Consider the following 72089-nt stretch of genomic DNA (forward strand, 5'->3'; position numbering starts at 1 on the left):
AGTTAGCTTAATGTAACCGACAAGAATCAGATTCCCAACCCTCCTTCCACCCAAATCACCAACCACCTAACCTTTAAAACTACAGTTAAAACACCCCACAGCTAAAACCAAAACCAAACCAAAAACCAAAAATATTTTTTTTTAATTTTGTTAAATTACAAAGTGCCCCAAAGGGCCCAGATTCCATCACTAATTTCACTGTCCAACATTTTGAGGATGGATAAAATCCATGGATGAATTTCTCCAGGCTAAATACTTTACCTACATTTACGAACATAATATTATTTCTTGTGTTGATTGTTAACATTCCTTACTTAACAATAGCTTACCAAAATATGCAGCTGTCTTAACTTTAACTGACTTGTAGAACAAGCTTGATGTGCGAACGCAGACAAGATATGTATTTTTTGTATTAGGCTTAAGCCCTGATGCTGCCTCAGTGCTGGTTGAACTGAGGCCAGGCTGGAAGACTTTGGTTGCAGTTCATAAGGTGTTTGACATTTTATCCAGAGGCCAGTAATCACTTAAATGAGTAAGAGAAGATTTAGCATTGATCGTTCTAATACTTAGCTCACAATATCACAACTGGGGTAGTATTCATGGAATTAGTACAGCTTCATAGACACTGCCAATAACCACAGAGGCCTCTCAATATGGTGGAAAAAAAAAACAAAAAACCCAATAGATCAAAGAAAGCAATGATCTGGGCTATTTCTAGGCATCTCAGTGATGGAGCAGATTTAACTGCTTGTACCCAAAGAACAGAATACAAATTACTACTCCTGTTTAAGTCCAAGTTGGTTAATTTAGTGGATGCCTTCATTTTTTGTGTCTCTGACCTCATCTTCGGATGAAAGCTCTCAGTCCTGCTAACCAGATACCTTTAACTACAAGTAATTTGAATGCCACACTTAATTCTCCCTACTTTTTACATAATCCTTTCAAAAATGTCTTAGTCTTCTCTGACTATGAAAATTGGTTAAATCTGACGTTTACCAAAATTCTTACTCCAGGGCTGGGTTCATGCCTCGACTGGCAGTCAAGGGGTTCTCTTAGAGTTTAGAGTACTTTGCAAGCTCCCTGGACAGATTAGGATCGAGCAATTCATCTCATTTGATCTGTTCTTCCATATACACAAGACAAGTCAATGTTTGTTATGACTTTCTTGATCCTTATTTATAAGACAATACAAGAGGAAACCATGTGTGTATGTTTGAAATAGAAATGATACACTGCACAGATATAGTTCACCACGTTATGCGATGGGTTGTCAGTGTTCAAATGGGGAGTCTGAAGAGTAGGAACAGATGCTTTTTTTCCTTAATGGCACTTTCTCTAATTTAAAATCCTTCCATTTATTTCCCTAAGATTTAGTGATAACTTTAAACACTTTAACTAAATTACCCAGCGGCTTGGCAGCCATCACAGAGGCAAATCTTTTTAGAAATCCTAGCAATCTGTTAGATCATGGGTACTATGATATAAAATCTGCATGCTCCACATTCAAAAATTAAATCAGTGCAATGGATACAAATACATAATGCAAATGGCACCATTTCCAAACTGAGGGTACATGACCTGCCTCTAAATATTGACTTTCTATGTTTTCCTTCAGTCATTGACTTTCTAAATTTGGGCCAATTTATTCTCATTATTCCTAAGTAAACCTGCTTTTATTTTTTTTTTTTTAACAGTTATTTTATAATCAAACAGAGCCAGCCAGCCCTGATTCGTGGATCCTGATGTTGCTAGGATACATGGCTTGGTACTTGATGAAAGTATATCACTTCAAAGGAGAAAACTTTCAAGTGTCCTAGAATATGACACTCCTGTCTTCCACTGTGGAAGACGGGCCCAATCCTAGAGCTTCTTGGAAGCTCACAGACTGCAGGATTGGCTTCCCATGCTTTGAAATAAGCATCCCCTCCAGGGAGGGGAGGGGGGACTGTGCAATTGCTAAAACTAGTCAGGTTGGTCTTAAAGCAAGGAACACACGTATTTATAATGAAACACGTTTTCATGTTTGTTTCACAGTGAAGAGAAAAAACCCAGAACCCCCAGATTTTATGTACTTTGAAAATATATTTAAAAACATTAAAAATTCTATATTTAAAACATATATTATATGTTAATTAGTACACTTAAATAGAACTTGTATTTACAATAGGCTTCTGATGCGGTTAAGTTTTAATGCCAATTTTTTTCAATAACATAATTATATAAATATACTAAAATACAATAAATATTTTTTTTTTGTTTTACATGGTGAATAATATCTTTACCATAGAGAAAACAAGGCCACAGACATTTACTTACATTTTCAATGGAAATCACCATAAAAAAGCAACAGGCCTGCCGGCATGCACCAAACACTTCTGCCACAAAGAGACCACAGCAAGACTTTAAAACAAAACAAAACAAAACTGAACAGAACAAAAATGAACAGCAACAGAGAAAGATTTTAACAAAATAAATCTTAGGTCAACGTAAACCACCAAGCATGTGACCGTGATGTATCCTATCGGGTAAGAGAGAGCCAGTGACCACACAATTGCCGAATGTCTCCTGTTCAACCACTTAATACATCTGGCCTTAGCAGGACTTTTGAGACTGTGATGGGCACTTCTTTGATAATTTCATCCCTCAGAAGGAAGCTGCGAAAAGTTAATATACAGCAGATTTTCATTACATGTCAAAAATAATTACAAAGACAGTATTTTCAAACAACACAAAACAAACCTAAAGTCTTCCCTCTTTGAAAGACAGGTGTTCGGATGGTATCGTAAAGGATAGGCTAGGCTCGTTCTAAGTGAAAGACTGAACAAATAGAAATTATTTGCTGATGGTATCTTCATTCCCTGGGTCATGGTGGACAACCTCTTTTGCTTAGCCCTCACTCTACTAAGATGCAGCAACTTCTCGAGGCTTTCTGATATTCAAGGACACTGGTCAAGGACATTTTCAGATTTGGGTAACGGGCTGAATGGGTGAGTGGGTTTAGCACTAATTTTCCCTGGGATTCATTCTTCCCAGGACCATGCTATTCCAGGCTCCCACCTTTATTTCTCCAAACCCAAGATGGCAGAGGTGAGGCAGGGACCCTCTCCATGAACAGACAGGATGGGCAGGAGGTTGCTGAGGCCTTCACTGGGGAGCAAAACTTTATCAGCTCTGTCCTGGCCTCTTCCATTGAGCAAGGCACCTTCAAGCCTTTCGTGTCCTAGACATGCAGACACCTTCCTGAAGTCTTGTCTTGGGACAAGATTTTCTCTTGGTAGCCTTGGTCATCCAACCTGAGTTTTTGGGGCCTTTTCCTGTCCCTTCCCCCTTACCAAAAGTTCTCAGAAGACAAAACCCTGGTTTTCCTCAAGTCTAATTTCAAAGCAGAAAGTGTTCATGTCGCAAGCATTTTCCATCTCATTGTATCAGTTTCATGATGACAATGTCACATTTGGTTCTGAACCTGCCCCAGGCTAATCCAGCTGTATAGGACAAATTACCCAGGGTGGAGAATGTAAGTCAGCTCGAGTGGGGTCCTCCAGCGAGAACCTCTTAGCACAGTTAGATAATGTAGGCACTTAAAGCGCGAGGTCCAAGCGACTTGACACAGTCATTCCAGAGCCACCTCTGAAAGGTCCTTCAAAGGTCTCCCTCTTGGAATGTCTCAAGTACCATTCCCCACCCCCACCTAGACATCAGGATGGCCACGCAGAAATTCCTCCTGCACCACCCGGAAATGACGTGTCAGCTCCACACAGCCTCCATATGGCTGGTTCAGTCTCACGTCACTGGCAGTGTGGACTCCTGCTCTGATCTAGGCATTTCTGGGTCCATACAGAACTCCACCTTTTGCTTGCATGACGTTTTTAAGCCTTACCATGATTTTGTTAAGCCTTACAAATGATTTACCCAGGTGTTTACCCCTCATAAAAAAGAATCTTTGAGTTTTTTGTTGTTGTTCTTTTTCTCTTCTAAAAGAAAGAAAGAAAGAAAGAAAGAAAGAAAGAAAGAAAGAAAGAAAGAAAAAAGAAAAGAAAGAAACCACTGTTCTCCATGCTTATGAGAGTGCCACAATATGACAAAATTTGTCCACTCGTTCACAGCAGTGGTAAATTATTTCAGAGCACCCAAGTGATTTTTCTCCCTTTAAGAGAAAACAAAATAAAGAGGGGACCAAAGGAGGAGGGAGGGAAAGAATGTGCTCTAAGAAAATGTAGATCTTTCCAGCAAAAGAAGCTTCTGCTGACCAAGGCCCAAAGAGTGAGTGGGAGCCCAGAAGGTGCATCATGGGAAGTGGAGTGAGCACTTCATTCAGTTGCCTTAATTTTTATTCAGTTTCCAATCATCTGACTGATATTGCCAACATCTTTACAACATACAAATAAATCTTTTATCAACCAGAATATATACTGAAGGAATTCTTTCCCCATCCCTATTCCCTGTGGGAACTTAAAGAAAGAAAGAAAGAATGAAAGAAAGAAAGAAAGAAAGAAAGAAAGAAAGAAAGAAAACAAAACAACAAAACAAACAAAAAAAAAAACACAAAACAAACAAAAATATACCCCTCCCATCCACCCATTCCCTAAGCCAGTAAAGCAATGACAACAGCACCTTGACATTGTTTTAATTCCAACGCTATCAGAAGTTAAAAGCAGTAAAACAGATAATAGTACTAACAAGAACGAAGATACTTACTGTCTAAAATGTAAACGGAATGTTTTGGTTCAAATTTTTGTTGGTTTTTTTTTTTTTTTTTTGTCTGTTTTCTGAAAGAGGACAGTTTATTATCAATTCACAATTAAAGCAGCATGCAATTTATTATTATTTTTTTTAAACTTTTTACGTTTTCAATTCTTGGCAACGGCAACAAACCACAACATTATCGAGGAATGAAATGCAGACTTTTTAAAGTTGTGCGCAAAATGACTGTTTCCCTTCTGGTCATGGATATGTCCAATAAATAGATTGTAGAACCACTGTACTGTATAAACTTCATTTATACATGCAGTTCATAAAATTATTTTTTCTTAACTGAATAATTTACCCTGTTATGTATATATACAAATAGATAATTTTTGTCTCAATATAATCTATACAACATCAATCCACTATCTTCCCCTTTTAATGGTCAATGTACATACACAGGAAGTGTCTATCCTTATGAATCGCCAGCCAATTCTCTTTTTGCTATCCATGGTGAGGGCCCGCACGTACGACTGGGTAGTTCGGCACTGGGAGTTCCAATGCCTTTTGTCTATGCCCCTGCAGCCCTCCTTTGTGTAACCCATGGGATTGCACTTGGTCTCGTAGAAGTACTGCTTCAGTTGGCCTTTCGATACAGGGACTTTTTCAAGGACGGTGACCGTCCCGCCCGACATGTCCACTGCAGTCTTTTTATCTGCCGCTGTCACCCACTCGCTAATGCTGTCGCACACGCTCAGCTCCCCGCGGCGGGCAGGGTCAGAGTGGCGCCGGACCCTCATAGACATGTTTGCAGCATCCAGGTAATTTTTGTATTCCTCAAGCAGAAAGAGGAGAGGAGGCTCCAAAGGCACTTGACTACTGAGCATCACCCTGGAAGTGTATAAGTCCGCGTCCTTATTGTTTTCTTCATTGGGTCGACCTTTCTGGTCCTCGTCCAACAGCTCTTCTATCACGTGTTCAAAAGTGTCAGCCAAGGATGTCAGGCCTCTCGACCCTGCCTTGGGCCCGTTCACGCTCTCCAGAGTCCCATGGGTCCGCACACCTGGGTAGGCCAAGCTGCCTTGTCCTCGGCCGTTGGCTTCTTTCATGGGGGCAGCCTTCATGCAACCGAAGTATGAAATAACCATAGTAAGGAAAAGGATGGTCATCACTCTTCTCACCTGGTGGAGCTGCAGGGAAAAAACAGAAACAGGACACAGAGCCGGTTAGCACTTTCTTTCGCAGGGATGCGCTGTGGCCATCGGACTGTGATTCCAGGCCATTCTGCGGGGGCAAGGATTTTATGCACTGGTGATGAACTCTAGTTGCATCAGACACACGTTAGCGTCAGTCGTGTGCTCTGTGTGGCGTTTACACCCAAGGTTAGATGGCTTCTACATAAGTGAAAAAAACTGTGGCTGCAAGTTCTCCCTTACCAACTTACAAAGTTTAATTTTTAATGATCTCTGCTCAGGCTGTCACAAGAAACACAAAATCAGAAATGTTACTAGGCAACAACTCCAAGTGTAATAGTAATTTTTTTTCAAGTTAGCAACATGGTCCTATTGCGGGAGCTGTGTGACAGGAACAGCAGTGGCCTGAGGGGTCTGTGGGGGCCTTTCCGGCTGTGTGATATCTAGGTATGAAGAGCACTGTAAAACAGAAGTCGGGGAGCTGTAAGGAGCCTTTTACATGGACTTTTTTTTCCCCTCCCATAATCTATTAGGACAAAGCATAAAGATAATCCCATCAAGCCATCCCGCTTTACAGATAAGGAACCAAAGGCCACCGAGGACTTGCTTCCCGTCCTGAAGAAAGTTTATGTCCTGAAGAAAGTTTACATTAGAACTCGGGGCTCCCAACTTTAGCTTCAATGTTTTCCTAGTACACCTGGGTGGTCACTACTGAAAATGTTCTGCTTATTTCCAAACACAAATCATTTTCTACACGTTGATTTTAATGGTGTGTCTATACCTGGGGCTGATGTCATGAAAACAATGTGTCTGCTTAAAAGAGCACTGAAAAAGTCAGCATTAAAAAGGCAATGAAGTCAATGTCAAATGCCTCCCATATGCGGATCCACGTTTATCTCCACTAACTCTGAGCCCCTCACCCCTTTGACTTTTCTGGCTCATGTACAGAGCCATCCAAGCAAGCTCAGCTTCTCCTTTTATTAGAAATGTGGTCCTGTGAGTAAGAGTATGTGAGAGAGCTCAGAGTTTATCATAACTTTAAAAGGCTGAGTGGCGTTTTGCACATTGTGGAATAGGCAGCGAGCACTTCTTTCTGTGCTTTTGAAGTTTTCTGGGAAGTCCCTTAACGGCACACCACAAAATTAATCTTTTCCTGTTTGCCAGAGGGTTGCTATACTCTAAATCTGGCTCTACATCTATAAGCAGGCTCTGGGAAGCCAATTAGAATGGAAGAACAAACAAAATGAAAACATACCTATAGACCGACCCAAGGTTACCGTCAGATGGTGAAGGACTTCAGAATCACTTACCTGAAGCACTGGGTCTCTTAGCAAGAAAGAGAAGCATCCCTGGGCTCCGACACTCTAACTATTCCTACTTCTCAGTCCTGGAGCAAGGACTTACAAAAAGACACACATGTGTCTAACCACTAGGGAAAAGGACTGTTTTTCTGTCCATATGAAGTGTCACTGAACAGGAAGACAACCTACCTCCAGTTAATAGGTCATACTTCAGCAATGGCTAAAAATTCTGGCATTGAAAAGCAAATGTTTCTCTTCTCCACTTTCATAAGAGATCACATTTTCTACCACTAAGGGGCTATTACCATCCCCAAACACCCACAAATTTCTTTGTGGATTCACTCTCACTATATACAAATAGCAAGCACGCTCAGAGCCGTTTGGAGCGCACAATGGCCAGAGTCAGAAGTGCACACTGGTTTGAATAAACCACAGATATCTATTCTGCTAACACCTGAACTTTTTGTGAATGTTCTGGATTCTGCACCATCAAAGAAATGTATCCTCCAAGGAGGTTTCTATTCCTGGCAGGCAGTATTTACACCATTGAATGAAAACCTTTTCTCCTGATGTTCCCAGTCCAAGTTAAAACAACCCAAGGGGCACCTCAAATGTAGGTCGATGAAAGAATGCAAATATAGAATATTTTACTCCAGTCATCCATATCACTCTGGTAGAGATTTGCTGTGATCAGCAATCTTTTAATGCCATATTTCATCAAGTCTAAGATACCAGCATTATAAAACACATCATTTTATGTACCACTAAGAAATAAAAAATGCAGCCAATTAAAGCATTGCTTTCTTTATCACTTGGAAATATTATTGTACACTTACTGAAGAGTTCTTTTAGACTTATTCAGACACATTTTATCATATACAATTTTTCTGCATATGTAACAAAAGTAAGCAAACTAAATTGGTTAAGGCGATGACAACTATACGATGACTCCTACATGGCAACAATAACAATACAATAACATCAGCTATAAGACACAACTTCAGAGATATTACAAATATGAATGACAAACTGTGATTCTAGAATTAATGAAATGGAGTAAGTTTCATAAATATTTACTAAATGCCCACATGAGCCGCTTAAAATGGCCCAAGGTACTGAGGCATCTTCAACTACAGAGTTGGGAAATTGTTTTATTATCATTACCACAGATAGGAGGCTTTTAATGATATACCTTTTTCCATACTTGGCTTAGAGAAGTTTACCCTGCCTTTCACTGGTCTCCTCTTTATGTTAGTAACTTTTTGGTTCCAAAAGTGGTACTTTATGTATCATTTTATTAGCAGTTCCATAAACAAATATTTCAGAGGACGAAATGGTATCTGAGTAAATATAACTTGGCTTTCATCCTGAAGCCCAAACAGTGGCATCCCTCAAAGCGGAACATCTGCACAGATTCAGTTAAATTAAGTATCTGGTGCTAAAGCCCAGCCCCCTTTGCCAGCCCTGACCCCAGTGACACTTCTAGGATGCTCACTGCCTACTCCCAAGGCCTTGTAAGTGCATCCAGCACCAAACTCAATACCTTTTGTGGAAACAATATTACTTCCTAACTTGTCTGTTTCTGACAGTGATTTCTTAATACTTTGGACCACCCAGGGTGGAGGCTAGGAATCTTGGAATCAAGTTTGACCATACATTTTGGGTATGGTCTTCAAATCCGATCAGTGAAGAAGTCCTGCTCATTTTTCCTTTACAACATTTCTCCTGTCCATCCCTTTTCCTCCGTCCCGCTGCCGCCATCTTGGTTCAGCTCTCACCATCTCAATGTCCCCCTGATGCACTTTACGTCCTTTCTGCTCCATTCAACTATGATGATCACTGCCTGACCAACCACTCACCTTATCTTTCTCTCTCAAAAACTTGCAATAGCATTTTCATTCCATTAGATACCATCTAACAACTTCTTTTACCTGGTATCACACCCTTCAAAATCTGGCCTCACCGTTACTCACCTCTACTCTGATCAGGCCAGAATCCTTGGAGCTGTATATACATTATTGCCTGGAAGTGACCTGTTCCATTCTTCTGGCAAACTTTTTTCTGTCTGATTAAATCTCACTTATCATCCTTCATACCACAGTTCAAGCATCAGATCATACATGCCACCTTCTCTAATGTCCTCCTTCTCTTCTAAAATTTGCATCTTATAGCTCATTGAGTATTCTCATATCCCTACTTGCTTGTTAACTAACAGTGTTTGCTAACCATAGTCAGCCTTCAGTTAGATGATAGGCTCTCTGAGGGAATGAATCATGTCTGACTACCTCACCCCTGCAATTAATGGTCAACATAGAATAATATAATAGTTCTCAGTAAAAACTTACTGATGGGCTTACTAAACCATTAGAAAAGGCAGTATTAACCTTTCATGGGAAGGCTTTCCATTTGGAAAGCACAAGTGAACTCAATGGAATTATTTGGTCAAGTGCAGGCCATGCTAAGCCCAAATTAAAAGCTCGAAGGGATCTGATAGATGGCAATTATCAGTCATGAAGAATCTCTTTAGCTTCTCTAACAGAGTAAAGCCTTACTTGACTAATTTCTAAAAAGAAAATAACACTATATCATACAAACTCCTCCTGTCACTTGTGTAGCCCTGTTCCTAACAGAAGACTTAGAAAAGTAGCCAGTGATAATAATAATCACAGTGAAACTTGGATTTTTAGTATTTCAACTGCCTTTTTGGCTGTTAACCTCTTTAATGAGTAATTTTATATACTGTATTAGGAAATCCTAACAATAAGTAAGAGCTTCCATGACAATTCCTAACATTTTAGCCCTTTGGATGTGTCTTTATTACACAAAAGATAAAGAGGCTGTGTAATACTCCTAAGTAGATTGTCAGTCTATATATCTGTTTCTACATAATAAATTCACCGGTGCTAATTCTGCTCCAAGGCTCACAACAATCAACCCAATCACATCTATAAAACGCTAGGAAGGATTGTTTGTAGCCCCATTCTCAAAAAATTAAATATAGTACACAGGGCTAAAAAGAAAATTGACAAAATAGAAGTAAAGTTTAGTTTTAAGTATGACTCATGAGTCTTAAACATTCAACTAGATGAATATCCATGACAGCATGCTGTAGTAATAACATTTGTCTAAAAGATGATAGAGCATTCACAAGCATGATCTAATTTGATTGTTACAAGGAGATAAGCCAGGTATTATTATCCACATTTCACAGATGAGACCACTATGGTTCAGAGAGGTTAACAGGTTACCTCTTCACCCAAGTTTTTACTATCAGGACGTGCTGCCAGTTTTAGGATATTTAACTGCAGGGAGAAGACAGGCTATGCTACAAAGGGTGGTCAAAGAAGGAGCTTATACAACACAGCCATAGTTTTCTGTAGCTGTGCGTATCCTGGAGCCCAGCTTTCTAAAGGCAGCACCAGTGAGATACTACTTTGCAGTTCTGGACTAATCATGACCTAAAAGTCCCTTCAACTTTAAGGCCTGATTATTTCAGTAGATGAAATTTCAGACAACATGGTCTTCCTCTAAAGGAAAGCTATGCAAAAATATAGGCATGATAGAATGATGTTTCTATGGCCAAAGTTAAGAAGGAAAACCAAACAGTAATATGGGTAATTCAGGCACAAAGGAGAAAAAAATGCGAAGTGTTCCCTATTCCCCAGTCCCTTAGGGTTATGTCTATGACATGTAATCAAAGAAAATAGTTTAAAGATATGGTTGCTCATCTTAGTCGTATAAGCAACAAGGATGATGGTAATGTTGAAGAAATTATCAATATTTAATTCCTAACATATATGATGCAAACCTATTAAGAGACCACCTTAATGCAATCTTTCAAATCAATATAAATAATCTTCGATTTGTATCCAGTTTCACTAAATGCATTTATTAGCCTTTGTTCATTCATCACACATGGAATCTACTTTCAAATCTTATAGTCTAGAAGAAAAGTAGGATATGTATGTAAGTAACTAAAACAGAAAAGTAGAAACAACCCAGGAAAAGAAAAAATTCTATAAAGAGAAAGAGGTTACTTCCAGTTAGAGAAGGAAGTATGCTTTGTGAAGAGGAAGGCAAAGGATAGGGAAGATTTAGACGTGTTCAGAAAAGACACCAATGGATGGATGGAGTCTTGGTTAAAGGCACAGAGTACATTTCTGGAGAGAAGAGCTCTGGAAAGGAATAGTGAGAAAGAAGAGTGAGTGACTCTCAGATTCCAGAAAGCTCTGAGGGTGATGCTAGAGAGTTCGGACCCTGCCTTATAGGCATGAAAGAGCCAGTGAGAGTTTCTGAGCAGGGAAACGCTTCCAGAAGCCCCATTTATCACCAGATACAGGAGGGCCTAAAAGAACGATAGACTGGAAGAGACAATTCATTGATTTTCTTAGTGGCCATTGAGCTTTAAAAATAAATACTGAGTAGTTACTTAAGTGTGAGATTGGGGTTAAGGGCTTAGGTATATCTTTTAACTTAATTCATTTATTTCTATTTTCTATTTATTTATTTTTAGGCTGAAGGGAGTTACAAAAGAAGGGGTTAGAGAGAAGTGTGCAGAAATGAGTGCTAACCATGGGGTCATGTCTGGTTTGGCTGAAAGAACACCATGGAAGAAGGTAGAGGGAAGGCAGGAATCGAAACTCATTCCAATTATAATTACACTGAACTTGGATTCCACTGCTCAGCACTTTTAATTCAAAGATCTCCAAACACTTTGCAAATGTTAACTAATTAAGACTCATAGGACCCTAGAGGTACAGGTAACTATAATTATCCACCTTTCGTACAGGAGGAAAGAGGACCAGAGTTTTTAATCAACTCATCCACTCACTGTGGTTCCCCTGATAGAACAAGGTTAGAACCTCAGATTCCAAAGGAAAACTAGGCCTTCAACTACAGAGACTAGTTTCTTTCATCCCTCTGCATTATTTTCCCATTAGGTATACACTGCTTAGCTGAGAAGAATTAAAAACAAATAAACAAACAAACAACAACAATAAAACTTCACATTCCTCAAGGAAAATAACTGGCAGTTGGAATCCATAAATAAAATAAGGATGGGGCTGGGGCTAATGATCATGACAGATGCTCACCTACTTGCCTGAAAGACCAATTAACTGAAACTAATAAATATTTTAGTAAATGAAATCTGATAATGCAGGTTTTCCTAAGCTTTGAAGGAACTGCCTTAGGTCTTGGGTGGGGGGAGCTCAGTCAGTTAAGCGTCCAACTTTGGCTCAGGTCATGATCTTGTGGTTTGTGGGTTCAAGCCCCGCATCAGGCTCTGTGCTGACAGCTCAGAGTCTGGAGCCTGCTTCGGATTCTGGTTCTCTTTCTCTCTCTCTGCCCCTCCCCGCTCACACTCTTCTGTCTCTCTATATCAAAAAATAAACATTAAAAAATTTTTTATTAAAAAAAATGTAGGTTTTGGGGCTCCTGGGTGGCTCAGCTGGTTAAATGTCAGACTCTGATTTTGGCTCAGGTCATGATCTCATGGTTCATGGGATTGAACCTGGTGTTAGGCACCAGAGAAATTGCTGGTTCTTAGAGACCCAGAAAAATACAATACATGTAATTATCATGACAAAAAGTATATTCCTCCGAATTATTAACTTGATAGATAAATTTATATATATCTTTGATACAAAGCAAAATATCTCTGGTCCTCTATTAACCTCCTCTATTCCATACCCTATCCTTGAAAAAGCAAACACGCTTCTACTGGTCAGAGATCTCCTTCACCCAAGAGTAAAACTAGACCATATTCTCCATTAGGAAGGATAGGGATGGGTATTCTCCTCCGAATTACCACAATTTGTACAAGACCTTGTACCAACTAGGTTCCCACACATGCTGAATGACTCTATTCCCTTTGTGCTGGTAATATTTGCATAGTATTTAGGGAAGTGAAATTAAAGTAAGAACAGCAAGTCTTAAAATGAGCTGGAATGAATTTTGGAATAAGGGATAGAACAAGAACCAGGTCTGGGCAGAAAACACCCCACTTGCCGTTCCAGTCCCAGGCACAGCTGCCACCACGATCCAAAGGTTTTTGTTTTTTTGTTTTGTTTTGTTTTTTTTAACATTTATTCATCTTTGGGGGGGGGGGGGAGCAGAGAGAGAGGGAGACACAGAATCTGAAGCAGGATCCAGGCTCTGAGCTGTCAGCACAGAGCCCGATGCGGGACCCAAACTCACTGGCTGCGAGATCATGACCTGAGCCAAAGCCGGACGCTTAACCGACTGAGCCACCCAGGCGCCCACGATCCAAAGGTTTTTAAGTGCCTCCAACACTGCTGCCCCAAGAAACCTACTGTTCGACTATAACCAAGGAAGACTCCCTGAAAGCCAGAGCCACCCACAGCTGGCAGTCCTATCCATGGCTGCCCTCTTCCTTCACCGCCACAGAGTAATATCGCCCACACAGTGCACACCTCTATAATAAAGTCTCAAACATACACAAGCCACTTGCCTATCAAATGAATAGGTGGCCAAAAATTTTGCTTTTTAAAATATGTTTTCAAACTGTTTTTTAAATTTTTTTTTTTCAACGTTTATTTATTTTTGGGACAGAGAGAGACAGAGCATGAATGGGGGAGGGGCAGAGAGAGAGGGAGACACAGAATCGGAAACAGGCTCCAGGCTCTGAGCCATCAGCCCAGAGCCCGACGCGGGGCTCGAACTCACGGACCGCGAGATCGTGACCTGGCTGAAGTTGGACGCTTAACTGACTGCGCCACCCAGGCGCCCCTTCAAACTGTTTTTTAAATTATAAGAACAAAATGGCAGGCAACATTCAATTAAAAAGCCTAACCTCTTTAATCCTTCTCCCCTCCCTCCTTTCCCCACTTCCTTCCCTCCCTCCTTCCTTCCTTCCTTCCTTCCTTCCTTCCTTCCTTCAAATGTTCATTGGGGCGCCTGGGTGGCTCAGTTGGTTGAGCACTGGACTCTTGATTTGGCTCAAGTCATGATCTCATGGTTTGTGGGATCGAGCCCTGCGTGGGGCTTCACACTGAGCATGGAGCCTGCTTGGGATTCTGTCTCCCTCTGCCTCCTCCCCTACTCACACTCTCACTCTCTCTCTAAAAAAGAAATTAAGAAAAAAAAAAAAAAAACATGTATCTTTGGGGGAGGGGCAGAAGAGAGCAAGACAAGAGAATCTGAATAGGCCCCACCGCTGTCAGTGAAAGCCTGAGGCAGGGCTTGAACTCACAAACCCTGACATCATGACCTGAGCTGAGGTCGGACACTCAACTGACTGAGCCACCCAAGCGCCCCAGGATTGTTTTCTTTAGATTTTCAGGTGAGATTTGTTTATAATAAACTGAAGTTCAGATTTAACAATATTCTAACTATTATTTTTTTGCTTTTTAAATTTTTTATTTTAATGCCAGTTAGTTAACATACAGTGTTGTATTAGTTTCAAGTATACAACATAGTAGTTCAACAATTCCATACCTCACCCAGTGCTCACCGCGACAAGTGCACTCCTTAATCCCCATCACTTATTTAACCCATCCCCCTACCTCTCTCCTCTCTGGTGACTGTCAGTTTGTTTTCTGTAATTAAGAGTCTGTTCCTCGATTTGTCTCTCTCTCCCTTTTATCCCCTCTTTATTTGTTCTGTTTCTTAAATTCCACATGAGTGAAATCATATGCTTTTGTCTTTCTCTGAATAATATTCTTCTAACTATTAAATTGCGAAAAATAACGCATTATCAAATTCCCGTACATGGTAGACAGTAATGTTCATTATGATATTATCTAACAGGTTCTGCTAAGTTTCAGTGACCCACTTTGCAAGGAAGGACATGAAAAAATTAAACGAAACCTTGCTTCTCAAAGTGAGATGGATGGGCCAGTAGCATTAGCATCACCAAGGCACTTCAAAGAAATGAAGAATCTCAGCTTCCCTTCCTCCATCCCTTCCACCCTGTTGACTAAAACAGAATATGCACATTGACAAGATTCATATACTTCAAGGCGGTTCATTAAAGTTGAGAAACACTGGACTCTGATAAAGAGAGAGGAAGCTACTTACGATAAGGAAATGAAAGGGTTAAAGTCAACTTAAGTATTTTGGTACATTCTGAGCATGCCATGGGCTTACTCACCATCTCTCCTCCTTGGCTCAACTTGTTTTATTGGAACATTTATTATGTAGGAAAATATTTTTGCTTTTGTAATGGTATTAAATAAATCTGGGTTCCCTTCATGTCAACTTGCTTTTCCACTATTGTGTTTGTACAAAAAAGCACAGGATACCTATAAACATGATTGACTGAATGAGAATTTATATTGTACTACCGATCTAAATCTGAACTCCCACTCAATCACTAATTTTTATCTCAATGCTACAAAGCAAGTACAAGCATAATTGGCCTCCCTGATCACTTACAAAGGCTAACATCACTCACTCAATCAGAATCAAACTGGAAATGATACAAACAGCACTAGCAGGTGATAGATTTCAACACACATTAATATTTCTTTCATCCAGGTTTCTGATGGTGAAACAGAGACAGAGGCAGGGAAAACTGATTCACTCACTCAATGAAGATTTATTTCTAGGCCTGTCCTAAAGCTAACAGATCTAGCTAACTCCTACTACCTAACTCCTAAATAAATCTCCCCCCACACAAAAAAAACACAGCAGCAGTGGCAGCAACAACAAAACCTTAAAACATATGATTGTATCAAGCATCCAAACCCCTGTTCAACCCTAATCCATCTCTACTTCAGTAAGGTACCCAGCAGGCAACTCAATTTCTCAGTTGGGTTCCAACAATTGGGATCATTTGCCTCAAGACTAAAGGAGCCAAAATGACCAAAAAGAAAAGAAAACAAAACAAAAAGTTAGCTTTCTAAAGAAAAGTATAAACATTTTTTTGAGTTACAAGGACATCATCATCAGGGAGTTGATAGGGTGGTTTCATAAATAGAACTGGAGACAGCTTCACTGTTTAGGTTTTTTACAAAGGATTGCAAAGACAGCTAGTTCCCGAACACCAAGTCACCAAGTCACCAGTACGGACACACATGACTCATACTGGGAATGCTGATAGTGTTGCTGTTAAATCATCTGATGCTGAGTGGGGCTGAGATGTCACAGAACCCTCTTTTCCCAGGCAGAATCCTAAGTATTACTGGGTTCCATCTTGAGCCCCACACAGTACAGATGTGAACACAGCTGAGGGACAGCCTCCTCCAAATTACAAACATGGTGCACCTGCTAACAGGGGATGTTGTGAAAGCACAGCAGAGCACTGTCTTCTAAGTTCCTGGACCCAGGAATAAACATGCCCTGGGCTTAAAGAAAGTGCAAGGGTGATGTAACGGTAGTCTTTGTCCCTAAGGGGAGAGCATGCAGTGGTAATGCTCTCAAGCCAGAGGATAAAGGGAATCCCCTTTTAAGAAAGAAGTGTGCCAGGGACGCCTGGGTGGCTCAGTCAGTTAAGCATCCGACTTCGGCTCAGGTCATGATCTCATGGTTCGTGGGTTGGAGCCCTGCATCGGGCTATGTGCTGACAGCTCAGAGCCTGGAGCCTGCTTCGGATTCTGTGTCTCCCTCTCTCTCTCCCCCTCCCCAACTCACGCTCTGCCTCCCTCTGTCTCAAAAATAAATAAACATTAAAAAAAAAATTTTTTTTAAAGAAAGAAATGTGCCATAATGTGGAAATTGAGCACAAGCCAGAACAATTACAATTAAAAAAAAAAAGAAAGAGAGAGAGAGAGAGAGAAAGAAAGTTAAGACCAGTCTGTTCTATTTCAGTCTCTTTCCCCAGAATTGGAAACTTCAAATCAACAGGTTGCTTGTAAGGTGCTGCTGGACACTTTGTGGAGTTCCTACAATGAGACGTTATGGCGCTTTTGACAGCTGTGAGCCAACGCCCACTAGACACACACACACTCGTAATGGACCCCAGAGCTGTGGTAAAGGCATGCCCTTCTCAGTTTTTCCACAGATGGTGCTCCTGAAATTTTCCACAGCCAATGTATTCCTGTGGTTAATTAGTTATCTGAGTGAATTCCATCACAGAATATCTGTTCATAATTAGACCATCTTAGGTCCAAACTGGAAGCCTTCAATGTCATTACTTCAGAAGGGGTAAAATGGGAACAGGACAGATGAGTCTCACCTGATGAAGAGCCTCTCACTCTAGATTAGAGCCTATCCTCTGAGCTACGACAGAGAACATTAATTTTTAAAAAGCAAGAGGTGAAAAATAGGTGGAGGAAGAAACTGGACAGATAAGGTGCCCCTAGAACAAAAGGCTAGCATTCCCTTTAAAACCACTAGCAGGAGATCCTAGGGGAAAGATGAAATTAGCAAGAGAACGCCATTAGCTCTCTGTTGCTCACCTTTATGAGACCATTTTCAGGAATCAGTTTGTTAAATTCCACTGAAGCGCAAATGTACACACCGCAGCCCTTCTTCTAGGTTGCTGAGTCATACCATACAGAAGTGTGTGGGCAGATGCCAAAACATGTGTGGACACGCAGCCCTTTCTGTAGAAACTCAACGTTCCAAGCATTAACAAGGATTAACCTTTTGCACACGAGGAGAAAACTGGTGGGTCCACACATTCAGCTGTCCTTCAGGTTATTTTTGCATCTAACTCTACAATTTCTTTTAATTACTTATTGTAAAGCATAAGAAAGTGCTCATTATTTGTAGCTTAATGCAGGAGCAAAAATTATTGTGTATGTTCCCCTGCCCACTGCCCTACCCCAGCCCCCAACTCTTCTAAGTGTCCCTGTTCATTTGAATTGCACAAGCAAGCCAGTTTCTGGGTCCTGCGCATAATGAGCCATGTGGACCCTATTCAAGAAACTGGCCATGTTCCAGAGCTACTATAAAATACAAGGAAAATATTAACATCTCAGATGACAAAAGATCCATATGGCTGGTCAGAAAATATCCACATTGCTTAAGCCAATAGAGTGTACCTATATGGAAACATTCAATTCTGTTCCATGAGCATCAGGACTGTGAGAACATCTGTTTGTCTCCATTCCTTTTCACTAAACATTGATTCCAACAGAATACATGCAAACTCAGACACCAATATATTTAATCTAAGCAAGAGGACTAGGGATGTGTTTTTACATCGTATCTGTAAGTAAACACTGGAGCGCCTGGGTGGCTCAGTCAGTTAAGCATCCTACTTTGGCTCAGGTCATGATCTCGAGGTTCATGAGTTCGAGCCCTGCGTCAGGCTCTGTGCTGAAGGCTCAGAGACTGGATCCTGCTTCAGATTCTGTGTCTCCCTCTCTCTGCCCCTACCCTGCTCACACTCTGTCTCTCCCTCTCTCAAATAAATAAATAAATAAATAAATAAATAAATAAATAAAATCATATATATATATAAATTATATATATTATATACATACCTATAATACATATATGTACTATATATATGTAAACACAGTATTGTATATGTATGTATTATATACATACATACATACATATAACATATATATATGTACTATATATATATATGTAAACACAGTATTGGTGGTAGTGGTGCGTATGGAGAGAGGGAGGGGATTTTGGAAGAAGCTGTGGGCAGATGAATAAGTAATACCAATCTTCTCTTTTTGTTTTTTTTTTTAATTTTTTTTTTTTTAACGTTTATTTATTCTGGAGACAGAGAGAGACAGAGCATGAAGGGGGGAGGGGCAGAGAGAGAGAGGACACAGAATTGGAAGCAGGCTCCAGGCTCTGAGCCATCAGCCCAGAGCCTGATGCGGGGCTCGAACTCACGGACCGCGAGAACGTGACCCGGGCTGAAGTCGGACGTTCAACCGACTGAGCCACCCAGGCGCCCCTCAATCTTCTCTTTGTATAAAAATAATTAAAAATAATAGCTAACATTTACGAGCTGCAAGGTAGATAACTGAGTTATCCATAGCTTACAGCTAAGAAAACTGAGTCTCAGAGAAGTTCAATAAATTGCCTAAAGCCACATGCCCAGCATGTGGTAGAAATGGAATGTGAACCAGAACTGGCTTGCATGCTTCTTTCCATATGGGGTTAGATGTGGATGTGGTGTCTTATATTTTGAGGGAGGTCTATTTGGCAGAGTTGGCCTGCAGACCTGAAGCATCAATTTCTCATTTATTTAAGCAAAGCCCTCTATGATCATTCCTGATAAGCAGTTTATTCACACACTGATTCCACAAACGTTGACTATAACTCTAATGTTTCTTCTTTCCTATCTCTTTCCCATATTGAATAATTTCCTCAGGTGTCAATCATACATGCATCATTTACAGGGCACAGGGTCAATACTATGCACAGAGGTAATTTGTTTGAAATGTCAGAACATTTCCCCCTGAGAAGATCTCACTGGGCCTGGAACAGAACCACATGCTTTGCAGATCAGTAACTGCCACTGCCAAACACTCCTGGGTCAATTTCATTGAGTAAAAATGATTTCAATCAAGACTTAAGTGCCAATGTGTCTTAAAACAAAAAACAGGGGCGCCTGGTGGCTCAGTTGGTTACGTGTCTGACTCTTGATTTTGGCTCAGGTCATGATCCCAAAGTTGTGGGATCTGGCCCTGCATTGGGTTCCATGCTGAGCACGGAGCCTGCTTAGGATTCTCTGTCTCTGTCTCTCTCTCCCTCTCTCTCTCTCTGCCCTTCTTCCCCTCTCTTGCTCTAAAATAAAAACAAAAAAAAACACAAAGCCTTGTGACATAAAATCTTTCTTTTTAGTACCTCAACCTAATCCCCTCAAAGTCTAGAAGCCTCATTCCTTAGGCCACCCTACTTGTGACTCATGCCCTGGTCCTCAAGACCATGATACTCAAGAACAGAGCTGAGGGGCTGAGATGGGAGCGAAAAAAAGGTATGGCAGGACAATCTCAAATTTATTGTCAAGTAGTTCATACAATGAGTTATGGCCAAAAAGACAACAGAACAGATGGTCCAACATGGACAGAGCAGCAGCCTCTGAGAGTGTACCCACAAGAGCAATCAAGTCAAAACGGCCAAAGGAACAAAGGTCATGGGGTGGAGAACCCACACAAGTTCCTTGCCTCCAAATAGTGCCCAAGGGCCCTTGGCATCGACAACAATGGCAAAGTGGACCCAAGAGCCACACTGAGTTGACAGAAAACATACGCCTAAGATGACATCCCGAGTGTGTGTGGCAGGGTGGATGATGATGGCACAATAAAACAGAATATGCTTCTGACCGTAGTCAGCCCCTGGATGAGAACAGGCTTCTAGAGAAGCAGCTGCAAGGAGCCTGAGAACAAAACTGGAAATGCCTCTTGTGGAAGCTTTTGGGTATTAACAACAGAAAACGTGTATTTGTCAGTGGTGTGTCAGCTAGCTTCTGGCACGCCCCCCTTGTGCCCAGAAAAGGTTTCTTGGGTAGGCCAGATAAAGTTATCCCTGCAACTCTCCAAGTGCAACTAGGCCAGAGAGAGGAAGAGGAGTGGCTTTCCCTTTGAAAGTATCCCCCCAAAAATTCTATGAAAAAGCAGAATACCTGTTTGAATGGACTAACCATTCTGCCAGGCTCCTTTTACCACGCATTTTTGTGCAGTGGAACTAACGGGAATTTTCTTTTTCTAAATATAGCACACTGTCCGCCGAGAAAAAGAAGACTAAGAATCAGTGTTTCCAATGAGAATGGTAGAGTCATGTGAACATGACCTGGAATGTGGAGATGTTATCTAAGCTATAAAGCCTGTGTTTTCACATGATGCCCTATTTGTATGATGCAGGAAACTGCCTGGAAACTTCACTTTACATAAGTCTAGCAATGCTGTGTCATAGTTCGACGTGTACATTGTACTCCACCAGTTTTCATTTCTCTTAGAGAGTATTAATTACTCAATTATAAATCTTCAGGAAAGTGCAAAATCATTACTCAAAAGTGCATCCCCTTGGGTGTGAAAGTTCCAGGTTCAGCAAGACTGTCTGTGATTTGGGATGTACCTCTGGAACTCTGTACCTTGAGATAAGGCTAACAGCTGCAAAATGAGCATGGAAAGCCTGGTGCGCAGTGTGTTGTGTTGGAACAATCTCCTTTTCTGTTCCAGTAAACACTGTTGTGGTCTTTAGATCTACCATTGCCAGTTAGGTGAATAATGACCACGTGCTCAAAATTCCATTGCAAGAATTTCTGCTGGTGGCAATGTGGGTCAGTTCTGTGTGTGTGTGCCACCAGAGCTGGCAGAAGCCCATGGCCATGGTGAAGTGTTATTTCCACTGTCTGCACCACATCTTGGAACTGTGCAATATTCCCGCCACAAACCAGGGGCAAGGTCAGAGGTAGAGACCTCACTTAGAAGTTCACATTCCATTTTGCATCTTTCAGATTGACACACACTCTGCCGGTGAGGCTATAAAGAAACAGCCACTCTCATACATTGATGGTGGGAATAGAAAAAGTTCAAGCCCTTTGCAGGGCACTTAGGCATTATCTATCAAAATTATAAATGGATTTTCCTGCTGATCCAGCAATTTCATTTCTGAGAATAAACGTACATATACAGGTAGGTGCACATGTACAAAATGAATAGCCAAGGTTGGTAACTGCAAAAAGGCATATAATAGCAAAAATACGAGAGGTTGAGAAATTTCCAGTTACAGTAAAACAGATAAACTATACTGGATACTTACAAGAGAATCCACACAACTGTAAAGAACAAGTTAGCTGCCTACATACTGAAATATAAAGCTCTGTGAAATATATTGATAAGTGATAAAAGCAAGGTGCAGAACAGTGTACATATATGGCATACTACTTTTTGTTCAAAAAATGAGGGAAAATAGGGGCACCTGGCTGGCTCAGTCAGAAGAGCATGTGACTCTCGACCTTGGGGTCATGAGTTTGAGTCCCCCAAATAGGATGTAGAAATTACTTAAATACTTTAAAAAATGGGGGGAAATAACAATACATTCATATTTACTTATATTTCCATAAAACATACTATGAAGAATTCACCTGAGACCAGTACAAATGCTGATCTATAGATGGTATGTGTTGGATGAGGAACCTGAGGTGAACAAGACACTTCAATGTAGACTTATTTAATATTAGTTTGATTTTGAATCATGTAAGTAAATTAACTATCAAAAAATTAAATTTGGGGCACCTGGGCATTTCGGTCAGTTGAGTGACCAATTCTTGATTTCCGCTCAGGTCATGATTTCACAGTTTCTGGGATGTTGGACTCGGTGCAGGTGGCATGGAGTCTACCTGGTATTTCCTCCCTCTCTTTCTCTCTCTGCCCTTCTCCCGCATGCTTTCTCTCTCTCTCAAAATACATAGACAAACATTTTTTTTAAATAAAATTAAAACTAACCAAATTTTTAAAAAAGTTTAACCTAGTCTTCACTTTTGACACAAATGACTCTCCTACACTGCCTGGGTGCAAGAGACACTCAAGAAATTTACACAAGTTCCTTTGCTATGTCCCAGTAGTGACTAAAATCAAGAAGTCCGTTAAATGCCATCTCAATTTCTGGGACATTTCTTGGAAGAAACCAGTACAAGATGGGACAGTTAGTTATAGAGAATAGTCTCTAGGGCTAAGGAATGAAGACCTGAGTTCTGGGCCTGCCTTCCCACCTGTTATTAAGTTGACCCCATGAAATGGCTGATAATTGGCCACTCTTTAACCAACAAATTGGGCTAATTCATGGGGAAATCTTCATGGACCTTGAAGGTCCCTGAATTCCCATGAACCTTGAAGGACCCTGTCAGCTCTGTGGTAACGAGGAGGATAAGGAATCTCACCCTGCCTGACTCACAGCGTCATGCCAAGGATCATCAACACAAGGAAAAGAGTTTTATAAACCGTAAAGAGCAATTGTACAAAGAAATGTTGTTAAACACACCACCAGCCGGAGGGGTGACCATAGACAAACATAGGAGGGGAACAAGACCCATTGCCAAGAGTCTCTGAGACACTGAGATGGTGGAGGGGAGAGGAAATCTCCAAAAAAAGTCTCAAGATGTAAACAGAAAGCAAGAGCAGGCTGACAAAGACAGACTTGAAGAGGAAGGCATGTGGTTAAATGACTCCATATGTGGTCATCTGCAAATACATATACTGCAAATTCCATAAACCTAACAGGGAAATTAGGGAGACATGACATATCTGAGGGCAAACTTTAAGGATACAGGCTTGAATATATGAATGACAGATCAATGTTGAATGAATGATCCAAAAGGATGGCCCTTATCCATAGTGATCAGTATAGTTGTTGGAGACAGGTGCCTGTCACCACAGGTGAAATTAGGCCTCCAACTTTCTTCCAAAATCAGATGCAAACTTCAAACACTTCTGAAAATACTCCCTAAGAGACCTTTTACCCCAAATTTAGAAACTGAATGAAAAACCATGCTTTATAAAGGCAAAAAAAAAAAAAAAAAAAAGAAAAAAAAAAGAAAAAGGACAAAAAAAAAAAGCTTCTCATCTCCATATGTGCAGTCATCTGGAAAGCAGATCTCCCATTAAACGGATGGTCAAAGCTGCATCACAATGCTAAACTAATCAGGAAAATCCAAGGGTGGCTTTCCACACCCTCCTGAAGTGCAACATTCCTAGAGGCAGGAAATAACCACAGGAAGTTCACTGGAGGTGCTGTACTTGGTACAGCTACCTAGAGACATGGTGAAACACCAGAAGGCTATGTGGAACTCAGAAAGAAGAAAGTAAAGAATTCTTTTCTATTTTTGGTTAAGGCAGACCCTGTGCAGGATGCCTGGCTCCAGCTGGGTCTTAGTAGTTTAAACGGTGCAATGCATTCTGGGACCACCTCTTAATGAAATGGATCTCAACTTTAGGCCATTCTGAGGAGTTGCAATGCCTCTTTGAGTCGAATACAATGTCCTTCCACCTCCAGCTTCGTTTCACAGCAGTCCATGATTCTTTAGAGAAATTTCTCTAGTAGGCTTACTAACCTATATTATTTCAAGTCAGAGTCTCTTCTTGCATAAGAACCTTAAACTATCTCTGAGTAAGAATACATTATATACATTTTAATGATTCATTTATTTATTCGGCAAAGGTTATTAAAAACTCACTGACTTTAGACATATTTTGCTTAAGGAAAATAATTTTCAAGGCTGCTTCATGTAAAGTGGAAATGATCAATCTAGCAACTCTTACTTTTTTGTAAGTAAGCTCTACGCCCAATGTAGGGCTTGAACTTATGACCTCAAGATCAAGAGTCAAATGCTCTACTCACTGAGCCAGCCAGGAGCCCCGCAACTTGATAACTCTTAATGGAGTCTTCAAGTGACTGAATGCTAACTTTAAACTCACTGACTTTTATGTAAAACAAGAAAATCAGAGATCTATGGACCAGAGGTGGGTGCACTCTCAGCGGTCAGTAGCTTTCAAGGAAGTGTTTCAGTGTTACCCCAACTGGTCAATTTCACACAGTTAATCACTTAGAGGTTCACAAGATCAAAAACAGTTCTTAAAAAATGTTAATGAGCTGACACCTCCAAGGTACACATTCAGGGTCAGGGATTCAAGCTCACGTTTCATCCGCCGAGCTCTGGTCATATCATTGAAGCGAAAGGTCATAACCAGCTGCGTTTCTGTCATCCCTCACGTGAAGAAAACTCAGTGGTAGACCATGATTATTCCATGAGGAAAAAACCCCACAAATATTTTTAAAGCTCCATGTCTGCCTTTTCTCCCTTCAGAGCCACCAAGGTCATCCTCCCTTCTGTGGTTGGGTTATCCTTGAAAGCCTTTCATGGGGTCGTGTCAAACTCACAGCTTAGGAGAACTGTGACTTAGCCTTCTCCTAAAATTTGCTTTTTAACCTTTTGTTACCTAACAGTCTCTGAGCACAGACACCAGGGACACCAAGATGAATGAGATAGAATCCTTGCCTTTGGGGACTTCACTGTTAGAGAGGGAATGGGGAATAGACTAGACCCATATTAAGTCAACAACTATAGTTCAATGTAGAATATGCTGTCATTGACATAAGCCCAAGGGCAGTCCCGAAAGAGGGAATGAACAAGGGAGGGGGGAGGGGGACAGAGAAGAGGAGGCTATTGGCCCAGGTTTTTGTTCATTATAGACCATATCGTGTAGAACAAAAAGATTACATTATCTGGTCTGCTTAACTTCTTATTACCTACAAGCCACAAAGCAAGAAAAGTACCCAAGAAGAGTTCAATGGTGGTGAGCTTTTGGAGCATGTAAGCTGGAAATCAAGACTCATTTATGGCTACTTACCTAGAAATGATTTCCCATTCCCAGTGCTTGCCTAGCTGAACATGACAATGGCGAAGCCTTTATCTTTTCCATGTGGGAAAGAAATGTTGACTTATTTAGTAAGTGCCTCTGGCGCCACCTACAATGTTTATGCCCATCAATCAGCCATGTGCTGTGGTTGAACTAAGACAATGTAGGACACACAGTTTTTGCTTTCAAAGGGTTTACAATTTTAACTGTAGAATTAACTAACCAGAATTAAAATAAAAATTTTTAAAGACTAAAATACATGAGGGAAAAAAATCTAACTTATAAGACAGCTGTTTTGGGAAAAGGACCCTATCTCATTCAACTCTGAAAAACATTACCATTTATCCAACTTCTTACTTAACAGTTCATATTCGGGGTAATCATACATCCTCCCTTTGGGATTCTGAATTGAGAACAGAATAGAAACACGCTGCCAAGTGGGAATCAAAATACAGAGTCAGGTTAGCAAAGCTGGGTTAGAAAACATGGTGGGGTCTATTTCCTATTGCCTCAAATAAAGGCAGGAAAATGAGAACCGAGAGTGCAGAGGTTTGGGCAGGGCCTGCAAGAAGCCAGCCTTCCAAATATTGCTTACTGCATGACGGCTAGAACCCCAAGAACCTACAAATTCGGATGTGGTGGTCCCACAGAGGAGCAGGAGGTCCCACAAGGGAGCAGTGGGCTCAATTTCACTGCAGCAGTCCATTGCTTTGGTTTATACACTGGAGACACTCCAGTAGAGAACAGATTCAGTAAGGTCCCATCAATCAGATTAATTGCTTCTCACAGAAAGGAGCAAGTAAGGGGACAAGAGTAGGACCCAGAATGATCCTCCGATCTGAACCCTTCTCTTGTGCATTTTAGAAAGCAGACACGCTTGTGGAATCACAGGGTGAGGCAAAATATCTCCCTCAATATTACTCAAGGCATGAAGAATTTAAGCCACTTGTCCACGATCATAGCTCTAGTCAGTGGTGGACCTGGAATCCAACTCCATCTCTCAAGCTATGTCTTGAAGAATGAGTAAGATTTAGATGGAAGAGAGTCATGAATAAACAAATTAGACTCCAAAGATTACAGCAAAACAGTCTTGGTCTCATCAAGTTTGGTACAAAGTGAAGCAAATTTAGGCAGGAAGCGTGTTAACAAGGTTTTAAATAAGTCGTCTACGGTGCTATTTAGGGTTGGAAAGTGCCAACAGTAACACAGTGACTGAAATTCATTAAGCACTTACTATGCCAAACACTGTTCTAAGCACTTTACGAGTGTTAACACATTTAATCCCTACAACTACCCTGTTAAAAGGCTGAGGAACAGGCAGCTGAAATAATGTGTACAAGGTCACACTTCTAGTAAGTGGAATCCAACTTGATCATTGAGCTGGGGAATACTGTTCCAGGTCTTCTGCTCTCATATGGACGTTTCTGAGAAAATATCTTTCGAGTCAGAAAATATCTTCAACAGGCCTCCCATCTCAAAGCCTCTGAACTTCTGATTATTTACAAGGCCTCAAATCCCTTCTAACCATGGACTAATCCACATATTTGGACAACGAAGTAAATGATAAGTCTCTCTAAATCACAGGATATTCAATTTATTTGCCTTTTAGTTCAGCAATTCTTAAACTTTCCTGCACACAGGAACCACCTGTGGGAGTTTCTAAACATAATATATGTCTGGGTTCTGTTCCAAACCTACAAATCTCAGGGACTAGCACCTGATATCTGTTTGTTGTTGTTGTTGTTGTTGTTGTTTGCTTTTTTCCAGTTTCAAAGGTAATTTTGATGATCACCATGTTTGGGAAGCTGGCTATACATTATGTTCTCCAATGGTTCACTTACCAGGAACCTCAGCTTTAAGTAAAATTTTAAGGAACAAGCTTAAAGAACAAGACATCAAAAATCATATATTCCGTTTCTCTCTTTTTAAGAGTTTTTTTTTTTTCTTTAAAAAAAAGGCAACTGAATTTAAAAACTCTTTAAAATAAACATTTTTTAATCTTCCCATCACCATTTTCCTCCTTGGCACACAGAGGGTCACCAATCTCTGCTCTGTAGAGAGTGGACACCAGGCCAGGGTGATGATATTGGCCTACACCTGTGCCAGACATTCATATTAATATGTCAAAGGTGAAATATGGCTTCTTACCTGAATACTGTAGGTTATGGTTGTGAACAGCCAGTGATAGTAAGAGGGCTAGGTTAGGAGAAGTCATGGAGCTGTAATCCATGCTCTGGTTCTATAGCTGTGCATCTTGGATCAAAGTTATTTAGCTACTCTGAGCTTCAGTTTCCTCATCTGTTATATGGGAATAATATCTGCTCTATCTTTTTCAAAGCGTTATTTGTAGGATCAAATGGAATGAGATATGTGAGCTCATTTTTAAAACATGAAACAAGATTTTGGACCAGATTATCAGTGAAGTGTGCAGCCTTGTCTACCTATGACTTTAGCCAAGAAAATCATGTAGGAACGTTAGTGATGACAAACCCAACAGAATTTTGGTTCTAGTACCAGCGCTTACAGCTCTAGGGCAAGTTTTCATAGCCTCCGTGGAATAGTGAATAGTGAGGGTTCCCCTAGATTTTTACATGAGACTGACTCTGAAGAAATGATCAGAGGCTCTGGAATAAGAGAGCCTTCCAAGTTTTAAGAAAGTCATTGTCAGGAATGTGAAAATCAGCAAAAATTACATTGGAATTTTATAGGAAAAGCAGTTTAAAATAAATTTTGTTAATAACGATAAATTCTAGGGTCACTTGGGTGGCTCAGTTGGTTAAGCATCTGACTTCAGCCCAGGTCATGATCTCATGGTTCATGGGTTTGAGCCCCACGTCAGGCTCTGTGCTGACAGCTCAGAGCCTGGTTCCTGCTTCAGATTCTGTGCCTCCCTCTCTCTCTGCCCCTCCCCTGCTTACACCCTGCCTCTCTCTCTCTCAAAAATAAACATAAAAAAATTTTTTAATTATAAAATGATAAATTCTAATGACTACTAAAATGTTTAAGTTAAGGTCATCCCTCATTGCTTCTCACCTGTTATACACCTATGATTATTTCTAAAGATTATGCAATAGGAAAAATCTCATGTAGAAGTATCTCCTTTACCAAATTTCATTTGTGAATACTCGGAACCAGCAGGTAAATATAACTGGCAACGCAAAAGAATGGCTGAGGGATGAGAAAGAGGGCAGTCATTTTCATGAAGAAGGAAGGTTTAGGACTTTGGCATTTCTACTTGTTGACTTTTATTGAGAAAAAAAGCCCATAATTTTCTAACTGGGCTTTGCAGAGCAGAGTGTCAAGGGACCTCTTGCAAGGGACAAAACTGAGGTCAAAGGGACAGGACACTGATGCTCCTACAGGATGTTCAACTAGAACAGCCCTACTGGTTTTTGTTTTATATGTTTGGGTTCCGTATATGATTTTGTTAGGGGGGAAAACCAGTCCTACAATTTACTTATTTATGTTTATACCACAAATTTTGAGGTTAGTGGCATGTGCCTATCTCTCTGAGTTCATCTCAAAACACAAAGAATGGAGTGTGCTCTGGCAATATTTGTTCACTGCTTATTCTCCCTGCCCTCCTCAGGAGTGAAAAAGAAGGCTGGGGACGTGGCATATACCTTTGATACTCCAAGCAAATGAGACCTACTACCACTTTTTGATCCATTTCCTAATTTTAATGAGAGTCACAGAAGAACTATGTGAAAATTTGCCTCCCTGTTATCTATCAAGAGGTTAAAAACATTTCTTTCTGAGTTGATGACGCCACACTGCTCTTAGTTATGTTGGCATATTTCCATGATCCACGAACACCACATATTTGAGCAAAAACACTTGTAACTCCACCAGGAAAGGAGATCCAATGGATTAAAAAGTGGTTTTTAGTAAACTCTAAAGAGAGACATTACTAAATTTGTTACTGACTAATGTTTAAAGGCAAGATCGTGTTCACTAAACTCATTTTTCTGTCTTTTCCTTGCTCAGCATAATCATGAAACCAGCTTCTAGTAAATGGAAGCATTCTCAAAAACTGAAGTTTCTTCAGGGGGAAAACACACAGCATTTATAAACACTGTCAAATGAAAGACACATTCCTGAATACGAAGAGGCCCAAACATGTCCTCATATGTAAGGGGAAAAAATCCATCATAAAGTCAGTGGAAATGAACCCACATCTTCGGTTCAGAAGTTCTTCCACTGTGGCTTCTACTAGCATTGAGCACAAAGAGCTCCTCGTGAAATACCCTCAAACAGCAAAATGTTTCAGACAATATATACGAACATTTTTATATTTGGATACAAAATGACACCTAAAAAAGATCCAGTAATAAAAAAGAACAATTATTAAAAAAAAAAATTTTAAGTGTATATATTTACTGATAGCGAGCGAGCACACTAGTGGGGTAGGGGCAGGGAGAGAGGGAGAGAGAATTCCAAGCACTCTCCTCCCTGCCAGGGCAGAGCCCAACCTGATGCAGGGCTCGAACTCACGACCCATGAGATCATGACCTGAGCCAAGATCAAGAGTGAGATGCTTAACTGATTGAGCCACCCAGGCGCCCCCAAAATGATCAACTCTCGGGGAAATAAGAGAGAAATAAGTCCGTGCAACATGTTACAGCCCATGGCTGAAAATACAGTACAGACAGAAAATCAGAGAAGTTGCCCAACAGATTTTTTCTTTCTAAAGACCAGGCTTCTTTGGAAGCAAGTATATGAAGAGGTGATGGAAGGCTCACATGGGAAAATCAATGGAGTTCCCTCTCAGGTAGTACCTAAAGATAGATGGATCCATACAGGGAAAAGAAACCCTATCTAGCCCAGTGCCTCGCACCCACCAGGCACTCAATAATGCTTGGTGAATTAATGAGGAAAATAATCATTCCCTGTATATAACACATTTTTCTTCTTTCAAAGAAGAGCTTTGAAACAGGAGAAAACATACATGCAGCAACATAAACCATAAAATACGTGATATCCTAAAGGGGATGTAAATAGTAAACTGTCTGATACACTGACTGACAATATGAATACTTGAAAGCAGTCTGAGAGCTCAGTCATAAAAATAAATATTCACAGGGCACCTGGGTGGCTCAGTTGGTTAAGCGTCTGACTTCTGCTCAGCTCATGATCTCATGGTTTGTGGGTTCAAGCCCCACATTGGGCTCTTGTGCTGACAGCTCGGAGCCTGGAGGCTGCTTCAGATTCTGTGTCTCCCTCTCTCTCTGCCCCTCCCCCACTTGTGCTCTGTCTCTCTCTCTCTCTCTCTCTCAAAAATAAACATTAAAAATTTGTTTTTAATAAAAATAAAAATAAATATTCACGAGTACTGGAGTGGGCTGTGCAGCCCCATGGTCCAAAGTTGCATTATAATGACATATCCATGTTGGTCAATCTCCAATTACTCTACACAAGAGCAAAATAAGTTAATAATGAAAAACAAAAAAGTAATTTATGTGGAAACCTGATGGGGTTGGGGAAGCGGTCCATTTCTTCAACACTTCACATTTAAAAAGAGAAACTCTGGTAACTGTCATATCTGAAGATCTCATGGTTTCCAGAAGGGGAAGGTGAATGTTGAGAAGGGTTTTTTAGTTCAGCTGCTAAACTCTCTAGAAAATCAAACGTTAGAAGTTAATTTCTTAAGCATTTTGGGTATCTGAATCTGATCAGGCCTCTTTTTAGAAACATTCTGCTGAGTCGGATCCAAAGGAAAGTAACTACTTTTGGGAATCCATATGTAAGTATGGAAAAAGTAGAAGTGTAGCACTTCTGATACTCAATTTACAAAGCTGCAAAGGCACAGGACTCAAACACAAAGATATATAATTGTCATTATTAGGATCGTATGTAAACCAAAAATAGGGAGCCGCACTTCATGATACAATCAATGTATCCGAAAAACTTCGGAGCACAAAGGTACTTCAGATCCCATATACCCAACTCCAACCTCCCACATTACCAGGCATCCTTTCTAAAAGGTTTTCAGCCTCTGCTTAAACATCTGTAACAGGAAACCGACCACATCCATAAAAAGCCTCTTCTTTTGTTAGATTGTAAGTCTCCCTGATGAAGTGCTTTGTATGCAGTCAGCATTCAATATTTGCTAAATTAAATAGAACTGAAAATACTTCTAGATACCACATATGGTTCCAACATTTGTATCACTGGTCCTAGATCTGCTCTGGGGCAACACAAAACAAACCCACTCCCTGCTCCACATGTGAAGACTGCCCTATAAATGAGGATGGCAAAAACATTATCACACGTGCCGCCACCAATCCCCCAGCCACGGCGGGCATTAGCGGTTAGAACATTCCTCCTCTTAGAGTCTGGATGGCTTCAGAATTCCTCTTAAGCCAGCATTCCAGGTAGCTGGAATCATGTGATGGGAGTTGCTAGGAGAGACCAAAAACCATTTGCCATTCTGGCCTAAGTTTTTCTGTCCCCAGCCACCCATTCCAAATACCCTCAACCATCCCTCACATGGAAGGATTTCAAGTGCCCTGTGTATCTGTATCAAAATGATTTCAACATACTAAAGCAATTTCAGGGGGCTCCTGGGTGGTTCAGTAGGTTAAGCGTCTGACTCTTGATTTCGGTTTAGGTCATGATCTCACGGTTCGTGGGATCGAGCTCCACTTTGACCTCTGCACTGACACTTCAGAGCCTCCTTGGGATTCTCTCTCTTTCCCTCTCTCGGTCCCTCCCCTGCTTGTGCATACTTGCGTGCTCCTGCACTCTCTCTCTCTCACTCTGTCAAAATAAATAAATTCTAAATAAATAAATAAATAAATAAATAAATAAATAAGCAATTTCAGTTCCTTGAAGATAATATTCTATATATAGTCTATCGAAAAAGTGGACAATTATTAGCTTCCCCATTTGGTATTACACTTGTACGAGTGCAGACCAAAATTTCAGTAGCTATATTCACTGCCTGTAGTCACAGTACTGGCTCACACTGAACCTGTAGTTACTTAAAACATCTAGGTTTCCTTTCTACTGTCTGGTAAGTCATCCCCCAAAACCTTTCATAACTCCCTATTCTAACATTTTTATACAATTGATTTTAACCGAATCATACTAGTTCACATCTAAGTAAATGTAAATGATCCAGATTCTATGATTCAACAGAATGTCTGCTGGCTTTATGTTTCAATATGATAAACATATCATCTGTGCCTTTAGATACATTATCAGCCAACATGTTAATGCTGGATGTACTTTCCCAGTGTTGCATAAGAGGGAACACCTTTGACAGTCTGGTCTAGGAATGTGGCCTGGGACTCTGCCAAGCATCCCTTCCAGCAGCGTGAAGCAAATTTCTTGACCTTCAGATTCTGCATGATGTAAAAAGAAATTTATCTGTGTTTGAAAACACTCCCCATAATTCAAGAAAGAAACATGTGAAAAGAGAGAGAAACTTGTTTCAATTTGGGCATAGCTTCAGTTTTCAAAAACACAGGAAGGCGGAAAGAACATCAGAAAAGGCGGCAATGCTGAAGCCAGCAGCTCTAAAACCAACTGATTAGACTAAATCTCATGTGGCAAAAATTGTATTCAGTGAGTTTCCTTTTTCCTCCTCCTGTCTCTTCCTTTAGTACTTTTTTTATTTCCTGAAAAATAAAGTTTTCTGCGCCCATATTGTTCCTATGGATGACACAAAGTACAGGCAATGTAATGACTTCTTGGGTTATCTGCTTACCAGAAATTGACACTAACTTAACATGTGCTGCCCTCCCCCCAAAAAAAGCAAAAGAAAACACCAAACAATATATTATTTTCCACCCCTGAAGCACAATAACTGCCATCCAAAACTTGGAAAACATTTAAACAAAAATCCACCAGTTAAGTTTATAGTTGGTACCATCTAAATCGACTCTTAATATTTTGTACATTCCAAACATGATAATTTTATGAATGAATCAAATTGTGCATAAGAAATTTCAAAACTAAGCCAACTAAAAGACATCAATGATAGGTCCTAGAAAAAAAGTAGCATTACACTCATTTCTTCCAACTTCTGCTTCTCTGCCAACAAAACAAATAAGCATTTTTCTGTAATTATAAAGTATCTTCATTGTCTACATGCCTCGGCAGAATGTGAAGCAACTATTAATGAATCTATTTGTTAATTCAACATTATTTGTCAAAGTGCATCCTCTGCTACCAGCACTGTTTTGGATGCTCTTGTGGGAGCATGCAAAAATGAACTGAACACAGATTTTGTCATCAAAGAATTTTAACCTAATTTGTAATTATTGGTTTCTGGCTCCGTTACTATTTTTTTGGAGCTGGCTCAGATGTAGACTTTTATCTATTCTAAGGCTGAAGCAGTTCTTTTAATTTCCTTCTCCTTGTCTATTTCTCCCCCTTACTTTTTTGGTGTTTAAAGTCTTGGTACATACATGACCCTTTATTTTATTCTTAATTCTTCTCAAATCATTAAAGTTAAAATTGGATCTTGGATCAAAGACATTCTTAAGATCTCTCCATTCAATTTATTTGGTGTTACTGTATCTCAGAAAATGCAATGAATGGCCTGTAGCAAATGAATAAAATCAGAACCTTTGTACCCAATGTTTTAATACATAATCTTGAAAATAATAGTTGGAAAAAAAAAAAAGCCAGTCTTTATTCTTGGCAGGCTAGTCTACATTTGACCACTATATTAAAATGCTAAAATGACTTCGTGTCTGTGTTGAGTTGTGGATCTTCCAGTTTTAAAACCTCACTTCCAATCCCAATTGCCTAATAACCCCCCTACACATCCCGCCCCCAGCCCCCACACTCACCAAATCTGAATAGGGTGGCAAGGAAATCCTAGTAACTGTAGCCTTAAAAGAAATGACTCATATGGCAAATAAGCCATTTGGCTTGGTAAAGCTGGTGATTTTGTTCTCTAGGTGGCACTATTACTTCAATTTTTGATGAGTTGCTTAAGTTTCTTGAAAATACCAGGTTTTTTTTTTTGAATTTCCATTATATAAATCTTAATTTTATCACACACTAGTTGTAATTAAACGACAGGTTGTCTTCTAGTTTTATTTTAATAAGTCAGTTTGAAGTTAAGTGGCTTTTTATCATAGAATTTTATATTTCCTAGTTATATTGTCTTGGAATTAAGGAATCCTCCTTTGCCGGCCCTCCTCCCTCTAAATACGCAAAGGCATGTCAAAAACACAGAAGGTGGTCATAAAGCTTCAGTCAGACCAAAGGAATGAAGATGAAAGCACATTTAAGAGCTACTAGGTTCTGCGAGCTTTCAAAATCAGGACGTTACTACCATGACAACCAATGAAAAGTTCTTTCAAGTGAACCTTTGGGGAAAACTGCATAACATTTGTTACTCTCTGGGCTCTGGAAATAAACTTGTGCTTTATTATGGCTGTCACTGAAGCTTGTAAATTTACTCTGCTTCCGCCTAGCCACTCTCCTGGTCCCATACCAGGCCCCTCAATTCATTTAATGGAACCCATCCTCAAACTTCAGACAATGTATGAATGAGACATCAGGGCAACGAGCCTATTTGGTTAGAGTTGTTTCACCAAGAGCGTAAGTGTCCCAGAGTTTGAACTTGAATTTGAGTACGCGCATTTAAATGAAAGCTTCCACGCTTCTTGGCGGACTACATGCACAGGCTTTTCTATGGAAATAAGAACACCTTCCTGTTCCACTTAGGGAACACACCCATTTACCATTCCCGTACCTCAAAAAGTTTTTCAAAATCAATACATTAGCGAGCTTCATTGTTTCATGTCTGTCATCAAGAATGATTCCGTATATTATATAATTGGGTCCATGACTTTTCTAAAGCTTTAGTTTAAGTGTTCTGGAAAACCAGAGGTGCGTTTAAGTATAAAACTGTTTAGGACTCAACAATTCTACACCTTATGTGGAAGTTTAAAGGGACTATGAGGACACATATGCCTAAGCTTAAAAATACCAAAGCCCTCCTCTGTTTCCTAGGGTTAAACCCCACATACAAATGACATACGGATTTCATTTGCCAACATCATTTATTGCTTAACATTACTCCACACTGAAGAGAGTGAATGCACGCAGAGGGTAACCAGTAAGTTTCCTCAATCACCTTTGAAGCCCATCTGGATATGTTATTTACCCTAGTAGAGAAAATTTATCACAACCCAACTTAATGTGATTCTTGTTCAAATGATTTCTTCCTCCACTGAACAGCCAGCATTTAAACCTAAAATTCCCCTGAATTCTCTTCTCCATTCCTCTTTAAAATGCAATTCACAGCTTGAGATTACAGTGCCTGCCAGGGGCTGAATGGCTGCTCTAGAAGGCTGAGAGTCCTTCAATTAAGCAGCAATTTTGCAATTAGTGGAAACTGAGTGCTCCATAACAATCGTTTGAAAACAAGTTGAGAAAAGTTAGCAATTACCCTATTAAAGAGACATATTCACTTGCATTTGGCTGGGCTGGCCCCCTCGCACAAATTACAATCTTCCATACAAGGAGATGCCAGTTGAAAATTGTTTCAACCATTAAAATAAATTCGGTATTATGGACATCGAAATGAGAGTGCCTTTCATTTTAGAAGATATTCAGAGTTTAGCTATCATACACTTCCCATGCTCTCTGTTTCCATTCACAAAGTCTAAAATTGTTCTACTATGGGACTAACTTCCTAAATCTTAAAATGTTAATGAACTGCATGCGTATGACCTTTCCATTGTGTACATCTTCAATATTCTTGAAGCTTAGTAGAAGATTAAGTCCATGATTGAGACCCAAAGCTGCTGGCTGTTACATTCCACAAGTTCACTACCTGGATATAGAATATAGAGCTCTGTGTGCTCTGTGCTTGTGAAAGGGGGTGAGGGGTGGGATGCGAGTGGGGGTGGATATTTACAGAATGTTTTAAAGACAAAGGTTAAAAAAAATGGTTTGTTAAAAAAGGTTTAACAAAGGTTAAAAAAAATCTTTGCTATTATCAGGTAGGCGTGCCCAGCTTGCTGTGTGTGCTGAGCTACAAACCAGAGCTATTTATGTTTGAAAAGAAATGAGATTATCAATCATCTGCATTTTGACTACTGAAGAGTAGGATTCCTGGAAGAAGGGTATAGCTTATATTCTCATGGTGCCCCTATTAAAAAGGAAACTTTAAGCCAGGATTTCAGAAATTTGCATTTACAGGATTTCCCCCCTCCTGGTCATTCAAAATGAGCCAGCAATATTACAGCATCTCCCCACCCCACTTTGGCCACTGTGAGATTTAGACTATTAATTCACCTAGTACAAATGAATCACTTGCTTTTTAGGCAAATGATCATTTTCTTGGTTCCTCTTGATCGAAACTAAAAGTTACACTTACTGAGAAGACATCCTAAAACAGATTTCCCTGGTGCTTTATTTTGTGGATACTCAAATGTTGACCTAATTTATACCTTAAATGACCTTAAATATCACCTTAAAATAAACAAGATTTCCAGTTACTAATTCAGTCCTGAATGGGCTATGAATGGCTCCAAAGGTATGTGAAAAATTATGCTGCTATTTTGCTTTTTAAAAAATGTGATGTCTAAGTGTGTATGCAATGTTCTAATGCTTCAAAACATGTACGTAAGTCTTGTTTATCTGGAAATCATTTCTTTCTGGTCATATCATTTATAAATAGAAAACGTTCTGTAATAACTTAAAATAGCCCTACCTAGATAACAATTCTCCTTTCAAGATACTTATTACCAGTCTGTATTTACCAACATGTATCACATTTTGCAAAATAAGGTAGAAGAAAAAAGATAATGACTTTATGGCCCCGGAATTCCAGTAATGGTGACCCACGTGTTTTAAATTCCAGTAAAAGTTACAGTTACATTTCAACAAGTGTCTCCTTCCTTTCTCTTACCTCTGCTGGTAGTCCAGAGGTAAACTTACAAAAGAAGAATGTTAAGCAAGGTGTCTGCAAAATCAGGGAATAGGAGTTAGTGACTGTTTTAAAGGGAGCCTGGTCCCAGGGCCAAAATTTTGCAATCTCTAAGTGCAATGTGTGATGTGATCTATTACATGTGACAACATGGAGCACTACATGCTCAGAAACTTCATCTTAAAAACGATAATGTTGCAGGAAGTAAACATTGAGGATTCCTGTGTTTAGAAGAATTAAATCCGTAACTACACCTCAATAAATAAAAGTGTAAAAAATGTATACAATTTTAAGACTAAAATGACTTTTGACATTATAAACACTTACACAAACAGATTTTTGGATAAAAATAGAGAAGAGATATATTCCAGGAAGTCGAACCAGTTTGAAAGTCTTATTTAATAGCATAACACGTTTTATATAGTTTTTTTAAAAAGTCCCAATTAGATACTAGTTTGCTTTAAAAGAAAACTGTACTGGAATTAATAGACAGTCAGAAATATGATTTTCTTTGCTTCTGGCCAAGAACATTCTTGCATTCTTGTCAAAAAATATTCACTAGCTACTGCTGACACTGAAGAGTGTTAAGATACCTGAAGGACCCTAAAATTAGATCGAGGAAGCATTAACACACCAACCGTAGCCCATCATAACTCCCCCAGCGCAAGGAAAACTTGCACTGGAGCCAAAGAGAGGCAACCAGTCAAAATACATCCGAATCGGGAGTCTGAGCATCATTCAACAAGTCAACAAGTCCCTCCTACCAGCTCCCAAAGGGATCCCGAAAAGCCATCCCTTACCACTTCCCCACCCCCAGCCTCTCGGCCCCAGCAGCTGCTCTGGGTAGCTGGGCCGGCAGAGGGCACCCTCTACCTTCCCTAGCACCAATCTCCCTGCCCCACTCCTCCTCGCCCCCAACCCCTGGCCCTCCACCCCGCTCCACCCCCACACAAACACTGCATCCTCCGACCGCGACTCCAGTTTACTCCAGCAGCCCCGAGGCTTATCTCCCCTGGGGGTGCCCCCACTCTGCAATTTCCCTAATCAGCCCGTCGGGCATAAACCCCCCAAGCCTCAACTCTTTCTTTCCAGGCACAGCTCACCCATTCTTTTTCCCCGGCTTTGCATCCCCAGAGACCCACGCTAGTCAGGACACCCCACAATGCCCCCGAAAGTTAAAACTTCTGTACTTCCCTAGAAGGTGCCCCAAGGGAGGGGCGCGGGATGGGGAGACGTGTGGGCGCAGCTAGCTCCGGAGTCCTGCAGCCCCTTTCAGGTCCGAGCTGCAGGAGTGTCTCAAGCTTTCCAAGATATATTGGCACTGGACCTGTGTTGAGTCCGCAGGTGACCGAGTGCAGCCCGGCTGGAGCCCCGGGGGTGCGGTGGTGTGGGCTGAAGGAGCAAGAGCCCCCCCCCCCCCCCAAATCTGCGCGGGGACCGCCCAGCTCAGAGGAAAGATTCCTATCCCAGCTCGGATACAGGCACCGCAGTCAGGGCCCCCGACAGCTGGCGCCCTAAATCTCTCCCACGACCCCGCCTCTGCTAGGGGAGGGTTTCGGGGGATCGCCAGGGCGCCGTCTCCGTTCCCACCGCGCAGCTCCGCGTCTCCTCTAGGCTTTTTCTCCCCCACTTAAGGGCTGCCCAGGGTCCCTCTCCCTCGGAGGTCCTGGCTGCCCTCTGGACCAAGGGATGCGAGGAGAAAGCTCCGCCAGGGCAACTCCAAGTTCCCCTTCTCCAGGAGGGGAGGAAAAGCGTTCCGACCTCTTCCCACAACTTCGGGGCCCCCCCCAGCCAACTTTCCCCCGCGGACGGGCGGCTCCCGCGCCAAGCCCCACGCCTGCTGCTCGCCTACCTCCGGGTCCACACAAAGCTCACGGGTCCCTTGCGGAGGAGTCACATCGTTATGTCTCTCCTGGCCCCTGTGCCCAGCCCCGATCCCCGTCGCGGAGCCGCTGGCTGCCGGCCCCACAGCAGCGGTGGCAACTGCAATTCAAGCGTCTCATCAAAGCTTCCCGAGGAGGAGGAGGCGGGGGGCGCGCCGGGCCGGCTCCTCGGCCCCGCCCGGGAGCCCGCGGCGCGACGGGGGACGCGGGACGGCGAGCGGGCGGGTGCGCCCGGGCGCGGCGGCGGCAGCGGCGGCGGGGACCGGGAGCTCCAGCCTGCGCCTCGAGCTCGGGTCAGACATTATTTAGCTCTTCGGTTGAGCTTCGATTGGTCAAACGGCGCCGCCCCCCGCCCCCCTCCCCCGGCTCGCCCGCGCCACCGATACCCGTGCGGGGCGGCCGCTTAAAGGGAACGCCGCGCCTTTTCCTCACTCCGCTCAGCCCCCGGGACTCCCGGGACTCCCCGGGCCCGCGCGCCCCTCGCTCCCAGTCCCTGCGGCCCCGCGACGTGGCCCCGCGAACCTCGCGCCCGTCCGGGTCGCCTGGGCAGGACGCACGCGCCGCGCCCGCCGCTTCGAGGGGCGACCTACCCCCGCCCGGGGGAACCCCGCGTCCGCGCCCTCCGCGGAAACCCCGGCTGTCCGCGCCGGGGCGGGAAGGAGCCAGTGGAAATCGGGCGTCCCCGGGGTCTTGCTCCCCTCCCTGGCAACTCCCTCCGCCCCATCCCAGCACCCAAGTTCTGCAGGAGAGGGCGTGCGTTTCCCCGGCCACAAGACACACCTTCCCACACCTTCCCGCACCTTCCCGCACGACGGAGCTGCAAACGCGAGCACACAATGAAATCGCACGGAGCATGGGGGCTATTGGTTTACTCCGCTGTCTTAAACACTCCGGCTTAAACAGAGTTCGTGCACTGACCTCTCCAGAGTTTGCCTAATAGGAATTCAATCAAGATAATAACGGCATTTTTTATTAATGAACGCCCCCAGATAACGTTACACCAAGTTACTTGCTCCAGCCAGGAAGCCGAGGCAATGACAGACCTCACTAAAGCCACACGCTTTCCAGCCGACCAAACAGAGAAAAACGGAAAGAGAAAGAAAGAAAAGAAACCCACCTTTTCAGTCACTACTTGTCAAAGTAAACATCAAGGCAGCTGCTCTGGGGAAGACTTCGGCCCCAAAACTCCCAGACTCTATTTTTTCACGTTCCCTTTGGTTAAAAAGAAGTGGGGGGTGCGAGTCTTTGGTGCCCGGTATGTACTCCTTCTGTTCTGCAGCAAAGAAGTTAAATTATTGATAGTGGAAATTGCATGGCGGAGGTAATACTCGCACCCCCTGAGCGAGGAGCTCCATTTGATCTCGGCAGGGGCAGGGAGATTTCATGCTAGCTCGCCAGGGGGAGCGGCAGCGCGAGCAGCCCTCTCCGCGGTGAATGGGAAAGTGGGTGGGAGTCCACGAGAGGGCTCCACGGTGCCTTGACGTGCGGTGTCATATGATACCTCCGCTGCCTCGAAATAGACACTCTAGTGCACGAATTACCAGAATCAAAATTCAGCGCATTTAAAATGATACATCTTTTATTAGAAGAGTTCCGTTCCAGGGCATTGCATGGTTTTGCAGATGTTTTCACTTCCCTCCCTAGCAAACTTCACACATAAACCAATCCTTTTAATAATGAACCTGGGCAGCAAAGATAAATAAAAAGCCTTCTGTTTTTTACCTACGTGTGGGGGTGGGGGTGGGGGTGAGGGGGCAATTGGCTCAGTTAATCCTCCCCTCGCGCCCCTCCCCCACCCAGCGAAGAGCAAACAGACTTTCGGGTGCGGGTGGCCAAGACCCTTGGAGAAAACCGAAGTGGGTAGGGTCCTGAGGACTATTTTCAATTTGCCATTGGAAGAACGCTGTTAACCGTCTACCTAGGTTCCTGCTTTAAAGCTGATTTTTCTTCCCATTAGTTCAAACGATTCGTACGCTACTGGGAAAGACCTTAAAATACAAAATAAGGAACAAGACATCAGTACCTAATTTGTAAGCCTTGGACCTCCCGCAAGTGTACAAATATCATCTTGGGTGCCTACTAAAAAGCAGATTTCTCCTCCGGAATTTGTGATTTAGTAGGGGTGGGGCAGGGTCCAGGGATTAGCATTTTAACAAGCCCCTCAGGCAATTCGGATGCAGAAAATCTGAGGTCACACTCTGAGAAACACTTTCTTAAGGGCTGCATAAATGGGTGTCAGAGGAATCTCCCATCAGCCCCCCCCCCCCAACAAATTTGGTGGGCAGTTTTATGTGTATGTACATTTTTCTGTAATCTCATAGGGGTTGACCTAATAATTGCTAAGACTCATTGCTGTAAGAATTTCCTTAAACACTCCAACATTAATTTGGGGAAAGGGAAAGATTTATAAACAGTTTCCTTTCCTGGACCCTCTTGTGGTTATCAAGAATGTGCTGGTTGAACTGAGTTATATACTCGGTTCAGTTTATCTAAGGGTTTAGAGTTAACAAAATGAGTTCACTTATATTAGCTGTTTTAGAGCTTGTAAAGACTAGTGACAGAAACGATTATTATTTTATATATAAAGAACCTGAGACTCAGTGCCACGAAATAATTCGCCCAAATTCACACAGCTAAATGCCAAAGACAAAACTTGAATGGACTCAGGAACTCTAGCTAGAAATATCCCTGCCTCCCCCCACCTCAATATAAATAAAGCTATCTGTTCTTTGGAAGTGTTATCCGGAAGTGTTTTGCAAATTGCTGGGCTGAATAGTCAAATTGTTCAAAAATGTGCATATTCTTTGAGTGTCACACATTTAGCTTGCACCTCTATCAACCTGACAGAACACAAGACCGATGTAAACTACCCTAGAGCACAGAGGATGAAGTTTATTGTGGAATATTTAATGCATTTGAAACATGCAGGCTAGCCCAAAGCAATAAAGGATCCAGGGCATGAAGCTGGGCTTGGCCACCTCAAAGTACCTCTGTATTGATAACCCAGGGGTGTAGTCTGAACGCAGATAAAATTTCTTTTAATACTGCAAAACCATTTCAGAATCTAGATTTATAAATTTAAAAAACATACACACAAACGAAACCTTGTACTATTTTATAAAGCACTGGAAGAGCTCTGCTCTAAACCTTTTTTTTTTTCTAAATAGCTTTATGCTAACTTCAAACCCATGCTTTGTTTCCAACTGTAAATTTGCTCAAAAATGAGTTATTTCCTTAGCTTTTAAAGCTCAATTGTAAATTGCTTCCTTCGGGGGGAAAAATACCTACCAAGTGAGAGTCAAGAATCTTACCATTCTCAGTGGTGCTCAGAGATTATGGCAAATCTTCTACCTGCTAAATTCACATTGCCAAATCAGCATTTTGCTGAAGGAAAAAGTGTTCTCCTTTACGAGACAGACTCTGATTGTGTCTGTGGCCAGTCTTCTTATTTCTACTCTCCCTTGAATAAATAAGTGTTTGTATCTCTCCTTTCCAGTGTGTGGTGCAGTTTTACTGAGGAAAAGGCAGAGGAGTCAGAAATGGCAGGAATATTTCAAAATAGAAGAAGATCAAATGCCAATTCAGATAAACCCTTTGATGAATCAGACCTCTTGACATTTCTGAGCATTTTGAAACTTTCTGATTTGTAATTACAGTATTACAGAAAAAGTAAAAGATCAGACTTATGATACTAGCTTATTTGCCTTAAAGATACACCTTACATTCAGAAACAATGAAGCTAAGATAAACTAAAGTTGTACTGGTACGTTGCATGGAATTCTGAATAATTTTTTTATTTGTTTAGTTCAGGTAGCATATGGAGACAGTATTAGAAGTCTAAGACCAAACTTTTTACAAAATTATTTCCCTACTGTGATCAGGGACGATGCTGAGAATATAGAGCGTTAGTCTCTCACATGATTGATAGGTTAGAAACAAAGTTCCCAAGTTTATGAGCCGAACATTTTCTCAATCACCCAAAGGAGGAAAAACTAGAGCTTGAAAAGAAAATGCTCCCTATTTAATTTGGGGGGGACTTCAAAATTAATTTTGAATTAGTTAAAATCTTTATTTATTTTTGGCAATGGGCTAATTCTATTCTAACCCAGTGTTCTAGAAAGACAAAGGTCAGGAAGAAATGTGAATTCCCATCTACTCTTGTCAGGAAATATAAACTAATCCTCATTACTCAAGTGGGAACAGAGGCAGTAGGCTCAGATTTGACATCAACATATTTTTTCTATTAATAATTTTAATTGGCTGAGGTCAATTCCACTATCATTACAAGCATTTTATGTTTAATTATGTTTATTTAAGTTTCCTAGTTACTCCTGCCTTCAATCCTCCTTGTGAAAAAAAAAAATAGTTGTCTAGAATCAAATGAATTGACCTCAAAAACTGCTGAAAATCTTAGTAATTAGCATAGGGAAAATAATAAGTAAACAGAAAACTGTCCTGCTTAGCAGAGTGGCAAAGGTATTTTCAAAGTCATGCTGCATGACTTTCAAAGGCCCAATCCAGCATTGAACTATGTCACAAATAATCCTACAAATTATTGAGTAAGGCCTGTCCTGAGAAAAATCTTGCAGAAGAAATAATATCCCTGTTCATTAGATGGTACCTTTATATGAGGTATACTTCTTCTCTGTAAGCTTTTTATGAACAGATGTGTCCAAATTGGCCGACACCTGTTAAAAGAATTATGTAACCAGGCATGGCCGTTAGTGGCAAACAAACAAAAGAAAGGAACCACAGTGTGAAAATGTTAGAAGGGCAAAAATTAGGAGAATAGAGCAAGAAGGTCAGAAACCAATCCCATCTGGGAATAATATTTAGTTGGATCAAGAAAAACGGCACCAAAACCATTATGAAATAACTGAGACTGACCCCTAAACATATGAGAGTCATCAACTCGTAACCCTATGAGTTACCAGATTTTCCTGGAGAACATTTAAAACTGAATAGTGAAGAATAAATCGGTTTACTCATTGTAACGTTTCTGTAAGCATGGTCAAAAAGGATGCGATTGTAGACTTAGAACAAGTTAGAACTGACAGTGATAGCTGCCTGTGGTATTTTGTTAGTTTTATTGGGAGAAGTGCCATGAAAAGAATTAGCAAATTTAAACCAAAGGGTTTCAGGACGTTGAATCAAATTGTAAGAAACAGATTACCTTATTTTGGACACCTAACTATTTAGGCTGTGTGAGATGATGGGGGTGAGAGATTTTCTACTGCTAAATTTCATATTCTTCATGGAGAAAGTCAGAAACATATACGAAAAGATAATTTAAAAAAAAAAAATCACCGAACTTCCTAAAGTCACATAAAAAAAAAATCACACTAAGAATTTGGCCTGTTTTTGTGTGATTCTGAGTCTACACGGTGCCTATCTTGAATGGTCTCTTTGACAAAGGACCAGAGCAGGATGTGCAAGTGGCTCTTTTGTCAAAATCCTCCAGGATAGTGTAGGCATGGTAAGAATACAATCCTCAGGGCTACACATGTGGCAGCCAAGGGTTAGGCTTTTGATTTGTCTAGCACACAGAATCATTTGAAAACCTAAGAAACTCTTGACTTTTCTCAACTTTTAGTTCATCTTCAGTTTATTATCTTCACATCATGGTTACATTCATTCAGTTGATGAAAACTTGCTGAATACCTACTGCCAGACATTGCTGTATGGACTATGTTTTGTTTTGTTTTAAGATTTTATTTTTTTCAGTAATCTCTACATCCAACATGGGGCTCAAACTCACCACCGTGAGTCCAAGAGTCGCATGTTCCACTGACTGAGACAGTCAGGTGCCCCAACTCTATGAACTATGTTAAAGGAAGATGAATAAAACATATTTCAGCTCTTTAAGATGCTCAAATTCTGGAATATAAGATTTGTCTTTTAATCCATTGGGTCACTTGAGAATTAGTTAAGGGTAGGAAATTATGTTTGGTTTTGTTTTCCCTTGTCATGGGTTTGGTGTATTGAAAGATGACATTCAGCATGCTGCCAGTGGCCAGGGGATAGTAGTGATGGACAAGAAACTTGTTCCCAAAACTGGAAGGGCACCTAGCAGCTGGGGAGGACCCACCATGATTGATCGGTGCCCTATCTACTCTTGGTTGGCAGCATTTTACAAAAGGTAGAAAAAGGGTAAGGGGTCATGGATGTAAGTAGTGGTAGGAAGGAAATGAGGCATAGTTCAGGCAAATAATTTTTCTAAATATGATTAGGCAGATTTATCAAAAGATAGACACAGAAAGGATCTTAAGAGACTATCTTGTCTTCCTCACTGCTCACAGGCCTACCATTACAGACCAATAAAGGAGATTCCACATCTCTCCTCTGAGGACCTTTCTAAGGATCCAAAAATTCTAGTGCTTGGAAGTCCCCATTTATAACACATTACGGTTCTTGTTGCAATTTATATCTTATTTCATTTCATCCAACCTTAGTGAAGATGGAGAACAGCTGCTTACTAACCTCCTTGTGTTATTAAGTCACCACTCGGACTTTTCTCATAGCAAGAAATCAGATCTCACAACCTTTCTTCATAAACTCCAACTTCCAATCCATTAATCATTTCCCTCGGTCTACCCTGGACCTCCTCCAAGATCTCCATATTCTTCTGAAAATGTGGAGCCCCAAACTAGACATGTGTGTGAAATTATCCAGGGCTCAGGAAACATGGGAGTCATGAATTATCTGAACACAGCTGTTGGGAAAAAACTAAAGGGGAGATTCAATTAGATTGACAAATCCTTCCCTTGCAACTTAAAGATAGAAGTGGTGTGTTTCATAAAAAGATGAGCCTTCATGTCAAAGCTGTATCTTCTATCCTTCGTTTTCAGATGAAGCACTTCTCAAAAGAAACAGATCTTGAACAGGGCCTTTAGTTTTTACTTCTTTTCTTCTCAACAAAATTGTTTAAGAACAAGTGATTTTTCCGTACTCCACTTAATACCCCCACGTTATGGGCCTTTATCTGTTAAAGTGGGATAGTGCTTGCATGCTCTCAAATGTTTATTTTGATAAAATTTCTCTCAAAGGGTAAGGACTATGAAACACTACACTACTTTTAAAGCTTCAACTTTCTCCTAATTTGAACCATATCTTTTCATTTTGTCTGTATATAAAGCCTAATTAGAATAGAGTAAAACGAAATTGAAGTCCATAAAAAAGAATCATGTTAACCTACATGACACCTAGAATAAAGTTTAACTGATTATTTCACTTGTCGTTTCTATCTCTGTTATGATCTCACAATTCAGTGTGACCAAATATTTTGGGCCTTCTCATTCTTTATAGATCAAATGAAGAGCATGGGATCAGCAGAAATACCATTCCCACTACTCACGGCTGTCTCTTTAGGTCATGCTTAGGGCATTCAATGGTGACTACAACATCAATCTAGTAGTCCCAAGAAGAAATTAGGCCAGACATGGGATGAAGTCAACACTCGAAAAAGAAACTGAAGGGGAGAGGAGAACATTTATTTCCCCTTCATAATATAATTTTGAGAAGTTGTTAAGGGACTCTGTGACCAAATGAAGACTGCTAAGAATGTTTGCTGTAAGTAGGCATTTCTTAAGCCTTGGTCTATCATTGCAGGGCACCAAGAAGTGGTAAGTCCAGTTGGATCTAAGAAAGGGTGATGATGCAGATGGACAGGACAAATATAATGTTTCATAAATGTTGAGTACAGGGAGATGGAATAGAATGGGGAAAGAATGGGGGGAAAGTAGAGGCACACATTTAAATTCCAAGATGCCTTAATTGATTTTTTTTTTTTTTCGTCAGTCATTGCTATATGTACGCTCAAAGAAACCCATTTTTCTCTGCCTGGACAGTAGTTATGACCTGGGAAAAGTGGGTAGTGTATGTGATGTAAGGGAGTATATGGCTACATATACAATTGTGGAAGTCAGACATTGATTCCATGATACAAATTAAATATACTTCTGGGATGCAAATTCAGACCACAGTCAGCTTTCCTCAAGATAGCCTCTCTGCTGAATTAGAAAAATGAAGACCCAGAACTTTAATACCAAATTCCATGCCTCTCCCAAATGCATTAAAATGTGTAGCATTGAGGATCTTTTATTTCATAGACATGTTTTCCTGGAGTACTTGGGAAGAATGAGCCAATACTATTATATATTCTGACCTTTTTAATTTAAAAAAAGAAAAAGTTCCCAGGATAAATAACTGAAGTTAGCTTGCATTGCTCATTGCTTTATGTCTATACTGAATGCTAATTTGAATTACCATTCTCACATAATAAACATATTCTTATGGCATTACAACCAGATTGTGGATGTAGATCATCTTAGAACTACTTTGCAAGCCAAATTTCCATTGCCTTCCATTTTATCTGCACACAAAAACTAATTAAAGTGAGTAAAAATAAGTTGAATTCCATAAAAAAGAATCATGCTAACCTACATGATGCCAATTTGTCTCAAAAAATATATAGAAGTTTGACATATTCTTGACTATTTGCTTGACTAATTAGCATTTTTAATATTACTTTTTGTTATTGTGTTTTTGATAATTCATATTATTGTTATTTATGTAATTGCATTTTTCATTTTAGGAAGAATTTATAAATATCTAATTTACCCTTCAATTAATTAATTTTTATAAGAACACAACTACAGAACAGTACTTAATAATAGAAATTAATCACAAAAGTGGAATTATGTATACGGATGTCATATGAAGAACAAAGAAACAGCCTTAAAGAGTATTTATTTAAGAGGTGCCTGGCTGTCTTATTCAGTGGAGCATGCAAATCTTGATCTCAGGGTCATGAGTTCAAGCCCCATGTTGGCCATAGCGCTTACCAAAAACAACAACAACAACAACAACAAAGATTATTTCTTTGGAAAATGATGTGGGTTAAAAATATAAAATTTAAATTAGTAAACATTTCCTAACATTTTTAAGATTAAGGATTTTGATAAATACAATTAATATTAGAAGTCCCCTCTTATTTTTGATCACTTAAGGGAGATAATCAATTTTTTGTTTTGTTTTGTTTTCCTAGGGGCAAGAGGGAGAAAGCTACAAAAATTCTGTCACTGAAAACCAAATAAAGCTGTTGTCAAATCTCAGATAAGAATTTAGAACCAAATGAAGTAATGAAAACTCAGGGAATAATATAGAAATCAATGAAAGCTTGAACTTTCCATTCGTCTTGTCTTAGCTAGTGTCTCAATAATCATAAAATAACTGTGGAGTGTTGAAGAAGTTTAAAATAATAATTATTTTTGTCCTATCCACTTAAAATTAATAAGGACTTATTGGCATGCTATCAATCTTGTTAATTATGCTTATATTTTGTCAATTAATCTAAGTTATATACGAAACACTTCATTTTGAAAACCAAGGTAATTAAAATTTTACACAGACTATCCATTGTTTTCTTATGTTTTTATTATTGGAAAATAGAAGAAATATCATTGCCACATGATATAATTTTAAGGCCCATATAATAGTCAAGAGATTTTGGGTCCTAGTTTAAACTTCATCACATTCTGGCCATGTAACTTGGGTAAGTCACTTCACTAGCCCAAATGGATACTCTAAGTTTCATAGAAACGTTTGTTGAGCAAGAGATCTTCACTAGGTACACCTCCCTTGCCTGATCAATAAAACAAGGGCAGTGGGCTGTAAGTCATGGCTGTCAGGCCTGGCAGCACATTCAGACCTTAGCTCAGAAAGAGCATAAAAGGGTGGTTTCAGTGCTCTAGAGGTAACTACTGAACTAGATCTTCAAGGTACTTTTTTTCCTTCTATATTCAGACTTCTTTCAGGAACTGTATATCATTTGATAAACTAAACTTGAAACTCATCTAATTATTTCCCCTCAGGTTAGAGCCCTGAACCAAGGTAAGGATTCATACTCTTATAGCATACAGTTACCTCTGACAAGGCTTTAGGTGGACTTTTTCACACATTAAAATGCCCTTTAATATCATCCTTTCCTGCTGGAATGGTTTCTGAGCTCAAGGACAAAACAAATACATTATGAGTTCAGGCCATACTTTCTTGCATAAATCAGAGTAGAGGCAGGATGAGGTCTCCCCGTCTTTGATTCTTTACATAATTTTGACAGCTCTGCAGATATCACTGACTCATCTAAGCCTTACCAGTATGTATCCAATCCCTCATTTAAAGCCACATCTTTCGAGGTGACTGGGTGGCTCAGTTGGTTAAGGATCTGACTCTTGGTTTCAGCTCAGGTCATGATCTCATAGTTCATGAGTTTGAGCCCCAAGTCAGGCTCTGCATTTGCAGTGTGGAGCCTGCTTGGGATTCTCTCTCTCCCTCTTTCTGTCCTTCCCCCCATCCCTCTCTTTCTGTCTCTCAAAATAAATAAATAAACATTAAAAAAAAAAAGCCACACCTTTCTAGGAGTTGCTTTTCAAGAGGAAGATGAATGAATTTTATCAGGAAGATGCCCAAGTACATGTATAACTGCCTTACTTGGACTACCTTCCAGCCAATTTCTAGAGCTGGTGTTCTGAATTCTGAGTTGGTGCAAAGACACAAAGGACCCAGACACCAATTTTTGGCATTCTTCCAAATGAGATGCTATTTCCAGAGAAATTCCAAGTTTGGAGTGGAGCCTTTGGAGGAAGAATATTGAATTGCACAAGGAAAGCCAATAAACATTTTAGTCCCTAACAGGGGCTGTAAGCCTTGTAATTACACTCAGGATTGTGCCTGTCCATCCTTTTCTTCTCCATATCTGTAAACAACATGTTAGCTTTGGATATTTGTCATCCACTGTGTTTTTGGAGAGGGCATGCCTCATCACAGCATCTGCAGTGCTATAGCCACTAATAGTTCGAAAAGGCAAATTTATGAAATGGCTTCTAAACACGCTAAGTCCTAATCTAAACAATTTATAAATTTCTTACTCAATAACTCTTGCAAGTCGGCTAAGTTGGAGCTGCCCTGAATAAGTTAAGAAAGGAGTTAGACATCATCCACTGGGTGAATAAACTAAAGTAAGTGGAAGGAAGAACAGGCAGGTGAAGAGTTCCAGATACTCTTCTTTCTCTTCTGTGGCTATATACTTATTTCTGGAAATTCTCTTTCTTGCTAGTGTTTTAAACATGACAACAACTGTAATAATAACAGCTAAGGGATTTGCAGATTAGTTTACTGAGTGAAAGAAAGGACTTTGGGATGAGACTGACCTGGCTTTGAGTCAAGCGTTGCCACTTATTGTCTCTGCTAATTTAGGACAGCTAATTAATGAACTGATGCCTCAGTTTCCTTACCTTTAAAATACGAATGATAATAATAACCTTTGCCTAGAAAGATTGTTGTGAGGATTCAATTAACTATGGGAATGTAGAGTCCTCACTACAGTGAAAATAAATTTCGATTGCATTAATTTATTTGATCCCCACAAAACTCTAAGTACGATCACTGTCTCTGTTTTGTGATTGTAAAAACGGGGCGTCAAAAAGAATAGGTGTCAATGAGTGGTTTGAAAGTCTGTCATTAGTTAGCAAATATTCAATAAAATCTAGACCAGCACTTGTGGCGACTAATTTTGAGATTCTCAGCCATCTCAAAGGATGTGGTGAAGATCTCTTAACAAAATGTATGTGCAAACCTGAAAATGGGAGACCCAAATCAAATCTGGGTGGTAGCTATTAGGTAGGGAGACATAATTTTACAATGGATTTTGGAACCAGAAAACTTTAGGTTTGAATTTTAGCTTTTCCACTTAAGATCTGCTATATAATTTTGGGTGAATCACTTAAGATCTGTGAGCTCCACTGTCCTTATTTGTACCATTAGAATATAACCCAACTCAGAGTTGCTTTGAGGGTTAAATAGCATCACCAAATGCAAAGCAAAGAATTTAGCACTGAATAAATGGAAAGTAAATGTTATCTCAGCCCATCATAATTTGCATGTAGTTTCCCATAGTGTGGTAGTGACAAACAATAGAAGTTCTATAGTTTGTTGAGGTTAGTAAAGTCACACCAGGTGTCCAAGGCAATGCTCACTGAGTTAGTGACCAGAGTCTGAACTTTTTCTCTTTTTCAATATAGGGATGGATTTCTAGAGTGGTACTAAGGATGAACTTTAGAGTAATAGCAAACTCAGTCCATAGAAATGTGTCATTAGACCCTAACAATCTCATCAGTTGGCTCTTCCTCCACTTGGCAACTTGTCTAATGGCAAAAGTATATTTTAAAAGTTTCCCCCAAAGGCCTGTTTCCTTTTGCCAAGGAGAAAAACTTAATGGCTAATACTGTAAGAGAGCAAGAGACTAGATTAGCATTTCTGAATCTATGCTAACCTAATAAGCAACCCCCAACAAGTGTTGTGTTGTCAAATATGTTTGTGAAATGCTACACAGTAGTGCTTGCAGACTTTGTCACCAAAAGAAATCACAGATACCTCCATTTCACTGGTCAGTTGCTACAGACATGATGCTCATCACTACAAAATTTTAGCATCTACATACTGTTGGATCTCATCTAGTGCATTAAAAAAACACATTACTATATCACACAATATACTGTTTCTTAATATATTGTTATAACTGTATTAAATGTAATTGGCTTCCTTTGTAATATTATATATTTTTTTGCAATTTTATTTATTTAGAAACATTATTTTATTTACATAAGCTTGGCCAGACTGTCAGGAGTGGAGTCCATGGCACAAAAGTGGTTACAAAGCTCATGTTAATCCAACATATTCTAAGGAGAAACAATAACAAGGCCATTTTCCAACATTGATAATGGAAGTTGCTGGGGAGAAAGAAGCCCTCCCTGAAGGAGGAAGGTAAAAGCAGATGAAATGGTTTCCTACCAAAGTAACCAGAATAATGAGCATGGACGGTGGAGATCAGTCTCACTGGACAAATGGCCTTAAGGAACACTCACAGAGGGATACTTCTAGATCCCTATTTGATACTAACCCTGTTTTGGCTTCCCCTTCTGGCTCAATTTTCTTCATGCTTCTCCTTTCTATTCACTCACCTGCAGTGTCCTGTCCCTAAGGCTTTAGACCTTTAAGAAGCCTTTCTATAAAGGTATTTCTGCCCACGGTCACCTTATTACCTAGGGAGTAGGTAGAGTTGATATTTTCCTTGAAGCTGTATATGAGATAAATCAATTCCAACTCCTTTTAGTGCTGGTAAGTATGGGACTGGGCATATTCTGAAGGAATTTCTAGATTCCATAACATTATAACATGCAGTCTGAGCACAAAGATCTCAGAGCAGTTTCTTCTGCTGTTTAGGGCGATTGAATGGATTTCTTTTTCCCAGTGTGGGTTGTTTTTTTTTTTTTTTTTTTTTTTTTTAATCAGTGCATTTAACGTTTACTCAAAGGTTAAAAACATCAGCAAAGTACTTTCGAACTCCTGTGGTGGTCCAGAAAATGCTTACCACTGACCAAAATGTCTCATATAGGCCACATGTTTCCTCCTCGCTTCAGAATGAACTGTTAAATTCAGAGGTCACATGTTGCTAAACTGTTGGGTCTTCGAAACTAGATTTTAAAGTTTCCTTTTTTTTTTTTTTAATTTTTAAATTAATACTTTGGAATATACTTTGCCATTTGTCAAAAATAGAATTCAAGAATGATATCTGTCATCCCTAGTGCATCAGAAGTTATTTTAAATATGGCATCTTTATAAAAGTCAATAGCTGCCTCATCAAAGGGCAATCATGTCCAGTGTGGGTGGCTGTGCCAATTGTTTTTGAACTACTGCAGCAAGCTAGCCAATCCCAGGGAATGGCTTGCAGCCTTTCTACACCCACATTTTTTCTTAATTATCTCCACCAGGCTGAGTTAGCTAAGGACAGATCTATAGCATTTCCTGGATGTCAAAATGCCCACACACCTTCTGCAATCTTTGGGCTACCAGCTCCCTTTCATGTTTTTCCTAGCTGGTCCATCTAATTATCTATTATCATGTGTATAGAATGCATTATTCATGAGGCCCAAACAATTTCAGGACGTAATATCTTTGATTTTAAAAGGAAATGACCTAAAAAATTAGAACTTCTTGCACAAAGAAAATAAGTATTTAATTTGATAGTGAGTCTCTCTCATCATCCCCTATCTTTAAAAAACAATATGTAGGAGTTTGAGATTATTGTTCAAATTCTCCAAGTCATCATTTCTCAGGAAATAATAGGTTCAATATGTAGATTCTTTCTATGCTGGGTTTAAATAAGTTGCCTTGATTTCTCATAATGTACTTAACAAACAAGGTAAAAACCTGTTGGCACCCAAAATTGTAAGTCGCCAAATGTTAGGGTGACTTAGGCCATACCTTCCACAAAAAAAGAGTTATCCATTAGATCACTCAAACGTGGAGCTAAATTGGAATTTAGAGTTTATCCTGAGAACATCCTCCTTGTTTTATGTGTGAGAAAACAGAGATCAAGAAGGACTAGTTGATTTTTTCAGCTACTGACAACTAGTTGGGAGTGAAGCTCGAACTCAGGCTTTTAATTTGGTTCACTGTGTTTTCTTGGAAAAGGTAAGAATCCAGCAGTTTGTTCCCTTCCAGGGATTAGAGCAAATTAAAGAACTAGTCATGTCTCTAAACTATAAGCTCCACCAAGATAGGTACCCTTTAGTCTTCCTTATTGCTGAATCTCCAGACTCCAGCAGAGTTTAAACATAATAGGTCGTCAGCATAAAATTATAGCATAAAATTACTAGAGTTTCTATAGAAAGTACACCTTTTGGGCTAAGTAGGAAATGGCCAGTCAAGCTCATGATTCCCATAAGTATCAGAATATCTACCAAGACAAGCAAGATCCCAGGAAATCCAAGACTGGGATGAAATTCTAGAGGCTTAGAAGAAAATAAGCCAGCATGAATTCATGCATCAGATATGGGCTGGGCTTAAGTGACCTCTGAGAACATTCCCAGACCTCAGATTGTATGACTCACAAGTAAAAGTAAAGTGCTTTTTGGCGTTGGCTCTTCCTATTATCTGTGTTGGTTTTGGGGGGACTTAGATGGTATGTCAGCTATATGAAGATTCCTGCTTTCTTTGATCCTACAATTGTGGGAGAGTGAAATGGCTTAGGAAAAGATCATAGCAGAATTTTGGAAACTGTTTGTAGATAATTTTTTTAATCAAAGAAATCAAAATAGGAGGAAATAATGCATGCAGTCCCTAAGTGGGATTTGAGGCAGGATGATCTGGAGAGGAACAAGCACAATCCTTGAAATTTGAAGAAATAGACAGAGTCAGTCTTCACATCTTACTGTCAATATGGTCTTGGGAAACTCTGAATCTGAATTTCCTCATCTGTAAAAAGGTGACTGATAACTCCTACCCTACACAATTGCTGAAGAGACCAAATAAGGAAACCTGTAAAAAGCTATCAAAGCACTATATGCATACAAAATACTGTTACTAGGAAATGTAAATAAAGTCTGCATTATAGCAGAATTATTTATAAGACTCCTTTAGAATACTAGGAAGAAAGAAAAGAAGTAAAAAAAAAAAAAAAAAAAGGCTGCCTAAACTTTTAAAACTCAGAATTAACACTCCAAAAATTGCCAAATGAAAATGGAGACAGGGATAAAGAATTTAACATTCTGATCTCTGCACCATGCTGTTTTGGAGTACTAGTCTTCATGGAACATTGTGTCCTCCTCAAGACATACTTGTTTAGGCAGTAGCTTTAACTTCCAAAGTGAAAAAAAAAAAAAAAAAAAAAAAAAAGAAAGAAAGAAATATCTCCTATTTTTGAAAGTATAACCCATTCTTAAGTCGAAAGGGAGAGAAAACTTTCTTTTTATTGGTTAAGAATTTAATCTTTGTCTTCTTAAAGGCACTGTCCCTCCCCCTTTTCCATAGGATTCAATAATAGCAAGCTCTCAGTAAATGTTAATGTTTATTTTTATTAAGTGCCACACTGTTCTTTACATGGATTATGGCATGTAAATTTAAGAAATTCATTGCTTGTTAAATTCACCAGAAAACAGAGACAAACACACGCGCGCATGCGTGCGGGTGCGCGCGCGCGCGCGCGTACACACACACACACGCACGCACGCACACACACGTACACACACAGCAGTAGCAGATCAGCAGAGAAAGACACGAGCCAAAGAAAGATAATTTGAGATACTTCTGAGGTAGCAGTTGTAAAATTAAAATAGGCAACTCATTAAATTATCCATAGAGTGAAAAGAAAGCCACAAAAATAGATATTTTTCTGGCAAGTCAGTGCTTTTCAGAAAAAAATTTAGTTTTAAGCAGAATTTTAAAATCAGATGATATCAGTTCATATTCATTAGAATCACTTAAATGGTTAGATTAGTTTGTCCTAATTAAAAGAAAAGAATAGCTTTACTGGCCTTTGGTATAAGTGTATTTAATGAAAAAAAAATGTTCAGTTAGACATCATTCTAACTGACAGATTGTAGGCAATTTGATTGGGTGAATGTTATCTGAGCAAGTTGGAGCCTGGTCCCCAAGTCATATAATTAAAAATAAAAATCCTTTTTAAGTCATGCCTCACTGCTGATTTTTCTTCATTTCTATTTGCTGGTTGTTTTGGCTGATTATCTATTTTGTGGCCATCCAGGCCTTGCCTCTCACATTGCCTGATTTGGGGATGTTGTTTCTTACTAATGCTTCCCCTAGAGGACAGGCCAGGAAAAGAAAAGAAACTAATTCACTAGATTCTCTTATTAAAAATTTAGATTAGAGACTTGATAGGAAAAGAGTCTGGCAAATAAATGAAGACGTTTATGTAGGTTGATTTTAGATAGCTTAAAGGCCTCCTTTCCAATTTACGTTAATAGGCAATTAACAAATAATATTTTGTAAGCCAGCAAAAAACTTGCTTTTAAAACCCCCACTTATTGCCTTGACCATACAGATTAGATGATTATCTGAAAATAACTAGTACCCTGGTTCCATTAAATTAAAATGCTGTATGCAAAAAGAATGTCATAGTGATATAGCTCCCATTTATGGAGAGTCTGCTTCCCAGTTTGCAAAACCCTTTCAGACATTTTTTCCCCCTCTCCTGCAAAAATTGCTGTGTTGTAGGTCTTACTATCAATGACACTGAAAAAGCTACAGGCAGGATGAATATATTTTCATCTGAATCAATACTGATATATTCCATTGGGGGAGCTAGACCAAGCTAAAAATCTCACACACAGAAATATTAATATGCAAGACCGGGGATACAAAAGTAGGCTAGAATATTGTTAATTTTTAAGGTTAAAAATACCCCTCTTTTCTTCACCTCTCTTTATCACCTTCTAATCTTCCGTCTGATTTCAAACAGGACAACTGAAATTTCTTGCCTTCCTGCTGAGAAACTCTATGTAAATACACATAAACAGTGAATATCAGGTGCACCATTCTTAAAGTGACATTTCCACGGCACTTAAGGCGAAACCATTCTATCTCTTAAGTCCAGGATGTGTATGTGAGAGAGGATGACGTGACACTTTGCAGGTTTAAGTGGTTAAAGATCTCGAGGTTACAAGAATTAGACTGTTAAGCGTTTTCCCACCTTGTCTCCCAGAGACGTGAAATCTACAATTTTCTCGAATCGACTGTCAGATAAATTGGCAAGTCGACTAAAAGGATAATATTCCCTTAACGATGCCTTCATCTGAAGCCCTAGCAACTGTATTAGGCAGCAGTGAGTATTCGCTAGCAAGACATCTCGCGGAAAGGGAACTCTGCAATTTAGAGTGACAGATGATTTTTTTCTCATCCATCAAGCCGCCTCAAAATGTCACAATATTTACACCTCTTCCTTGGTGAATTAGAATCCAGACAGGCAGACGGGGGGGGAAAAATCCGACCGGTTGCCGCTTGATTGGGGAAAAGCAAGCATTGCACCTTTAAATTCTGCCCATCCATTCCCGTTCCCCCCTCCCTTCTCGGGATTTTGCAATAAATCTCCCAGTTCTGCGTTCAGCCCTGCAGATCCGTATTTAAAACAGCACCATCTGGGAAGGGTGGGTGGCGATGGTGATGCGGACTCCTTGGAGTTCCTTTGCAGCACGCTTGGAATTGCATCAGACTGATCAGAAATCCCCCCGCCCCCAAGACCAGCCCCTCCCGCCTCGCTCCCCTCCCAGCCCCTCCCCTCTCCTCCTTTCGCGTAGATCTGACTGAGAAAACGACTGGATCTCGGAACAATCTGTGCCCCATTCGCTGCTGCAGACTTGCTCCGTAAACCCTGCCCTACGCTCCCTTTGTGTGCGGAGCAGCCTATCACCGTCATCTGATCCTAGTGCCTGTTTTTTTTTTTTTTTTTTTTCTTCTAAATCTCCACAATATCCTCGCGTTGCCTATGAATCCATCCCTTCCACCTGAGCAGAGTGGGGATCCTTTCGTTCGCTAGAACAGTTAAGTGTTGAGTTTCGGAAATAGGTTTTCCCCTACGCTACCCCCGCCCCCACCCCAAGCCCTAGACTCTTAATTAAGAAGGGCAGATCCAGGAAGGAGGAGTCCAGAACGCCCAAGCCCTGGGGCGAAAACTGCCATTGGGTTTGGCTCCGCGGCCGGAACAAAGGGTCCAGGAAGGGGGTGGGTTGAGGTTTGCAGGAGTGTGGAAAGGTGGTGGCCCCCGCGCAGGGGCGCGCAACTCCCTGGACTCCTAGAGGAGAGGCAGGAGGACAGTGTTGCCGCCGGCTCTGGCCGCTCGGGGTCCCCCCGGGGCGGAGGCGGGGGAGGTGGAACGGAAGGCTGGGAGGCTCTAAGCAGCGTCGATCTTCCCCTCCTCCCGGCCCACCCCGGCGGCGGCCGCAGCCCCGCGGCGAGCCGGCTTCCTCCACCCGCGCCTCAGGGTGCAACCTCGCGGAGGTTAGGCAGTCAGCCCCAGCTGATTGGTGGCTCTGTCCAGCCGCCGCACGGATCCGCGAGTGTTCTTCTCCACCACTCCAGCCGCCCAGGCCCCCTCCCCCGGCCCGCTCCCTGGCTCTTCGGCCCAGAAAGGACCTTCTCCTCCCAAGCAGAGGCCCCCCTTTCCTTAGTTACCCCGACTGACTCGGACCTGGGCTCAGTGAGGCATCCAGTCCGGCGGGGGAGCGGAGCGCGGTCTCGGCGGCTCCCCTTCCCTTGAGAAAGCGGGAGCCCTCTAAGCCAGCGCCCGAAACTCGTAGGGGGGGGGGGGGGGAGAAAAAAGAAAGAAACATCCAGCGAGGCGCGAGGGCGACGGAGGGGAAGAGATAGAATGAGGGAGGGATGGAGGCAGGAGGAGGGGGCGGGGTAGAAGGATGGGGGGGGGGGGCGGGAAGGAGGGAGGGAGGGGGAGAGAGAGGGAGGGAGGGGGGTGAGATACATAGAGAATGAATCCTTCTCACTAGAAGAGCTGAAATTACCTTGATTCATTTTGTGTTGGAGATTTAGCGTTACCTCCTAACCTCTTCCCAACCTCCACCTCCCCTTTCCTCACAGTACAACACCTCCACCGCCTGATTCTAAATGATACATAGTCAAAATTTGGGAAATCGAATGTTGTGTAAAAGCTTCATAATTAGTAATGAATCTACTGTACACACACACACACACACACACACACACCGGCAAAGAGAACGGAAAAGAAGGAGGTGAAGGGGAGAAAAAGAGAAATCTTACATTTGAATCAGACATTTGCAGGTCTAAGTTAACTAAACTCATTATATCCGCAGGAGGACTGGGCATTTTTTTTTCTTTCTTTTCTTTTCTTTCTTTCTTTCTTTTTTTTTCCCCCCCCTTTTCGCTTTACCCCAAGGCTCTCACCTAGGGCAATCCAAACTGGGCAAATACCAGGAAACAACCCCCCTCTCATGCTCTCCTTCTACCTCCTCCCCTTCACCACGAGTCCTCTCGGGAAGATCGAGTATCAAAATAGCTCAAGAATTGGGGTTGCAGGGGGTCCCCGCCCCGATGCTTACCTTCTTTGCGGCTTACACCACCCCGGTGGCTAGATCCTGGAGATAAACACTTGCATTTCCCAAAGTTAACCCAGTATACCAACCCGGAGCTTGCCAAGAGTCTATTCCAGCCTACACCGCTAGGAAGCCAACTTCAGCGAGCTCAATGAGGGGACCAAACTGGGGCTCGCTTTCCAAACGCTCCGCTCCAAAATCTGACTCTCTCCAGCCGATCTCGGTGTGAGCCGAACCTCAGAAAAGACGCTTCTTAAGGGCGACACGGAGCTGGCTTTACTGCGGGGCTAAGACGGCTACCTAGGGTACCACCACCTCGGACACATCCGTTGGCGCTGTCCAAGGTGCTGAATGGACTCCGCTCTCCCAATTACACACCCGGCGCAGCAGGAGGAAAAGGCTAAAAAATCTCTAATTCAGTGATACTTGATATTGCTCTAGACGGTTTCTTCCACTTCCTTACGTTTTGTCACGTGTGGATGGCTTTGCCAAAGCCATCCTGTTAATAGTTGATCACATGTTGATGAGACCCTTTTCTTCTATGAGAGGATTACCCATTTCATTACTGGTGATATGCACTTCTGACTTATTTCTCCCCCACCAACCCCACCCCCATCCGCACCCAAACTCCCAGTCTCTAACCCATCCTTACCCCCCTCCACCCCCTAACCCCAACCTCTAGTAGCATTATTGTTTTTAGATGAAAATTAACCCCCTAGTGAATGTCAATTACATGCCCACGTATAAATCATAGAATACGCTCATACACCACACACATAGAGGAAAAGAATGGAATGCAAGAAGGCTGGGAGAAAAGCATCAGCCTTGAACGGCCAATATAACACACACCCCCCCCCTCCAGCTCCAAGTTTGTTCCACGCAGTTCCACATTGCTGTGTTAAATCTCAAATGATTCCAATTAAAGTTGCACTATGTAAAAACCCGATTCTCCTGGCCTGAGTAGCTGCTGTTCTTTGGCGTGTGAAGTGCCAGGAAGAGCTGTGATATGCCCGTTGTTAAGCAACATGTCAAGATTTTTCAATTATAATGCAGGGTTTATTGCTACTCACCATTGTGCCTTTGCTGTCCTGGAGACTCAAGTGTCTTAAAATCCCGTCTCCCCAACAGATGCTGGAAGGTAATGTGTCTTGTTTGAAGTCATCATGTGAGAAGTTCGGCTTTGCTCAGTGGATCGCCCACCACTTGGTGTGACTTATGAATCTAATAACCCTTTGCAATATCCGCAAGCTTAAACTCTCAACCACCTTGGCGACTACAGAAGACAAAGCAACTGGCATCGATGTTGAAAAACCTATAGATTTACGCAAACGCCCTCACTCCGAGAGACACGTTTTCTCTAGAGTTCTAACGTGATTCTAATGAATGAGCGAGGTTACCAATGACTGCCCAACTGCCCTGCTATATATCGGGTGGTTCCTGGGGCTGCCTTCCAACCGCCCGTCACTGAGTCTTCGCACAGAAAGTTCCCGGGGAAAGTGAGGAGTTTCAGGGTACCCTCATAAAAATAACCCAGCTTGCACACCGCTCCCTTGCCCACTGCTCAGGTCACACCTGGAGCTCTGGCAAAGCTGAGCTCGGCTCGGGAGATTTCTCGGTCGCCAGGTAAGAAAACCTTCGCCTTGTCAGGCTAGGGCGGGAAGACCGCTGGGGAACTTGTTGCTTATCAGCGCCAGCAAGCTACCGCTTTAATAATAATACCAGAAGAGCGCAGGGGGAGGGGGAGGGGGCGGCAGCAACGACTATCCGTGCTGTTTACGTGACCAACTCGCTGTGACTCCCTTGGTGGAAAGGAAACTTCTTAGAAAAGTTCGTGCCCCTCCCCCTTCCCCATCATGACTAAGGGTCTCCAGCTGATGAGGTCGTGAGTGATGATCACGCGGGGGGTTGGGGGCTAGGCGGCGGGAGGTGTGGGCGAGTGACTTGTCCTTGGGAACGACTGCATGCGTCGAAGCGCGCATCAGCCCGACAACTTTTCCTTTCCCTCTCAGGGACTGATGACTAGGCGAGAGGCACCGGGGCGAGCCACTAGTTGCCCACAGGAGCCTGTGTAAACCGGGATCTCGAGCGGCTGAGTTGAATGAAGTTATAACTGCGTTTGCTCTAATAGGTTATGGCTTCTCAAATGTGAGTTAAGAGCCCCGGTGCGCAGCTAGGTCGGCATGGCGCGCAGCGGAGTGTGAAGCCGCGGGCAAAGGCAGAGAAGGGTGCCACCTCCGCGGCTCGGCGCTCTGCGTCCGCTTGGTGCTTCTTCCCCGGAGCCGCTTCCGCCATCCAGGGCGGGGGGGGGCCCTGGGCCCGCGGGGTGCTAGAGTGAGCGCGGCGGGCGCGCCGCGGGAGCCTGGGCTTGGCTTGCGAGCAGTGGGAGGGGTCTCTCCCAGGAAGCCCCGCGGTTTAGACCCGCGCTTCCTCACCGGTGGCTGCGCAGGCAGGGAAGTGGAGAGGTCACGTGTCAGCGGAAAGTTACTTAGAAAGGAAAGGATGAACTTCAAGGAGAAGAAAAAGGAGGAAAAAAAAAAAAAAAGCACAATAAAACAAACCACCTTCCCACTCCCTTACCCCCGCCCCCCTCCCCCGAACCGGGTGTAAAATGAAGGGAGAGGTGGGAGACGGGGCACCGCTCTCTTCTGAAGACTGGGATTGAACTCGGGAAATCTCGGGCAACAAGCTATAACTCGATCTTTGGTGACGTCCCCCAGCTAAGGGAGGCTCTAACCCAAGGTATCTTTCCACTGAAGCTGCCCTTTGCCTTCCCCCAGCCGGTGCCTGCCAGCAGAGCTGAAGAACCGAGGAGGAATGTAAACCAGTTGTTATGGAGATGTCGGTCGCTCTGAGGAGCGCATGTGCCCCGGGAAGTCCCCAGAAGGATTTCAGGTTTCGTCGTTTTGGCACCAACACCACGATTTTACTTTCCACCCAGAGTTCCCACGAAGGGGAGCCCATCAACGGCGTCACAGGCCCTGGCCGCGGCGCTATTGACTGCAGGGGTGAGGCAAGAGAGGTGCTGCAGAAGATGATGGGTGGCTCTTAAGTCTCAGACCACCCAGCTCTTTCCAGTCCCCACTTTCTGTATGCCAATCAAAAGTGCTGCATTTGACTGTCATTCTTGCTTTCTTATGTGTAAAAGCCTCAGTGACACGATAGAATTAGAGGCAACAGAACATTAGCATTTAGTGGCTGCTTCATTCAAGGTTCTACTCCCCTCCCCCTCCCATCCCAGAAATGCCTTCCTTTTGGAAAATAGGCTTTAATTTCTAATTCTGTATATGGACTTGTGCTCATTGGAATCCCCATTGGTACCGGATTATTATTACTATAAGTAAGTCCAGTGTTGAGTTGATATCACTCTAGAGATGCTTTCAGAGCCAACCCAGTTTATCCTAGGCTCCAGCCAAGGTACAAACATACAGACGCTGGCTAGACCTCATTAGGGACAGTTCTAGACTTAACAGGCTTCTGGACACCTGAGGTAGGTCATGATTAAAGGATGCCAGACACCCTCACAATCATCAATGCATCAGTTCCCTCCAACTGAAAGGACTGCTCAGATTGACCACAAACTGCCACTTTTTGTCGATCCATGAATTAGCCAGCAGATGCTGCCCTAAGACTGGAACAGCTGGCACAGACCATCCTCAGAGGTCTGGGGGTACAGGTTTTGTGGACAAAACTGGTTTCCTGAGAATGCAATTCATAATGCTATGATTAAGTTCCCCTGCCTATTCAGTGACTCTAGTACAGAGCTCAAATCTTGAAATAACACAAGGAGATGATCACTATAGGAGCATAATTATTCTCATTGTCATCCATGTGATATATTTATTTGACTTCTTTGTCAGCAGCTTGTAGTTTGTAGACTATCAGTTATTTGCCTGATGGATCTTCATTCTGAAAACAAATGCCATATTTTATAGTAGGGTACCCTGAATTGTTAGCTTGGGTGCCTGGGGATTCAAAACATGAATGATTAAGTCGTTTGAAGTGATTTAGACAACACATAATTGTACTGAAGATATTTTCCAAGGAATGTTTTTGGTCATTGCCTTTCTTTCTCAGAGTCATTACTAAAACCTACAAGTCATGGACCAAGGTGAGAAACAAGAGTTGCTGTATAATGTGAGTTATTATAGAGAGTTGGGGCGAGGAGTGAAGAGATGGTAGAGTAGATTGAAGAGAAGTAGATTTAACACATACTATTTTTCTTCTTCCCTTGATTTCTCAGTGATCTGATGGAGAATTCTCTTCTTTTGGTGCATTATCAGCTCTCTACCTTTTTGTCTCCTTCCACTCACGTATTTTCCTTTTTCTTCCATCTGCAAAAATCCAGTTTCTAATATTAGCAAAGATGGCAGTAATGTCATTTGTTAAGACATATGCCAAGCACCATACCTGCCACAGTGTTAATCTTATTCCTGAGGTCACCTCATTTTCCCTGTACAACCCTAGTCAGCTGTGATATGAATATCACACTTCTCGACGTTCATCTGACCCCATTCATTTTTAGTAATGGTAAGAGCATTTCAAACTCAACAGTAAATAAATCTTGTTCCTTAAAGATCACTACTTCATAAGGTAGCCAGATTTAAAGCCAAGTGTATTAATATAACCCAGAAGAAAGGATTTTTGCTTTCAAACCATGAACATTGTGTTCCTTATAGGTGAATTGTTTCATGTTCACATGTGGTTTTCTGCCAAAGCCATAGCTGTAAAATCTATTCTCTGCCTGTACCTTTGTGAAGATGAGTGTAAAAATTAAGAAGAAGGGACTTATCTGGACTAGGAGGCAGAAGAATATCATTAAAAAGATGTGTGATAAGTCTCAGAATTAGTGGAAAAGAGTAACAAAATAGGAGTCTCCCCAATCAGAAATGAAAGAGTATTCCTTTTTCTTAGGAATTAACAGACACTTGGAATGTCTCTTGAGACCTTCTTTTCTCCTGATTTCTAGGAGGAAATTCAACATAGCACATTAAAAAGAATGGTTTGGGTCCTCTGTCCCCCATATCAAGGCAGAAGTGATGAGACAATACTTCCATTCTTTCTTTCCAACTTTTTTTTTCAAATCTATTTGATTGTAATTAATTGCCAAGTGCTCCATCTCCCCTTGTGTTGGATAGATTAGTTCCTTTCTTCTCTCTTACTCCTGCTTCTACTTCTTCCCTTTCAGTATTTACCCTATGCTAGGAACTTCATAGGGACTGGTTATCCACAGATTAATAATTCCCCACCCTAAAGAGTCTCAGAGTCTCACAAACCCAAGATCTATTCCATGAAGAGTTGGAGAGTTAGGTGAAGATGACACAGTGGAAGAGGGTTTGCTAATCATTGCCAAGATGCCAACCCTGCCTTTCCCCAGTCATTACATCAGGATCACTTGTTATAACCAATGAAGAACAGTGTTCATAGAGAAGCTTCAGATGGTGGCATAATTGCTGTCTTGGAGGAAAAACAAAAACAAAAAAAAAAAACAAAAACAAAAAAAAAAAAGAAAAAAACAGCAAAAGAGTTGTTTATGATATAAGAAGTGATTCTGACCAGGTAGGAAGAAAGATTGGCTCCCTTAGTCACTTCCTGATCTTTAATGGTTCTCCACAGGCAATAGAAGGAGAGGCAAAGAATCACGATGCACAATTTGGAAAGCTTTCTGAAAACAAGAATAGGCAATGATTGCCAAGAACCTGATGTTGAGCTCATATTTAAAAAGAACCCAAGGAATCTTCCAGTTACAAACCTAGTTTAGTTAGTAAAGAAACAATCAGAGCATCAGAAAGAATCAAGCAAGAGAAAGCCTTGGAAACATTATGGTTTAGTTGCGGTTACCCCTGTGCATTCTTGAGCCTGACAAGTAAGCATGAGACAGAAGATCTGATCATGACTTAACTCAATTTCAGGAAAACCAGACAACCCCATAATGAGACTGAAGCAAGACCACGTGGAATATTGAGGAAGAACTGAATGACTTTTTCTAAACAGACAAGAGATGAATAAGAGGAAGTATGGGTGGCAAGTAGGGGAGAAGTGACGTTGTTAATATGAAAAACTGATAGGAGATTAAGACAGGTCAAGAACATGTCAGGTCAGGGCTTGTAAGAAAATATACTTAGCTGAATGTAAGATATTAGAAATTGAATAAAATGAGAGAGCAAATCCCCAAGGAGTCAGACAACTTAGGATCATGAAAAGGCAAATGAAAACTAGTAAAAGTAATAGATTCTGTATCATGGTGGGGCCTAACAGGGTATGTTTGAGGTTTAATCTGCCTAAAACATCTGGAGGGACACTTTCACAGGTGCTAAACCTGCTTTTTTTCCCCCAAATAGTTTAATGCGCACATGAATTTCCTGCATAGTTTTCTTTCTTTCTTTCTTTCTTTCTTTCTTTCTTTCTTTCTTTCTTTCTTTCTTTTCTTTCTTCTTTCTTTCTTTCTTTCTTTCTTTCTTTCTTTCTTTCTTTCTTTCTTTCTTTCTTTCTTTCTTTTCTTCAGTAAACTCTATCCCCATTGTGGAGCTTGAACTCACAACCCTGCTCTACCAACTGGGCCAGCCAGGCACCTGACCTGGGTAGCTTTGATTCTGTATCCAGGGTGAGGACCAAGATTTGGCTTTTTGTTTTTGTTTTTAAGTTTTATTTATTTATTTTGAGACAGAGAGATACAGAGCAAGCAGGGAGGAGCAGAGAGAGAGGGAGAGAAAGAATCCCAAGCAGGCTCTGTGCTGCCAGTATAGGGCCCGACATGGGACTTGAACCCATGAACTAGATCATGACGTGAACTGAAACCAAGAGTTGGACGCTCAACTGCCTGAGCCACCCAGGCGCCTAAGATTTGGGATTTTTAACAAATTCCCAGGTGATGGGGTTGGACCACACGTTGCACATACTACTCCAACCCATGGTATCATTTGGATTATGGTCTTTGTTGAAAACTAGCTAATCACTTTATTTACTGAAGTGATTGCCAAATAACAAGAAATAAATCAAGTAATAGACCTCTTCTTTTAACCCTAATGTTACACAAACCACAAACTTGAACTTGCTCTTGAACCCATTAGTTGCAGAAAGTTCCTGAACACAATGAACATCAACTTCTTATTATAAATAACATTGGCCATAGTTTAAATGTTAGTCTTTTTATATGTATTGAAATAAAAGGAAAGTGAATTGGCTTGGAATATATTGGGCACACTGCAAAACTGAAAAGAAGTCAGGAAAATTATTCTAGTCATGTAAAGAGGATTGGTTAGGTCATATTATAAGTCCTGAGCTCATTCTGGGTTTCTTTCTATAAATAGGATATTTTGGAACTAGAGAAAGGCATAGCAGAAGGCAACCAGAATGACAGAGGGATTTGGGGAATTTGCTTCTGCTGAAAGGTTAAAGAAACTAGGTCTGTTTTCTTTTGTAAGGAGAGAAAAGATGGTACCTCACTGAGGTGATATCATTCTAAAAGTAGTGGAAGTAATAGGATGCGACAAGAGTGCCTTATGGAAACAAGAGTAGAAAGATTCTGGCACAGAATGAAGGCCAGAAGAATGGCTGTAGCTTTTCTAAAGGCCCTCAGTTAGCAGTGTTCCTACTGGCAAAAATTTAAGTAGTCAAAAAAGGAGGGGTGAACAATGGATTTTGATCAGGAAATAAGTGAGAGACATAAAATGAAGAGAGAGGGAGCACTTTATCTATTTCTTCATTGAGAACATTCTAAAACAGGCATTTATTAATCCTGTGGAAGTCCTGCACTCATAGCACACAGTGAACTTTACCAACATTCCCCAGGCTCAAGGACTCTGTTTCTGTAACACATCACATTTCTGCTTGCTCTTCAACCCCAAAATGGTACTTTTTCCATCAGTTCAGCAAAGAAATGTAAATAAGCAGTTACAACACACAGGACTCTTCCTCTAAGTTTCTTTTTTCTTCTTCATCAATCCTGGAAAACATTCTTTCTTTCTTTCTTTCTTTCTTTCTTTCTTTCTTTCTTTCTTTCTTTCTTCCTCCCTCCCTCTTCTTTCTTTCTTTCTTTCTTTCTTTCTTTCTTTCTTTCTTTCTTTCTTCTTCCTTTCTTTCTTTCTTTCTTTCTTTCTTTCTTTCTTTCTTTCTTTCTTTCTTTCTTTTTCTTTTTTAGTTCATAGAAAAAGCGTTGTCCATGACTTTGCATATGAGATCTTAACGTCTTCATCTGATACCTGAAGCTTGGAGATGGAAGGACTCGTACGTCACTCTAGTCAATGCCATCATTTTACAGCAGGAAAATATACAGCTTTTAGAGTGGATAATCATGTAGTTTTGTCCATTTGGTATTAGAGAATATATACTTTCCACAAACTTTGAAAATTCCCCAGTGAACTATCTGGAAAATATCAGTCATACCATGAGTTAACTCAGAACTCTAGTTTCCTGTCAAAATTCATTTTCAGGTCTATGTCTTTTCGATTAGACATACTTTGGCAGGAATTGCCCTAGGTCCACTGCTTTAAGTGGTCTCAGGCTGTTGTGAGTGGTCAATAATTCAGGGAAGCAGGTAAGAGAAGGAGGCACTTCTCTCTAGCTTCCCCTCAGAGCTGTATGATGCTCATATGTATGCTATTATCTCTAACTGCCTCTCCCTCCATCAAGACAGCAAAGGGTTGCCTATCCTCACTTTCATACTACTCTGCCCTCCCCTGAATCCTCTGTAAGGGTTAGCCTGAGGAACAGAAGAGGAATGAGTGTTGCAAGAAGAAAAAGTAGCCTCTGTGAAGCTCCTGAGGTGATGCTTTAGTTAGTTACTGCTGTGTAACAAATCACTCCAAAATTTAGTAGCTTAAAATGAAAATAAACATTTATTACATCCATATTTTCTGTGAGTCTAGAATACTTAGCTGGGAGGCTCTGGCTTGGGGGGTAGTACAGGGAAGGTCTCTTGTGATGTTGCAGTCAAGATTTCAGCTAGGGCTGCAATCATCTGAAGACTTGATAGAAACAGGGTGCAGATGCAGGGGGGGGGGGGGGTTGATCCATTTCCCAGCTATTCACATAAACAGAAAATTGCTGCTATTTGTTGGTGCAATTCCTCCCCACATTGACCTCCCCAGAAGCTGCTTGAATGTCCTTATAATATGGCAGCTGGCTTCCCCTAGAGCCCACAATCGAAGAAATAGAGAAGCAGGCAGAAACCAACCTTTTTATAACCTAGTCTCAGAAATCATATAGCTTCACTTCTGCCACATTCTCTGTGTTAGAAGTGAGTCACTACATCTGGCCTACATGCAAAGAGAAGAAAATTGGAATTCACCTATGAAATGGAGGATTGTCAAAGAAATTTATAATGTATTTTAAAACTACCACAGGTGGGGAAAATGTTAAACTGTCTAACTTGGCACCAAAAAGAGCAATGCAACTGGGGCATAGTGAAAGAGGGAGGGAAGAGTACAAGATGAGGCTGGAGAAGTGAGCATGTGGATTAGAGCATGCAGGGCCTAAGGAACATTTTGGATTTTTATCCTCAGGGCTTTGGGAACCCATTAAATGGAAGAAGTTACATGATTAACTTTGTATTTTTAAATGATTACTCTGGATGCCCTGTGAAGACCGTATTAGGAGGGTCTAGGTATAGAGTCCAGGTAAGAGTCAATTACAGCTAGAGTCTTAAACTTAGAAAGGCGGATATGAGATCTGTTTGGAAGGTAAATCAAAGGACCTGGTGATGGGTTCATGTTGAATGAGAATGACAAAAGTTTCTGGCATGAGCAATGGCATGGTTGAAGAAATCATTTACTGAGTGAAGAACACTGGAGGAAAAACAGATGTATAATGTAAGGGAGGGATGGGGAGGATCAAGAACCACATTGGGAGACCAGTTAAAATGATAGCTACCATCTATTGGGGACTATCTTAGCCAGACCCTGTGTTTAGGACATTACCTACATCTTTCTGTTTAATCCTTTCAATAATGTGACTATTATAACCAAGTTATGAAGAGGTGAACTAAATTTCCCAAAGTCAAACAGCTTGTAAGTGGTAGGGTAAGGATGAAAACTCAAGATTTTCAGATTCCAAAGCTCATGATTTTAAGGTTGCATTTATCCCTCCTTTTCTTCTCCCTCCCTTAATACATCTGTGATTGATTTTTTGCTGTCTACTGTGTGTTTGAGTATTGCAAAAAGCTAGTCTCAATGAACTATACTGCCCCTCCCCCACCCCCTACACCATGGCTGGCAGATAATAGAAGCTTAATGTAATTTTGTTACATGACTTGGAATTAAACTTCTCCTTTTATCCCTGGGAACACTTGTTTTCTAACCTTGTGCAATATAAAAACACAGATTGGAATATAAGTGAGACTGGAAGAAGAGCATTGAGTACCAATTGTCTTATGTTCTGGGAAGTCTTAAACCACATCTGGAGTCTCCCCTTCCTTCACCTCCAACCTAGAAGGTAGCACATGCATCTTAGAAAAAACCTAGACAGAATATAGACCAACTCGTTTCTAAGATGCAGGTTATTCTTGAAATCCAAGAGCTAGAAATCAAAGATGGGGTATACACTGCAAATTAGGGGGCACTAATGTGATGACTCAGAGTCCCAGAATGGGTCTGAGGTTGCAAATCGCTGAAGAGATGTTCCTAAAGTCTTGACAGATCTATGTTAAGGCAGAAACAAGGACGTCATATTCTCTAATATTACTGTGATTCAGAATCTAAATAGTGACCTGAACATCAGGAATGTCAGCCAAGAAATGGGAAAAGGAATGTACAGTCCAGGGATCTAGGTCTGCTGAGAGGCCCACAAACCCAATGACTTGGAATAGATACAACTGTGAAAAGGCTGAAATTTCAAGAGAAAGGAGAAATCTCTGGCCCCCACACTGGGCCTTTCTCCATTTTTCTCTGTTTCTGTTTCCTGCCTCCTGTAAGGCAGGATAGAAATCTTGGAATCAACTGACATGTTGGGAAAAGGGCGGCACGGGAAAGAAATCTTATTCTGACTCCATTATTAATGGTATTGTCCGACCTGGGCAGATCGTAATCTTTTTCTGGACCCCCGTTTTTTCACTTATATAATGGCATTAGATTTGGTGTTTGTTATGGGCTGAATTGTATTCCCCCCAAATTCATATATTGAAATGCTAATCTTCAGTATCTCAGAATGTAACCGTATTTAGAGATAGGGTTTTTAAAGAAGTGATTAAGTTAAGGGACACCTGGGGGGCTCAGTTGGTGAAGCATTCAACTTTGGCTCAGGTCATGATCTCATGGTTCGTGAGTTCGAGCCCCGCATCAGGCTCTGTGCTGATAGCTCAGAGCCTGGAGACTGCTTTGGATTCTGTATCTCCCTCTCTGTCTGCCCCTCACCTGCTTGTGCTGTCTCTCTCTCTCTCTCTGTCTCACAAAAATAAATAAACATTTAAAATAATGTTAAAAAAAAAGAAGTGATTAAGTTAAAATGAGGATGCATGGATAGGGCTCTAATCCAATATGACCGGGGTCCTCATAAGAAGAGAGAGACTCCAGTAATGTGTGTTCACAGAGGTAAGACCATGTGAGGACAAAGCAAGAGGGTGGCCATCAGCAAGCCAAAGAGAGAGGTCTCTGAAGAAACCAATCCCACTTGTATTTTGATCTTGGACTTCCAGCCTTTAGCACTGGGAGAAAATAAATTTCTATTGTCAAAGCCACCCAGTCTGTGGTATTTTGTTATGGCAAACATAGCAAACTAATACATATTTCAAAAAGTCCAATTATCTGCCTTCCTGTTTCTGTGGAATTTCCTTCACTAGGTTCAGTATTGGAACTGACTGAAGTTGCCTGCACATTCTTTGACAGTAACTCATCAAGAGATGGGATCTGTGTGCTCTTCTCTCAAATCATGGTGGGCTCTGTGATGGCTTTGACCAATAGAATATGGCAAAAAGACACTGACAGTTTCTGGGTTCACGCCTTATGAGATTCTTAGCTTCCTCTTCCTGTCTCTTGAAGCACTTGCTCTTGGAGCTCTGCACCACCATGTCAGAAGTCCAACTACCCTGCTGGGGAAACCATGTGAAATCCATGAGACTAGATGGAGAGGGAAAAGAGCCCTAGTGAGTTCATCTTTCCCGTTTGCCCTCCCAAGATGCTGTGTATGTGAGTGAAACCGTCCAGGAACCTTCAGACCAGACCAGGCCCAGCTGAAGGCCATCAAGTGTTTCTGGTCAATACTATGTGGAATGAAAGAATTGCTTAGCCAAGCCCTGCTTGAATTCCTATCTCACTAAATCATCAGATATAATATGATTGCTGATGTAGGTAAGCCACTGAAGTCAGGGGCATAGTTTGTTACAACAATGTAATAAACATTTCTAAACAGATTACTGGATGCTTATTGTTATATTAATTCTATACAAGTCTCTTCCTACCAGGTCTCACTTTGTAGGAACAAGTGAGGTGCAGTTTTTAGTCTTTAGATTGAGATTTGAGTTCTGATAAACTCTGCCATTGACAGGTCACTTGTTTTGTTTCGGTCACTTGACATCTCTGATCTCAGTTTCCTCATCTGTAAAATAAAGATAATCACCCTGCTGTGTGGCCTTGAGAAAATTTAATGTGTTAATTGGGCATCATATTGTCAGGCAGATAGGGAGCATACTACAAATGGTAACCACTATTACTGCAATAGGAAAGTTATGCAGCTGATTGTGATGATGAAATCATCCTGCTTATAGCTGTCAGTGGAGTTGGGTGAGATGCACCTTCCAAACAAGCAGCTCTCACTGGTGGGCCATGAGACCAAAATCCCACCATTGACTCCTTCCTGTTGTGGCATTTCATCATAAGGACTCAATACCCCATAAAGTTGTTCTACATGGCGAGATTAATGTATGTAATGACATTGCAAACTAAATAAAGGCCATGTAGCAAAGCGTAAAGAGTGTAGGACTTGAGGTATTCTAGAATAAATTTTGGCTACCAGTGGCTTAAGACCCCCAAAACAGTAGATTAAATA

The 72089-nt window shown here is 41.2% G+C and overlaps 1 protein-coding gene across 1 annotated transcript; it reads right to left on the minus strand.

Annotated features, from left to right (window-relative positions):
* Positions 1-4607: 4607 nt before the first annotated feature.
* On the minus strand, positions 4608-17868 carry BDNF (brain derived neurotrophic factor). The gene is given in 2 exon segments (XM_045484826.1): positions 4608-5873; positions 17539-17868. Coding segments are annotated over 2 exon segments (990 nt in total). The 5' UTR covers positions 17764-17868; the 3' UTR covers positions 4608-5108.
* Between the last annotated feature and the right edge of the window lie 54221 nt (positions 17869-72089).

This window comes from Leopardus geoffroyi, chromosome D1 (assembly GCF_018350155.1).
Source record: "Leopardus geoffroyi isolate Oge1 chromosome D1, O.geoffroyi_Oge1_pat1.0, whole genome shotgun sequence".
In the NCBI taxonomy this organism is placed as follows: domain Eukaryota; kingdom Metazoa; phylum Chordata; class Mammalia; order Carnivora; family Felidae; genus Leopardus; species Leopardus geoffroyi.